Raw genomic sequence first — 72,089 nt, forward strand, 5'->3', positions numbered from 1 at the left:
TGACAAATTCTAAGTAAAATATACAGAATGCACATAGACAAAGGAAAGTGCATCTACATGCTATGCACAGTTATCAGAAAGCACTGCTACTGCAACAAAAAAAAATCATGTCTACATTAACAGTTCTATTAAGACATATTTACTAACTTCTTTATTTCAAAATTGCAGTGAAGACCACTCTCCTGAAAACCAGCAGTGTCTAAAGTATGAACCAGAACTCAGAAGAAACCTACTCTTTCCATCCTAAAAAGTAAGTCAATACTGCCATAATGTTCTTACTGTTACTCAAACACTATAGAATTCTAGTACTGTCGAAGAAACAATTGTATTAACCCTGCAGCATTAGATTCGGTATTACTGCTTGCGCCTCAGCAGCTGCATACTTTGTATTGTCATCTTAACACCAGTATACTAATACACAAATACGAGAATAACCTTCCCAAACAGAAGTAACAGCCCATTGCATAATCACACACCTCTAAATATACATGCTTACCATCATACTCAGACACTCATGCACAAAGCACACATACATTGCACAACATCCCAACCCACACTTTCTTTTTTTCTCCAACAGACCCCAAAGAATGCCTACCAAAAAGCAACTCCACATAAAGCAACGCAGAAGTAGACAAAATCGAAATAAGTGTCCAAAGTAAGCATCCACCTCTAGCAGAATTTGTACAAAAAGTTCAAACAAAACAGCTAATACAGTCAGTAAGCAAAACAAAAACAGCTTCCAGTAAAGAAACTTTGCCTCCTCGCAGCTGGGGGCGTGGCTTACAAGCCATGCGATAGCCTGTGTTTTTATGTGACTCCCGCGGATCCGGAATGATCCTGGAACGCTCATAGGAAGGAAGAGGCATTCATAATACTTCTACGGACCCACACGTGTGTGAACGAGTGCTGCATGCGGCACACTGTGTTGCAGCACAAGCCGACTTATTGGGAGTAAGTTATGAGCTAGGTGAGGATAATGATTTACCAAGGAACTGAGGGCAAGATGGCCGCCCTCTGAGAACAAAGGAACTGCAGTTCGGCGTGCCTGTAAGACAACTGCAGACAGTGAGGTATTCCCACGGTATCCATCGTGAAAGGGGTGACCGCGGACACCGTGAAGAAAGGACAAGGAGCAGCTTGATGCGAGTTGGGGACTGCTTTCCAAGCTTGTGCCCACAGGATGCGTGCCCAGAAGTAGACCTGAGCCGATCCAAGCCTGCGGGGTGTTGAGCTGAGGGCAGCTCTCCCCTGCCTGGAGACCGAACTGATGGAATAAGCAACTAAGGTAGCGGACACAGTATCTGCGAGCCAAAAAATCAGACACTGCACTGACAGGTTCCAAGAGACTGTAACAGTATTACTTGTAATGCTGTGCTAGCGCCCCGAGGATAGGACAAAGAAGCCCGACATTTACGCAGACCCAGGCAGCTCTGGAACACACAGAAAGGGGGCACTTTGTTTTTCGGGATGTGGCGGCTGCAACACAGGAGCCAGCGTACCTTAAAAGGGGAGCTCCTCCCGTTCCGTGCACCAGGAGCGTGGTATGGAACATAGCCCTTTGTAAACGAATCACCCGCGTGTGATGCAGCAACATCCAAGCAGAACCATCACTCGGACTTCTAGACACAATGATTGCCTACACTGTGGCAGCACGTAGAGTTCTGGCAACAACATATTATAATTGGGGCAGTCCGAGTCACAACGAAAGCAGCGAGATAGCAGCTGGGTTTTTCGAGGAGCAGCAACCCACTTTAACAAATAGGAGTAACATTTTAACTGGATCTCGCTTGAGATCCCACTACAGAGTCTCTCGCGAGGAAAGCACAGCGGAATAGAGAAATAGTGCCAGTGACCATACTGCGTAGCCGGCAACAGGTTTGGACCGTAAGAAAATACTCTTTTAGCTGGCAGACAACGGCACAGTAATAATAACTGCACTACAGAGCCCTTGCCACACGAGACGCTCACTGGTAACCCCAGCAGCAGAGCTGAGATATCAACAGAATACACGACCAGTGCTGGGGTCACACAGGGGGCTACCGAATGACACATGCTGCAGGATAGAAGTCTGCACTGGGACTTGAGGTGACACAGCTGATCCGTGCGCATACCTGTACGTGAGACAGACACTGCAAAGAGGCGACATTGTAGTGGCAACATAAGTGCATAGGTAGCAGCCCAAAGGAAACAGAACTCCACATTGAACACCCTACAAGAAGAGGGGGCGTGACTACATGGCCTTGGAATAAGACGTGGTCCAGAGATGCTCCTGCTGATCCGGGTTTGATAACCGTAAAACAAACTTGAAGTATCGGAGGCTACACCCGCGATAGCCGGAACTGAGCACACGACGACACCGAGATGGCGAGCAAGCAGACCAAGCAAAAGGGAAACAATCCACGCTACAGAAATTTGCAAGGACACTGCAGCCGACAGAATGGGCAAGGAGCAAGGAGAAGACCCTCCTATGGACACTACCCCAGCAAGCAAAGATCAGCGGATCCTGGAAGCGATTGCAGACCTGAAACTGACGTGGGAAACTAAACTGGAGTCGGCCATGGTTAAACTCAAGGCGGCACTGGAACTCAAAGTTGGCGCAGTCCAGGAGGAGGTGTCAGGATCTCTGCTTCCAAAAGATCAGGACTTGCCCGACTCCCTTGGAAGCAGACCCATAACCCCGGTTCCGAGTGCCAGCCAGTCCCAATTGGGACCTTTTGGACCCTGTCCTGGCGCCAGTGGCACCAGGCTCATAAAGATGCCCAGTCCCAGCGCTGGAAGCGCCGGGCTCATAATGCTTGGGTGGACTTACCTGCAGCAGACCATGCTGCTTACTTACCTGCCAGTTGAACCCCTGATCCTCTTCTGTTTGGGACTACTTTTCCTGTTGGGTGGGGCAGGAGCCACTCCCTAGGTTCAGAACACTGGAACTCTTCTGGAAAGCAGGAACTCTTTTCTTACCTAGGCGTGGCTGTGGAAGGAGACACCTAAGCACTACAGGAGGCTATTTAAACCACACCCGATGGATGAATCTTGCTTGGCGTTATTCTGCATTCTCTGCAGCAGAACGCTCATCGTGTCTTCTGCTTCTGATCCTGGGCCTAAGGGAACAAAGGCTTACCATCCTGGAATCCAGTCTTCAGCAGCACCTGTAAAGACAAAGAAAGAACAGGTTAGCACTACGGTCTTCAGTGGCAGCGCATCTCTTACCTGGTCCATCGGCTGTCACCAACGCCTTGCGCTGCATTCCGGCATCTGAAAGACAAAGGCTTACCTACTCTTCGCATGCTCCGGAGGTCTTCGCACTGCATTCCGGCATCTGAAAGACAAAAGCTTACCAGCTCTTTGCACGCTCCGGAGGCCTTCGGCGCTGCATCCCGCATCTGAAAGACAAAAGAAGGTGCGTTTAAAGACATTGGGCAACTTTATTACTCACGTGCCATTACTCCTTCCCACGCCGAATCCAGTGGGTATTCCAGCACCCTTCAGCTTCTCTAAAGCTCCGAACTTGTACCTGCAAGACAAAAGGGACAGTTAGTGCGCATCGTGAAGCAGGCTACAAGCGCTTCCTTACGTGCTTCCAGGCGCTTCTATTCCTCACGCGGGTTCGATCCTCAACTCTCATCAGCCCGCCATCCGCCATCGCCGGAACCCTGCAAAACAAGAGATATCATTACAAAAGACTTTTAAGACATTTGAAGTGCCCAGAACTTACCGTTCTTGCAGTTAACGACGGACAGCAGTCCTCTGAGGTCAAGAGGCCTGCACCCTTATCCAGTGAAGAAACTGGTTACGGCACCCTGCCCCGAGGCAGATGGAGAGCTCGGCGTTCACTTACCTAAGGTGCGGGTGTTAACCTTTGGGGTTCTACAGGAGAAGAGAAAGGGAAGAGGAGAGAGACACCCAATAACCCCAGTTCATTAATCCCATATTTTCTATCTGCAGACATCTTACTCTTCGAGTCAGACATACAGTGCACAGAGGTCCAGCCCAAAGAGCCAACCGTGTGTTACACATCACCTTTGAAGATACGGCATTCACCCAGTCAAGACCGGCGCCTCTGCGGGAATCAAGTGAGCGTTACAGAACGCAAAGCCTATCGCAAAACTCCCACCCAGGCGCTATGGAAACCTCGGATATCGACCAGCTAGCCCAGTTACTTGGGGAACTAAGAGCAGAAGTGCATGCAGCCCATCAGGAAACAAATGCTCTAAGAAGGGAACTGATTATTTCCAAGGAGCGAACAGACGATCTCGCTAGACAATTGCTACAGTCACAAGCCGGACAAACTCTGTTACCCGCATCAGGGGCAAATCTTCCTTCAACATCCTCTACGAACCCAGTGCAGATCAACCTACCTGGGAATGTACCTCTGGCTCCGCCCGGACGATTTTCTGGTGACCCAAAGAGGTTTGCAGTATTTATTAATCAGTGTCGGTTGCACTTCTTATGCCGGCCAGCAGCCTTTCCAACTGATCAAGCTAAGGTAGCTTTCGTGCTTTCGTACCTTAGTGGCAATGCGGCAGACTGGTCGATCCCTCTAGTTAATCAAGATGATCCGGTTCTCCATGATTTTCAAGCTTTTCAGCTCAGTATGGAAAAACTGTTTGCAAGACATTCACAGGGGCAGGCCTTGGACAATGAGCTCCTTTCATTGCGACAGGGTAATCAAGACCTTTTGGCTTATATTGCGTCTTTCAACAGACTGATAGTGGAAACTCGATGGCCTGAGGACAAAAGGATTACGCTGTTTTATAGAGGTCTACGTGGAGAGCTCAAAGATGTGTTAGCCCAAGTAGTGAATCCCCCGCAAGACTGTTCGGACTATATTGACTTAGTTGTTCAAATTGACCACAGACTGCAGAACAGGAAGGCCGATCGTTCCAAGTTTGATGCTCGAGTATTTTCCAAACCACCAACTCCTACCAAAGGAGTAGACTCCGGGGAACCCATGCAAATAGGGGGCCTGAAAGGACCACTAACACAAAAGGAGCGGGAAAGGAGAAAACAGCTGCAATTATGCCTCTATTGCGGAAACTCGGGGCACTTTCTTCGAGACTGTCCGGTGAAACCAGCCAAGAAGGCAGTAGGAGCTGCAGTTACCAGGGTCACAAACTCTGAGCTGGGAAACGACCTCGCCCGACAAGAATAGAGGTCCTCTTGCCGAGCGTTAAAACCAGTTCCGTGACCTCGCATTTCGTGATACCTATGGTCCTCATTAGCCCTGAACATCCGGATCGATTACATGCGATTGAAGCTTACGTCGACAGCGGTGCCATCGGCAATTATGTGGATCATGAAATGGTTTTGAGGATGAATCTGACTCTTTGTCCAAAGGCTGTAAAGGACGTCATTACTACGGTGGATGGTACGGAGATAGCCTCCGGACCAGTAACGCATACCACCCAAGAAGTGACGCTAGTAAGTCAAGATGGACACCATGAGAAGATCGTGTTCGATGTGATAAAGGCCCCTCAGTTCCAGATTATTCTAGGAATTCCTTGGTTAGAGAAGCACAATCCTCAGATCGATTGGCGAGCAAGAACGGTTCAGCTTCCAGAATGTGCCTCTACTTGTCACCCTCGACCTGGTGTTGCACTGGCAGCAATTTCCTCGGAGGCTCCCCAGTTACCTCCTGAATACCTAGAATTCCAAGATGTTTTCCGGAAGGATCAGGCTAACTCTCTACCTCCTCATAGGTCTTATGACTGCCAGATAGACCTGATACCTGGATCTACTCCTCCTTGTAGTAGAATTTATGCCCTCACCGAGCCTGAGAATCTTCACCTCCGACAATACCTGGATCAATACCTAGCGAATGGGTTTATTCGTCCTTCCAAGTCCCCTGCTTCCTCAGCTTTGTTCTTCGTTCCAAAAAAAGAAGGGGACCTTAGAACTTGTATAGATTATCGCGCCCTGAACCAGATCACTGTTAAGAATAAATATCCGTTACCTTTGATCCCTGAACTCCTGGACCAAGTCAGAAAAGCATGCATATATACAAAGCTGGATCTTAGAGGAGCCTACCACTTGGTACGAGTAAAAGAGGGCGATGAATGGAAGACGGCCTTCCGCACCAAGTATGGGCTATTTGAATATCAGGTCATGCCCTTCGGACTTTGCAATGCCCCGGCCGCCTTTCAATATTTTATGAACAATGTCCTCAGAGAGCTCATAGATGTGTGTGTTGTTGTTTACATTGACGACATCCTCGTTTATTCTTCATCGGAAACTGAACATTGGAAACACGTGAAAATGGTCCTCGAGAGATTGCGTCAACACAAACTTTTCGCTAAGTTGGAAAAATGTGTTTTCAACGTGACTGAAGTTGAATTCTTGGGATTCATATTATCACCTAGCGGAGTGCGTATGGATTCAAAGAAGGTCGATGCAATTCTCAAATGGCCATCGCCATCCTCCGTAAAAGGTGTTCAAAGCATGTTAGGCGGAACAAGCTTTCCAGAATTTGAAGACTAGATTTATCTCTGCACCGATCTTAAAACATCCTCGCCCAGAACTCCCCTACATCGTTGAAACTGATGTTTCGAGCCTTGCCATGGGGGCAGTTCTATCACAAAAGGATCCAGTAACCAATCAGTTGCATCCCGTGGCATTTTGGTCCCGCAAATTCTCGCCTCCTGAAATCAATTACACTATTACTGATAAGGAACTTCTAGCTATCAAGTCCGCCTTTAAGGCTTGGCGGCATTATCTTCTGGGGGCCCGGCACACCGTTACTGTGATTACAGATCACCGAAACCTGCAATATTTGAAAACCGCAAAAGCTCAATCCTCTAGGCAACTCCGTTGGGCACTATTCTTTGCCGAGTTTGACTTCATAATTACCTATCGACCTGGTACAAAAAACGGTAAAGCTGATGCCCTTTCTCGGATGGGAGTGGAAGAACATTTGATCAATCCTAAACCTGTACCTATCATTCCCGAACAAAGAATACTAGGTGTAATCGCCACACAATCCATAGAGGAAGTTAAGGATAAAGCCAGGCTACTGGTAACTCCAGCAGACATACAGAATTGGCATCTGCAGGAAAAGGACTTTACGGTGAAGGACAACCTATTATATTTCCAAGAACGGTTATACCTGCCCAGCACAGATTTACAGAAAAAGGTAATCTCTTGTTATCACGATTCTTTAATGGAAGGACATCCCGGTATGACCAAGACCTCGGAAAAGATCAAGCGCTACTTCTGGTGGCCGTCTTGGAAAAAAGATATCAGAGACTTTATAATGTCCTGTGGAGTATGCGCCCAAAACAAGAGTCAAAAGGAAAAACCAGCCGGTCTCTTACGCCCTATTGACATCCCGCCTCGCCCTTGGCATACGCTTTCTATGGACTTCATCACTGATCTACCTCCATGCTCCGGATACAATACGATCCTAGTAGTCGTGGACCTATTCTCCAAGATGGCGCATTTCATTCCACTCAAAGGCTTACCAACAGCAGCAACTCTGGCCCGAGAATTTCTCGAAAACATCGTCCGACTGCACGGTTTTCCTTCAGTTCTAATTTCGGATCGAGGTAGTCAATTTATTTCTCATTTTTGGCGAAGTTGCTGTCGGTCGGCTCAAATTGATGTGAGACTTTCGACCAGCTACCACCCTCAAACCGACGGACAAACCGAGAGGACCAATCAAACTCTGGAACAGTATTTGCGCTGCATGCTACAAGACACTGAAAAAACTTGGAAAGATATCCTTTGGATAGCCGAATATGCCTACAATAACTCTGTCCACTCGGGAACTGGGAAGACCCGTTTTTTCTTTTATACGGTAGTCACCCTCGAACCTCGGAGTTGGATCCACTCCAAGATCTTGGAACACCAGCAGTAGACCACCTGCATTCTACAATCACCCAAGCCTTTAAGGAAGCCGTTTCTCACCTTCAAAGGGCTAAAGAACAATACAAGAAAGGAGCAGACCAACATCGGAAGGAAGCCCCCCAATATCAAGTAGGAGATCAAGTCTGGTTATCCACCAAATATCTACCTCTAAAAGGACCACGCACATTCAACCCAAGATACCTTGGTCCCTATTCCATCACTACCATAGTAAATCCAGTAGCGGTCAAGTTGGACTTGCCCCCTCACATGAAGATACATCCGGTCTTCCACGTCTCTCTATTAAAACCCGTGCAACCTCAAACCCGACTAACTACATCTCCAAAACCTATTCTAGTTGATGGAGAACTCGAGTTTGAAGTCAAAAGCATCCTGGATTCCAAGATCTCCAAATCTAAACTATTTTACCTGATTGACTGGAAAGGCTACGGTCCCCAAGAAAGATCCTGGGAACCTGCAGAATATGTCCACGCGCCTCGTCTAATCAAAAGATTTCATCGAACATTTCCTAACAAGCCCAAACCCCCGGAGAAGCCCGGTTTGGGAGGGGCCTTGAGGGGGGGTGCTGTCATGATCTCTGCTTCCAAAAGATCAGGACTTGCCCGACTCCCTTGGAAGCAGACCCATAACCCCGGTTCCGAGTGCTAGCCAGTCCCAATTGGGACCTTTTGGACCCTGTCCTGGCGCCAGTGGCACTAGGCTCATAAAGATGCCCAGTCCCAGCGCTGGAAGCGCCGGGCTCATAATGCTTGGGTGGACTTACCTGCAGCAGACCATGCTGCTTACTTACCTGCCAGTTGAACCCCTGATCCTCTTCTGTTTGGGACTACTTTTCCTGTTGGGTGGGGCAGGAGCCACTCCCTAGGTTCAGAACACTGGAACTCTTCTGGAAAGCAGGAACTCTTTTCTTACCTAGGCGTGGCTGTGGAAGGAGACACCTAAGCACTACAGGAGGCTATTTAAACCACACCCGATGGATGAATCTTGCTTTGCGTTATTCTGCATTCTCTGCAGCAGAACGCTCATCGTGTCTTCTGCTTCTGATCCTGGGCCTAAGGGAACAAAGGCTTACCATCCTGGAATCCACTCTTCAGCAGCACCTGTAAAGACAAAGAAAGAACAGGTTAGCACTACGGTCTTCAGTGGCAGCGCATCTCTTACCTGGTCCATCGGCTGTCACCAACGCCTCGCGCTGCATTCCGGCATCTGAAAGACAAAGGCTTACCTACTCTTCGCATGCTCCGGAGGTCTTCGCACTGCATTCCGGCATCTGAAAGACAAAAGCTTACCAGCTCTTCGCACGCTCCGGAGGCCTTCGGCGCTGCATCCCGCATCTGAAAGACAAAAGAAGGTGCATTTAAAGGCATTGGGCAACTTTATTACTCACGTGCCATTACTCCTTCCCACGCCGAATCCAGTGGGTATTCCAGCACCCTTCAGCTTCTCTAAAACTCCGAACTTGTACCTGCAAGATAAAAGGGACAGTTAGTGCGCATCGTGAAGCAGGCTACAAGCGCTTACTTACGTGCTTCCAGGCGCTTCTATTCCTCACGCGGGATCGATCCTCAACTCTCATCAGCGCGCCATCGGCCATCGCCGGAACCCTGCAAAACAAGAGATATCATTACAAAAGACTTTTAAGACATTTGAAGTGCCCAGAACTTACCGTTCGTGCAGTTAACGACGGACAGCAGTCCTCTGAGGTCAAGAGGCCTGCACCCTTATCCAGTGAAGAAACTGGTTACGGCACCCTGGCCCGAGGCAGATGGAGAGCTTGGCGTTCACTTACCTAAGGTGAGGGTGTTAACCTTTGGGGTTCTACAGGAGAAGAAAAAGGGAAGAGGAGAGAGACACCCAATAACCCCAGTTCATTAATCCCATATTTTCTATCTGCAGACATCTTACTCTTCGAGTCAGACATACAGTGCACAGAGGTCCAGCCCAAAGAGCCAACCGTGTGTTACACATCACCTTTGAAGATACGGCATTCACCCAGTCAAGACCGACGCCTCTGCGGGAATCAGGTGAGCGTTACAGGAGGTGAATCTACTCAGGCAAGATGTTAGAGCGATAGCAGAATGCACAGGTGAACTGGAAAAAGAAGTGCCCTCAAACACAGCTGCAAGTGCATCCCATACATCGGAATTCTACATCCTGAAACAACATGTGAGCAACTTAGAACATCGTGGGACTACCGGAAGGGGTAGAGGGATCGAACCCAACAGACTATGTAGATGCAAGAAATAGAGGGGGGGGCGCTCACCCAAGGATTTGCAGTGGAAAGAGCACATAGAGCCTTAACAAGGAAGCCACTGCCAGGAGCCCCCCAAGACCAATAATCGCCAGAATCCTGAGTACCGAGACAGGGTGAAGATCTTGGACCACTTCCAGAAAGGCGGCACGATACAAAGGGCATCCGCGACCATTACGGCGTATCCGGACTACACACTCTTGGTACAAAGACGGCGAATGAACTATGGGACGGTGAAGAAAAGATTGCGAGAGGCGGGGTACAGATATATGTTGATGTACCCGGCAAAACTGAAAGTTTACCACAAAAACAGGGCCCTGTTCTTTGAAACTCCTGAGGATGCGACAGAGTGTTTAGATGCCCAGAATTGCCCGATGGGAGCAAACCAGAAAGAAGACGGATCGGATAAGTGAAACAGCGACTACAATAATCGAGGTGCTGTATAAACTGTGACACTGGGACTTGAATATAAGATAGGGCAGTGCCAGCTGGGATAGATACGCTGCAGGTTGAATAAGTAGATGTAAACGAGCATGGTGCGATAGTGTAAAAATGTGGGAGACACAATGGAGTCTCTCTTATACCCCTATAGACAGTTTAGTTAGGTTATCGATAGTTCAGTAACCCCCTGCTGAGTCCCTAATATCGGCACCACTGAGAAAGGACTAAATGCAGGATAGCCTGAGATCCAGGGATGGAGCTGGGCAACAGTTGGGAACGGGAAGGGTGGAGGGAGGGGAGGCAGTTGGGAGGTGTGCAGTGATTTTAGTTAGGGAACGAGCCTATGTCCACGCGCCACGGTGGAAGATACAGAAGACAAAGGAGGATAGTGGCGGGTCTGGGTATGGATGAATGATGGGAGACCCTAAGATAGTTACCTGGAATGTCAGAGGGCTAAAGGGTTACCTGAAGAGAAATAAGGTCATGATGTACCTGAAACGACAGAAAATAGACGTCGCCCTACTACAAGAAACTCATCTCACTAGGGAGAAATTAGCAATGATAAGTAAGAAATGGAAGGGAACCACCTTGGGGGCAAAATATTCGGCATACGCCAGAGGGGTAATTACCTGGGTGGCACCGCACGTCCCCTTTCAACTACTACAATCTGCGGTGGAACCGGATGGGAGGATGATAGCGGTGCAGGACCTGATAGAAAACAGAGAAATATGCATCATTAACACATACACCCCGAACCAAGAAACTGTGGCCTACTTTAAGACTTTATGTAGTAAGATATGCCCCTATCTAGGAGGAGCGGTTATATGGGGAGGTGACTTCAATTGCACGCTGGATCCTAAGGTAGACAGGTCAGATAGGAAATTAGATAAACCCGCCCCGGCGGCCAGAACCTTGAAGACCCTATTAAGAGACTTCAAACTAGAAGATATGTGGAGGCTACACCACCCACATGATAGACAATACTCAGATTACTCAGCCCCACATAATTTGTACACACGACTGGACTATCTGTCTCCATGGAAATAATAGAAGAGGTAGTGCAAACGGAATATAAAGCGAGAGTCCTCTCAGACCATTCACCGCTGATCATAACATGGCAACACCAACCCCCCCGAGCCAGAATCCCAACGTGGTGGCTGCGGGCCGAGGCATTGAAGGATACAGTATTTAGAGAAGATCTGAGGGAAGAGATAATAGAATATTTTGAAAAGAAAACCAGAAGTGTGAAATTGGCAGGCACTCTATGGGAGGCATTCAAAGTGGTGGTAAGGGGATCAGCAATAGCAAAATCCAGAGGGCTGCAAGGAGGCATATTGCAGGGGCTGCAGAAGGCAGAAGAGGAACTTGAGGTGGCCCTGCGCAGAGGGGATGACACTCCGGAAAGGGCAGATACTATAAACAAATTACGGCAAGCATGTGAACAACACTGGGAGCGACTAAGTAACTTAAATTATAAGAAATACATGGAGAGACAGCATGCTGGCGGGGACAAACCAGGGAGGCTGCTAGCATGGTTGTATAAAAGCGAGACACCAAAACAGATGATCAGAGTAGTACATGCAGAGAAAGGACAGATACTTGATACCCAGGAGGGAGTGAATGTAGGGTTCCTTGAGTTTTACAAACAATTGTATGAAGATACCAAGGGCAGTGAATGGGACAAGATAGTAGAAACACTAAAGGACATTGGCCTGCCCAAATTGAGCACTGAAGAGAGAGAGAACTTAGATGCCCCAATCACACTGGAGGAATTAAAGGCAGCGATCGAGGCACTACCTACGTGCAAAGCCCCGGGGGAGGATGGACTCTCTAGTGAGTTTTATAAAACATATAAGACAGAGGGGCTGCCCTCGCTGTTGGCAATGCTGAGTGAGGCTATTGAAATCGGGTACGATGCCAGAGTCCCTGCGAGAGGCGATAATCATCCCGATCCTCAAACCCCATAAACCAAGCACGGACCGCGGATCCTACAGACCGCTGTCCATGCTGAACCAGGATAGCAAAATTCTTACAGCTGTGTTGGTGAGGAGATTGAGACAGGTCATAAGCAAACGTATACATCCTGATCAGACTGGATATGTCCAACATAGAAGCATATCTGATAACCTTTGGAGGCTTCACCGGGTCATGGAACAAACAGAGGGTGGGGAGCAGGAAGTTGCCATTGTGTCCTTAGACGCAGTGAAGGCCTTTCGACTCCGTCAGATGGTCGTGGCTGATTGCAGCCCTGCAGGAATATGGAATAGGGCCCGAATACATGAAATGGGTGAAGCTATTGTACAGCTCACCATTGGCCAGAGTTAAAACAGAGCTGTCATCTCAGACAGATGGAAACTTGGCAGAGGTACAAGACAGGGGTGCCCTTGGTCCCCGATGTTATATATTCTTGCACTAGAACCCCTAGCCATATACCTCAGACAACAATACGAAGAGGTGGGAATCTTCACCGAGGGAGGAACACATCTGATATCATTGTATGCAGATGATATGTTGCTGTACTTGAGATACCCGGAAAAAAACCTACATCCTAGAAGTTATGGAGTGATTTGCGTCGCTCTCAGGTATTGCTGTCAACCCTAAAAAGTCATGCATATTCCCCCTGGGGAGATACAAAGGGATTCCGCGGGACCACTTACCCATTCTACAAATACCCTGGGAGACCAAAACCTTTAGATACCTGGGGATAGACATATATCATGCGGTTGAGGATGAACATACATATAACACAGAAAAGGCAGTAGCAAACATTGAGAACAGCATGAAATTCTGGGTTAAGCTCCCATTGGCTATGATGGGAAGGGCAACTTTGTTGAAAATGGTAGTATTACCAAGGCTGATACACTTTTTCGGGAATATACCATATTGATACCTAAACGGTTCTTTGTTAGACTCCAGGGGATATGCAGAGGCTTCATCTGGCACAACACCAGGAACAAAGTAGCCCTGTGGAAACTACAGAATACAAATGATAAAGGTGTTATAAAACTCCCCAACTTTGAAATCTACCACTTGACCAGCCAGCTACAATATGTTGCCAGGTGGCTATCGGAAGATGCAACATCCGAGTCCAGACTGTTGAGGTCAGAATGTGCCCCATTTTCCCTAAAAGAATGGATATGGCTGCCCAAAATAGAACTAAAGGGGTGCTCACAAATGCTGGAATTAGGATGTCAAATGTGGCAAAAGGCCTGCCAGGCCATGGAAAGCCCGACCCATGCTCTCCGCAGGTACCGCTAGTGGCGCTGACCGGAGGGGATGCGCAGTTGAGGAGGATGATACCGAAACACTGGGAACCGGTGGGCATGGCAACACTGGGAGATATATGGCAGGATGGGAAAATACTGGAATTTAACGCACTAGTAGAGGAAACAGGCTTACACCTAGGGCAATACATTACATACACCAGACTGGTGCGACGGATGAAAGAAACCTTGGTCTGAAATAGAGCTAAAGGACCAACCAAATACAGTCATAGATACTATATACGACATTGCAGAGGGAGGGCATGAGGTCTCCCGAATCTATGAACTATTAATGACTAAAGTAGGAAAGGAAGTGACCCAGTTAAGACGAGAATGGGAAGAGGAAGTGGGTGAAAACATGAATGAGGGGCAGTGGGAAAGGGCTCAAAGGTACCACAAAAAGGTGTCCAGAAATGCGAGGTTGCAACAAATCCAGCTGTATGTAACGCACAGAGCGTATATGACCCCCGAGAGGATAGCCCGATTTAAGAACGCAGGAATACAAATATGCCCCAAATGTGGAGAAGAGAATGCTGGGATGACACACATGTTATTGGGGTGCCCAGAAATTAGTGAATTTTGGAAAGAAGTGGCTCACTGTCTAGTAGAAAAAGGCATCAAGCTAGTGGTGGGGTCGGTGTGGGCATGCATGATGGGAGGGTTCCCTAGATCATGCAAGCTAAAGCATGCGGGTAAAACTTAAAGACCTAGCTTACATATTGGATAAGCGCAGAATCGCCATGGGCTGGAAGTCATGCAGGAGACCAAAGATAGAGGTCTGGTGGAACGGTCTGAAGAAATGGGCTGAAACTGAAACTGCAGTCTGGACAGAGGCAGCAAACAGAGGGGGAGAAGAAGAGGCAGGCACATTGATAGCCTGGAGGCACCTAGTGACTACATTATCGGGACCCATCCAGGCAGGTTCAAGTGGGGATGACACCTCCCAAGACAAGAAAGGGAGAACATCTCTAGAGGATATGGCAGACCGTGGAACGGAATAGGCTCAAGGAAAGGCGGTGGAAATGGGGTAGTTAGCAACTATGAGCAAATATGACACAAGCTATGTGAATTGTATAACACGTGCTGCCAAGTTTGGTTTATGTTTTGTTTGATTGTTGTTAAAAAAAATTAATAAAAATTGTTTAACAAAAAAAAAACAAGACTGCAGCTACCACTAGTGCTAACACTGCACCTATATTTCTCAATATAGCCACAAGTAAGCATACCAAAAAAAATATTTTACAAAACAGGAGAGAAATCACTCACAACCCTTAAAACCTACCGTAGAAAATTAATCGTAGACGCTCCCATAGACAGTGCAATCCTTCTCAAAAGGAAATTATTTATTTTAGTTTAAACAGAATGAAACCACTAAGAAAACTAAGTACTAAACTACAAAAAAGACTTCTCAATAAACGGAATATCAACAAACATAACTTTGCAAACGTCTGTGGAGGTGAATGGACTCACACCACCAGCACAGAACTAGATTTCAATGAAGAAGCATACAAACAAAAGCAAATAAACCCAATTGCCATACATAGCAGTGGACGAGGGTATGAAAAACTTAAGAATACCATTATGGAACAAGAAACGCTGATAACAAATATTTCCACAGAAGACTTTGTATCAACTCTCGATTCCACTGAACCAATGCGTCCAGTATGCAAATGGCCGCACACATCAATGTGTAACATAGCCAAAAAATCTTTCAAATCTTTATGACACTTCCTCAATCAATATGTGAAAGGCAAAGACAAATTGAAAATAAAACTATTACAAAGTATGGACTCCTGTCCAGTGCACAAATACACAGGACTACAAAGACATTAATTTGCCTGCATTTCTGGACCTATTTGCAAAAGCACCTTCCATATTGAAATGATATGAACACACCATACAACTATAAGAAATATGGTTCATAAACTGTACTATGCCAAAAGTCCTGCTTTAGCACTAGCCAATTTAAATAACAATCTTCTACATGGTACAGCCAAAGAACTACTCGAAGAAATGGCCTACCCAGAGAAAATATTGTGCATGTGAAAGCTATTTACAAAATACATATGCTTTAGAACAGACTAGCAACAACTTTACAAATGGCAACCTTCTACTACTCACATACAAAAAAGAAATACTAAAGTTTAAAAGTACATCTGCTAAATTACCAAACAATGTGTGTGTGTGTTGCCGCAGGACTTTTTAGAAGACTAGCACAAAAACTGTAGACATAATGTACAAAATAGAAGACAATGAAGAGTCCAAGTGGTTCCAATTAGCTCTATATCTTATAGCAGAAAACAAATAAGAAATTACTGACCCCTTAATACTTTTCAGTTACTGCAGTGCAAAACTTGACAACAACCAAACACCTTCACGTGCTATCACAAACAACTTGGAATTATTCCCACTACCAAAATCCCTGCAACAACTTAACTTGTATGAGAGCATCATAATTCAAACAGTGCACCCATTTCAAGCAATAATACGCCTTCACCCAAAAACAGCAAAACTACCTCCCTCTGAATTACTGAAAGGCATTCCTGGCAAAGTAGTTTATTTGCCATTAGATCTCAAAGAAAATTTACAGACTCTGGGAGTGCAACGTCCAATAGATCAATCTTTAATTATCTTAGTAAATGGCATACCTACAAAAGACAAAAAAATGTGGCAACAACTCGTGGACTTACATAAAGTTAGACAAGCCCTGCAAAATCTAAAAGACAACAATGAATACTGCAAAGAAATAAATATTGAAGAAAACCTGAGGGAAACCGCTGAAATAAGTCAAGACTCATCAGAAACTGGTCAATTTCAACTTCTAGAGCCTGCTACAGAATCCAGTATTTCAGACCATTATACAATTCACCCATTACACTCTAAAGACACCATAGATGACGCACTGGAAATGTACCAAATGCGACAAGCCAAAGGATCTCCAATCAGCTTATGGGAAAAAAGTATATAAGCACGTGCCTTTCGCCTACTCTTTCCTACTGGAAAAGGAGGAAGGTACGATGATAGACCCACACAAATAACAGCATCAGAATACCGCTCTTTATGAATGTATTCTGAAGACCCCAGATTCAGACAAAACGTGGAATACATATTCCACCTTCTCTTTGAATGTGAACTAGCAACTCTGTGCTACGGAGTTGCACACACATTGAAATCAGGTACCAATTTTCAAAATATGTCAGCTACGCAATTACTACAATAAGTGCAAGAAAAAGATGAGATTACTGTCAAGCATTACAAATCTTTTAGCAAACATGTGTGGTACAAAAGAATACAGGTTCCGACGTCACAGAGATGTACGCTGTATGATAAACCTTGGCCCACCCCCTTGGTTTGTGACATTAAGTTGCGCAGAATATGCATGGGAAGATTTACACGATTTCCTACGTATAGCAAACAAAACAAATATAGATATAAAAACACCAGGAGAACGCTGCTCTCTAGATCCTGTAAATGTATCAAGATATTTCCATCATTGCTTCATTGCAATGCTACACTTCATTTGTAATAAAACTGTTCCTCCCCTCTGAAAAGTGCAAATCTTCTTTTGGAGAAAAGAATACCAAGCCGGAGGAGCGCCACACATCCACATGCTTTTGTGGATTAAAGATGCTCCTAAATTTGGTGAGGACAGAGATGCCATTGTTTTGCAGTTCATCCAAAAATATGTGTCATGTAAAATCCCTTCACAAACGACACATGGTGACCTTCATGCACAAATTTGACAATTTCAAAGACACAAATGTGGGAAGTATTGTCGTCGCTAATTAAAAACCAAGGGAAATATCACATCAAATGCCGCTTTGGTTTCCCTAGACCAGTTTCAACAACAGGTCATGTAAACAACTTCATGTCTTCAGTTAGACATAGTGTCAAAGGTAAATCACCTAAAAACACATATTACATCAAAAGAACAGAAGGATCACAATACATCAATGATTACAATGCAATCATTGCCCTCCTATGGAATGCAAATATAGATGTACAGTACATTGCAGACAATTCCACTGCAGTTGCACGATATGTCACAGCCTACTTAACCAAAGCAGAAAAAACAGAGCTCCAAGACCTCTGGGATGACATATCATCTGACAAAACACTATCATAGAAATTGTACAGTTTAGGCATAGAAATGCTCTCCCATTGTCATGATCTCTGCTTCCAAAAGGTCAGGGTTTTCCCAACTCCCTTGGAAGCAGATCCATGGCCCAGGTTCCGAGTGCCAACCGGTCCCAATTGGGACCTTTTGGACCCAGTCCTGGCGCCAGTGGCACCAGGCTCATAAAGATGCCCAGTCCCAGCGCTGGAAGCGCCGGGCTCATAATGCTTGGGTGGATTTACCTGCAGCAGACCATGCTGCTTACTTGCCTGCCAGTTGAGTCTCTGATCCTCTTCTGTTTGGAACTACTTTTCCTGTTGGGTGGGGCAGGAGCCACTCCCTAGATTCAGAACACTGGAACTCTTCTGGAAAGCAGGAACTCTTTTCTTACCTAGGCGTGGCTGTGGAAGGAGACACCTAAGCACTACAGGAGTCTATTTAAACCACACCCGATGGATGAATCTTGCTTTGCGTTATTCTGCATCCTCAGCAGCAGAACGCTCATCGTGTCTTCTGCATCTGATCCTGGGCCTAAGGAAAAAGGCTTACCATTCTGAATCCAGTCTTCAGCAACACCTATAAAGACAAGAAAGAACAGGTTAGCATTACGGTCTTCAGTGACAGCTCTTCACTTACCTGGTCCATCGGCTGTCACCAACGTCTCGCGCTGCATTCCGGCATCTGAAAGACAAAGGCTTACCTACTCTTTGTGCGCTCCGGAGGTCTTCACACTGCATTCCGGCATCGGAAAGACAAAAGCTTACCAACTGTTCGCACGCTCCGGAGGCCTTCGGCGCTGCATCCCGCATCTGAAAGACAAAACAAGGTGCGTTTAAAGACATTGGGGAACTTTAATACTCACGTGCCATTACTCCTTTCCACATCTAACCCAGTGGGTATTCCGGCACCCTGCAGCCGCCCCGAACTAGTACCTGCTAAATTAAAAAGACAGTTAGAGCGCATCGTGAAGCAGGCAACAAGCGCTTACTTACGTGCTTCCAGGCGCTTCTATTCATCACACGGGCTCCATCTTCAACTCACTTCAGCCCGCCATCCGCCATCGCTGGAACCCTGCAAAACAAGAGACATCATTACTAAAGACTTTAAAGACATTAGAATTACTCGAAACTTACAGTTCGTGCAGTAAACGACGGACAGCAGTCCTCTGAAGTCAAGAAGCCTGCTCCCCTTATCCAGTGAAGAAACTGGTTACAGCACCCTGCCTCGAGGCAGATGGAGAGCACAGCGTTCACTTACCTAAGGTGAGAGCGTTAACCTTTGGGGTTCTACAGGAGAAGAGAAGGGGAAGAAGAGAGAGACATTCAATAACCCAGTTCATTAATCCCACATTTTCTATCTGCAGACATCTTACCCTTCGAGCCAGACATACAGTGCACAGAGGTGCAGCCCAAAGAGCCAGCCGTGTGTTACACATCACCTTTGAAGATACGGTATACGCCCAGTCAAGACCGGCGCCTCTACGGGAATCAGGTGAGCGTTACACCCATAGAGAATGTGGCTGCTATGAAGCAGCTGGCCATTTAACGGTACTGCCTTGTATGGAAAATCTGAAAATATAGTATGGCTAAGCCTTGGTCCTGCTAAATCTAGAAAAAGAGTTCTGAAATCATATGAAGGCATAGAAACAATAGCGAAAAATGATCCCACGAGCCAAGACATTTTGAAAAACAATTTACTAGACACATACTACCCAAACAGGAGTACCACTTTGGAAACCATGTGTCTATACCACATAACACAAAACTTCACATACAAAAATAATATTAAACCAGATGAGAAGAAAGGTAGATACAGAGTGGAAAATTGTGAAGGCAGCCTAGTGAAACTTACCAAACGAAGCTTAATTAATCATATCAAATTGTCATTACACACTCCTCAATATAAATAACTATATTACATGTCCCTGCTACACCTTTTTAAACCATGTAGAAAAGAAGAAGATTGACTAGTTACCTATAACTCCTATGAAGACGCTTTCAAAGAAAATGAAAGCACTATAACAGATGTAAACTTTACACAGTACAAAACAATGTTGCACAATGAACAGCAACAAGAAAAAGAACTCCAGGCGCCACTAGATGTGGACACTCCTGACAGTAGTCAACCTTCTGTAACAGGAAGCCAAGAACCACTTGGACAGCCACTAATAGCAAATGAGGCAGAATTAGCCATGACAGATGTAGAAAACGCCATGTGTCAGTATGAGCAATCTACAGAAGACTTTGCTCTACTAAAATCACAACTAAACAATGATCAGTGTAGCATTTACCAAGAAATAACAAAACAAATTCAACATAGTGTGGAGCATGAAACAAAAAATTGTACCTGCCAAGAGTAGAAACCTAAACTGCTATACGTAAGTGGTCAAGCTGGTTCAGGCAAAATGTTCTTAATCAAAATCATCAGCAAGTTCCTCAAACAATTAACAAACAACAAACTGTCAGCTGTTGTAACTGCCCCCACAAGTTTAGCTGCCTACAGCATAGGTGGTGTCACTTTACACCGATTACTACTCCTTCCAGAAGAACACCAAAATAAATTAGACTATTACAAACTTTCTCAAGAAGCTGCAATGGAATTAAACAGAGTTTTCAAACAAATGAAAACGCTGCTGATAGATGAAGTAAGCATGGTTTCCAATCTAATATTAGCCTTCATTCACCTCAGATTACAAGAGGTCCTGAAAACAGACTATGAAGAACTCTTTGGAGAAAAACACATTATAGTTTTTCATTAGAGCTATTCTTCAATTAACACCATTTAAAGGTGAACCTATTTTTAAAACATTAGGGCACAAACTATGCCGTAAAACTCTTGGCAGCATAGGAAATGTCAACCTTTGGCAACATTTCCAATACAGAGAATTAACTGAAAACGTGTCAGTCTGCAGACCTCACATATGCCAACATTTTGAAAAGTATTAGAGTTGGTGCACTATCTCAAGAAACACAATCTATATTGAAAACCAGGCACATCCATGCACTCTATGGCCATATTTCATGTGCTACTGCTGTCATGGAACAATTAGCACACACAAATGTAAACTGTATGGCCTTGATGCCAACTCTTGCAACCTGTTCAAAATTTAATGAAACAATGTTAAAAAAAAGAAATACTTGAAATCTGCTCCACAGACAAACTGGACGTACATGGTATGACACTACCTATGTGTCAACAAGCCACAACAAAGCTAAATACCTTAGAAAACTCTATCTCTAACACAGCTGGTTTGGAGAAAATATTGAAATTATCTTTAAACTGTAATGCTTAAACGTAACCTTGACGTGGACGAAGGACTAATTAATGGAGCACTTGGTACAGTTGTTGGCTTTCAAACATACCCACGTGACAACAACATTGAGTTTGTCAATATTCTCTTTGATAAACTATCAGAAGTTAAAAGGATAGGATGCTCAACAGCCCGCTTCCTTCTTTTCAAAAACATGTATGTACGCAGAGAACAATTTACTTTAACTCTAGCATACGCAGTCACCATTCACAAATCACAAGGTCTTACCCTAGATAAAGCATTGCTAGATATTGGTAGCACAGTGTTTAAAGAAGGCATGAGCTATGTAGCACTATCACGCTTACGTACAATTGACAGACTATTTCTAATGAACTTTGATGCAAGTAAAGTAAATGCTGATATTCCTTGCATTCTAGAATACAATAGACTACATTCACTCTGCACCCCCATCCAAAAACCTATTCTGTTCCGCAGAAAGCAAAACTTTTAAAAAGAAAACTACTTCACTATCAAATTATGCTGGATCTCAAGACAATTCCTCCAAAGAAATTAAAAGAAGCTACTACTTCATCAAGAACCACAACCAAATAAGAATGTACTGCACAAACAAAGTCAACTACCTCTTCAAAGAAACAACATGCACTCGGAACAAATGACTTGGACACAGAACTGTCAGGTCCATCCAAATTTTCAAGTACAACTGGTGTAAATTGTTATGTAGCAATCAATATTCAATTCCAATTGCCACCAATTATTGACATTTACTTACGCGGGACAGACCAATTGTGTTTGCAAATGTTAGTCCTTCATAGAAATGCAACCAACAATCCAGACAACACTTACAGTGTTTCTGGAATAAGACAGGAATTGGACTACTGTGATGGAATGGTCAAATTTACTATAAACAGACAAGAAGATCCAAAAGAATGTCTACTGTACTTACTACAAGTACTAGAAAACAAAAATGTACCTATAAATGAAATCTTTCCGATGTCATACATGTGGAAACATACATGCACTCTTTGCAGCCATGTCGCACAAGAAGTTCCTAATGAACATTTTGTATATGTATCCATACCGAACTGTGAATCCATTCCATTTCAGCAACTTGTACAAAATGCAAACCATAGCAGATTATGTACTACCTGCAATTTAGATAATCGCTCCACCATACAAATACAAACACATGGTAAATACGTAATAGTAATGCTTTTACGTTACTATGCAGATGGTACCACAAACAACTGTAAGCTGACTGGATTCACACATGGTCAAGTGTCACTTGGTAAGAAAACCTTCACACCAATTGGTATAATATACCACGCAGGAGCCACAACCAATGCAGGTCACTACACTGCATATATAAAAAAGAATTGTGGATGGTTCGAATGTAATGATACTACCATTACTGTAAAACAGAGATTACCAGCAAATCTTGTGAACGCTTACTTAATATTCTTAAAACCAAAATTGAATACGTAATCTCTGTATGAACATAAACAAAACTTCAACTTAAAAACTATGCACAGTTAGAATACGCCAACAGTTATCGAACTGCCCCAAGATTATTCAACAAGCAAACAGATAAATGAATATCACTAAAATGAAACAAGAAATAAACAGTTAGAATACGCCAACAGGTATCTAACTGCCCCAAAAATCTGTAACAAGCCAATAGATAGATGAATACCACTAAAATAGAAAAAGAAATAAATAGAATACACCAACTGCTATCTAATTGCAACAATACTACCACCACTTCCAAATCAAAAACCATACACCTATTCAATTCCACCTACTGAAATCAATAAAATAAATATATTGTACCACAACGTAGAAAGTTTTTTTTTTTATCCAGCATGGATTTTTTTCCCCACAGACCCAATGATTTAATGAATAAACACAGGAACTGAGCAAATTGATTGCACAGTACACTGGTTTGAACTATAACCATAACTATGAGGGTCAACAAAATACAGAAATGTCTACTATGCAATGCAATATTCATTATAAACTACCTACACTAACATGTATTTTTTTCTTTTATCACAGTGATTGAAAAAAAAGTCTGCTCTAAGTACCCATGTCATGAAAAAACAGCATACAACCACAAAAAGTGGAACAGTAATTATATAATGATTGGACTCACAAACAGCACAGCATAACACACCCATTCAAGCAAACACCTGACCATAGACCACAATCCAAAATGTTTGCTTCCATGGGTACCTTATGCTGCAGTGCTTGTTCCCCAACACTACAATCTTGACTGCATGGCCTGCCCAAAACTCAACATACAACCTCAAGAAAGGAAACAGTAAGTATATAATAATTAGGCTCACAAACAACGCAACATAACACAGCCATGCAAACAAACACCTCACCGATAAATACAACCCAAAAGGCCTACAGTCTTCAATACCAACAATCTGAACACAATCCAACAAACAAAGTAACACACATCATCTCACTATCCTATAAACCCTATTACATTACTGCCAAACAGTACTAACATTTTTGAAAACATATCCCCTAAGCAGCACACATACCACAATCAAAATTTTTGGTAGCATTGTAGAGTTCTGCTTCGGTGGTTGTGGCCAGGGCCTAAAGTCTTGGGTGCATGGCCAACGGCCTTCAGCCATGCACCCAAGACTCTACGCCCTGGCCACAACCACTGCAGCATAACACACCCATATAAGCAAACACCTACCGAATGACCACAACCCAAAAACATAACACCTGCACCTCAAAACCTATCCACTTCAGTTAACATTCTAAAATAATAATTGCAACCAATGCACAAACTCTTCAATACATACCCTCTACACCCAATGCTCTACTAACTACCCAAAACCGACATCATAGTAAAGTAACCAGTAGTGCGCCCAGTGTTTAGTATGTCCGCGGACACAGCAAACATATCACAGCCTTCTCCCACCTAAACAAATACATCATTTGACCCATCTCTTACTCCCCACCCTCTCCAAACACTCCTACACACCAAAAACACTCCCCAAAATTGGATTTATGCCCACTTCCACGCCGCACAATCCGCATATGTCTGCAGACCCAATATGGCGGGTGCATTGAAAGAATGTGACGCACCTCACGCTTCACCCCAACCAATCAGCGAACACATCGTATGTCCGTGGACAAGACGCAAGCCGATTAGCCAATCGGTGTCCTGTTCGCGGAGCGAACAGGGAAGTGTGTCCGCGGAGCAGACATAGATATCACTCATTTAATGCGACCCACTTTTTCATCATTTTAAAAAAAAACTACTGGACGGATTCTCACCAAATTTACAAAAGCATGCTTTTGGGACCAAGTCGCCGCTCCTGTCGCAAATTTGGTGAAAATCCGTCAAGCGGTTTGGGCTGTAGGCGTGCGCAAAATGTTTTCTCCATTCAGTCTATGGGGAAAAAAAGACATTTTAGGACCCCCTATAACTTTGCCCCCCCTTGATCAAACCTCACCAACCTTTGCAAAGAAATTCAGAGTGGGCCATATACTTTATTTGCAAAGTTTTGTGTGGGTTTGTCCAGGGGGAGCGAAGTTATAAGCCGCCCAAAAAGTGCTCTTCCTATGGGTTTAGCAACTTAACCATAACTACATGGCCGCTACCGCAGGCCATGTAATATGTATGTATATATGTTCATTCCAAGAGGTGGAGCAATTGAGCTTATGGCCCTTGGAAGGTGCATATATAGCTGGATGGGATTACACGAGAATAAGCAGACAAACTCAAGAAGATGGCAAGTTGCTGTTTTATTAACTATTATCTAAAACAGGGAGTGTACAACGAACATCAACGGATGTACACTAATTATCTCAGCGATTTCCACTTTTTGCGTCAGAGTGACTTCATGCTACTTGGCAATAGTGAAAAACCCATCAAGGGTTGGGATTGGTAAAGGGACACATATAGATATACAATCATATAGGAGCTAGGTTTGTTATTGGCTGTCCGATATCAGGTGGACAACTTATGCCTACCGCTTCATACATGTAATTTACAAAAAATCAGTTACACAGTGTTTCATTGGTTTTCTAAGCGATAAGGTCCTTCGTTATACGGTCTAATACAGTTGGTTTGGCACACTTGGGCCATGTCTGGAACATATGGTTCATTTAGCAGCACGTAAGCCAAGACCCAGGTGCAAGTAGATCGGACATGAAGCAGCCCTCCCAACCAATTAGCCCAGCATCTCTCATCACCCATGCCTTCTGCCATGAAATCTTCATTGTACTTGGCCTTGCAGTACTTGGCCTTGCAGTGTGTTCTCAACCTGGGAATGCAAAGGGAGTGGGGGCATTCACTATCATGTCTGGAACTCCAAGTGCAAGCCCTTTTTCCATCCTTAACTCACGTGACAAGCGTGTACGATTCTGCTCATTCTGCAAGTTTTTAAATGTTTTAAATAAATTAAGACTTGCCATCCTTTGTGTTCTTTCTTGCACCTTAACGTGAAAGGATTCATCCTCTGCAAACACATTCTCCTTCAGTGTAGATAGCTGACCTCGACTCTCAGTTCTTGACTTTAGGCCGGACAGCCTCCCAATGCAGCTCCAGTAACCTGCTTATTCTACTGCGACACAGACTTTCCTTCTTTCTCCATGATTCTTTGGCTTATTATTTCATGATACCAATGTCCAGTTTCTGTACAATGGAGGCTGCGCCTGCATTCTATTTACTACTTATAGCTAGCCTACTACTTATAGCTTGATCTATCTTGCGTTTCAGCATCTGTACATTCTTCATGCTTCTGATTTCTGCAGAGCCTTTTATTGTGTAATCTTCTTTTACACTTGAGAGTTCACTTGATTCTTTACTTCGTCCTTTCTCCTCTAGGATCCATACATCGTCTTTATTCAGTATATCAGGACGTCGTGCACACTTTCTTATAACATCATCATTTCATTTTCTTAGCTCTTTCTCATATTCTTTCAGGGAGCTCCTCCAGTAGGCTTTCATCAACTACAGGGTACATTCAGTATTGTCGTCTTAATGGATACTGTCTTCCAAATGCTCGCTGTATTATTTGTACAGTAGCTGAGGTTAGACAAGGCATGGTCTCATGGCTCTAATACAGGGGAGGTGGGGGCATAGGATCTTCTGCAGATATGTAAGCCTGCTCCTCTACATTCCCACCTCTGGTCGAGTCCTCGACCACCTCCTCAAGTTTTCCTGCTTCTTTGAATCTTCTCTTGAAGAAAGGTTTCTTTGGTATCCATATCTTCATCACCCCTCTCAAGGTGCCTGTATTTTTAATGTGTTCATCCACATTCCAGGCCATATAACTACATTCTCCACTTGGGGCTTAGACGATCCAATATCCCACGTAATTCTTAGGGTCTCTCGGATACAGGAACTTTGTTCCCTCAGGTGCCACAATATTTGCTTTTATGCAGTCTCTAATGGCACTTTCAGTCTACACGTTGTCTTCTGTTTCATCCTTCACATCAATCATAATCTTCATTCCCACGGCCTGTTTTGCTGTTTTTTGGCATTGTGCAATTATTCTCCTTATAACACGGAATATGAACATTATCAACAATATTGCTCCAGGAAACTTGAATATATTTGCCATCCAGTTCATGAAAACAGGTATGAAAACCAATAGTCATCTCCAATAGCCTCTACCTCCTCCTCCATTTTCATGTGTAGTTCTGTCATCATGGTTATGGCATCCATCAGAGTCCCATTCTCACCATCATGAGATGGTATAAATGTACAGTAGGAAGCCCCAACCTTGGTGCAAACACCTCCTTCCATTGCTGCAATCATGTTAAAGACATGCCTGTTCTGGAGGGTCATAAAATGTAAGCCCTCAGTTCTTCTTTTATGGCGTTAAATCCTATTATGGCGACATTGCTTGTCTGTAACAGCTCCCACCTGGTAATCTGCAGCCATTTGGCATTCACTATTGTTTGGAGTCCAGGCATGAATATAGATGTCATTATCATAGCAGTTTTGCTGAACAACTTGTGTTCATCAGGAACGTCTTCATATGCCTTTATTGATTTTTATGAGAAATAATTCTCTCTTCATCTGCCGGAGTGCAAGTGACCTTCTTTTTTGCAAGTGCTCATCCACTTTGCAAAATCCCTCGATATTCAGGTCGCTCTGGGGATTCACCAAGGCTGGAACATGGATGCGTACAATGGAACACACTACTCTGCAGTTCCTGGGTAACTTCATATATGCTCTGGATCCATAGGCCCAATATCGATACATTAAAACAGCAGTCCCTCTCTTCATTCCTGGAATATCAATTATGTTCTTGCACCCTTTATTTTCTCCAACTTGGAGTTTACCATTGCTTCGAAAGCACATTGTCGCTATGAGCCTACAGCCATTGGTCCTGATTCGTCATCCACCCATGTGAGCAGTTTAGAGTTCTTGGCCCATGACTTTAGGCATCCATCATTCACTTGCTGCACCTTGTACACTGGTTCCTTCCTTAGTAGATTAGTAGATTAGCTGCACAGGACAACATCCCATCATCCCATCCTTTGGTTGTAATCACTCGTCCATAGATCAACAGCTGTGAACCTTCCCAGCATCCAGGTATTCCAATTCTTTCAGTATTGTCAGAGCAATTCATCCTTTTCATTTCTCCAACTATTACTTTGTCTTGTCCGATGGACGGATACACAAGCATCTTGTCTGTCCATCCAGTCTCCTTTTCCATTTGTGTTGTCTTAATATAATCATCCTGGTATGGATGACTGTCTTGATCGCCATCGCAGGGTTGCTCTCTTGGAACTGTCCTCTATTAGTACATGCTGCTAGATAGATAAGGCACTTTGCATAATGTACCGACATCTCTTTTGAAATGAATGGTCTTACTGTACTCATGGCATTGGGGATGAGAGAGCAGACATAGCAGTTCTCATCAGATGCTCTCTCCCCCACCTTTTTCATATGTTGGTACCACATATTATTCCCCATATGAGCGAAATTATCAAGGTAGGTATTTATCCCCTGGCTATCTTCTTCTGCATCCCTCCTATGCTATCTGACATGCCCAAACAGGTCAAAGAAATTATCATCATTTGTACTTATACTGGGAAAAATCACAGGTGTCGTGTTTTCAATTAAACCATCAGAAGGATAAAGACTTTGAAATGTATGGTACGAAAGGAAAAAGAGAAAACACATGCATATGTAAATCAGGCATAAGAGTCTAGAAAAATGTTTTGTTTGCCAACCATTTCTCTTTGAATTGCTAGTCTGCTGACAACTAACTTTTCTTCCTCCTGAATCATGTTTACTACAATTTTTCCAATCACATCCCCAGTTGCACAATCTGCTCTATTATTGAACTTAAAAGCCTTCTCACGACTGGGCCATTCTTTGGATCACAGAAAAAATGTGTCTTCTGACGGGGGTAGGGTATGACAGGAGTATAAACACAAAAACTGCTAACACGAACCTATGTGTGTCACTATCAATGGGTGGCATGTGTTCATTCTTAAAATAAATGTGCTTCCAAAAATGAATCTGGGAATTGATCTCTCTTCCAGTTTTTAATAAGGAATTAGCGCTTGGCCGTCTATCTGATTTTACTCTTTTTTTTTTCAAAGACTCTCTAAAAGTTCATTTAAACCCCGGAATTCTCTGCAAGTCCATGCACTTACTGATACATTTTTTAAGGAGTGTGCAATGAATCCCAGTCCAAAAGAAATGTTCTAGTTGCACACTGTATTATCGTCCTCCTTCCTGGTCATCAAATGATTCTGCACACGCAGAAATGCCTCTTCTTGTCTTGCTTCCTGGTCAGCGGGTGCTAGACAGAGGGTCTCGCCTTTGAAGATTATTACATCTCCTAAATGTAACCAAGCTCTTCTTGCAGTCACCCTAACTGCAGTAGGGAAAACGTCTTCTACACAAAAAGGCCAGTTAAATCTTGGCTCATGCCACCTACGGGTAACATTTTTAATAAGCACTTAGTTGCCAACATATAACTTCGGTGGTGGTAATAATTCACTTGGATTGGTTACTGGACTGTCCTCTTTTGTGTTTCTTGACCACTCCCTCTGATGCTTGACTTGATCTGAAATTAAAGAAACACTTGTAGCCATATATGTCAAAATAATCCTGCATCTCATCACCTAGAGTCTGCGCTACACTCTGGGCATCACTCCAGAATCTAGATGGAGGATAAGGGCGCCCTCATCTGGTGCCCTGTTACTAGGTCATGGGTTTTAAGGTGACGGTCTGAGCCTGGCTGATTTCGAAGGGCATACAAGGCTAGGGGTAGGCAATATAACCATCCATTTTTCAAAGTTAATCGGATCTTTGCTATCCTTTCCTTTAGTAGGCTGTGGAGCCTCTCATATATCCTGTTTGCTTGTGGGTGATGATCAGAGGAAAACATATGCCTAATGCTCAATAAAAGCCCTATTTGTTCAAACAACTCACTGACAAAGTTTGGCCCATTATCTGACCTCAATACTTCACACACACACTCATCTTGGAAATACTTTGTACACTAGAAACGTTGCTGCAGAGGTGGCATCAGGACGTGTACAAGGACCTATCTTGATCCATCGAGAAAAGGGACACACCACCTCTAGCAGATACCTATATCCATTACATGTCTGGAGCATATCAACGTGGACAAGGTATTACTCCTCTGATTGTTCTTAGTGTATGCCCAGCTGTAAACTTCTGACACACGATGCAATTCACAATGAACTGTGCAACGTTTTCCAATAAATTGGGAACACGCCAGTCTTCTACGATGGTGGCAGCAAGACTTGCGCTGGTTATACGCGCGGGGTAATGCATCTGCTCATGTTCAATTTTCAGTAATGCTGTCAGCATCACTGGCTTTACAGTGCTTTCCTGTCTCTGTAGTGCTTCCATGGGGGATAATGAACACCCCCTATGTTTCCATAGTTCATGTTCTTCTTGTGGGGCTCTACCCTATAGCTCTAATATTTGCATAATTGACAGCATATTAAATGCCTCTCGTGCCAGCATGCTTCTACTCAATACTTCCTTTACATTTTCAATATTGAAACTTGATATTTCTGAGGCAAATGCAACCCATTTGGCTTCTACATCTGCGGCTTCATTTCCGAGAGGGATCAAATCTGTTTGTTTAGTATGTGCTGTGTATTTTACGACCGCTATGGCTACTGGGAGTTGTAGTGCCTTAATGAGCCTGTCCAATAGAGACACATGTTGCACTATAGTGCCATCTGCGCGGAGATAACCCCTCCTTTTCCAACTTGACAGCCCTGCATGTACGGTTGACATCACATAGGCAGAGTCACTGTACACTGTCACTACCATGTGTTTCTCGAGCACAACAATAAGCGCTACCAATTCTGCTGCCTGTGAAGAAAAATAGACGGTACTCTTGCACCCGCCACTACCTCAAATTCACCATTTAATCTGTTTTACAACTGCGGATACTGAATACCACTCCCCACTAGCTTGGTTGATTTTTGAAGAACAATCAATAAAGAGAAACTCACCTCTCGCTAAAGCTTTCTTTCACATGGGGGTATATCATCCTAGAATTCAACATAATTGGCGCAGTCAGTCATGCGCATGATCACCTTCTTGCACAGGTTCAGCTATAAACGTGGCTGTGTTCACTATTTTACACCTTACAACTTTAATCGTCATATTAGTAATCATCACTTCATAAGTAGAAGCTTTTTGTGTTGTCAGTGTTCCTTTGGGTTTCTCCAAAATGGCAAATAAGGCGGGCTCCACATAGAGCGCCATAGCACAGCCCATGGTAATACTCGTAGATTTCTCAATTGCAAATGCAGCAGCAGCTAATTGAAAATGTCCTCTCATGACTGGATCTAAAATCTCACTGTAATACGCCAAAGGTTTGTACCTAAATATTGTTCATTGTGTAAGTACTGCTGTCATTACTGACCCATTAGTGTGAGAAAATAAATACAATTCTTCACTATAATTGGGATTCCCAAAACTGGAGCTGTACAAATTGCTCTTTTTAATTCCTCAAATCCGTCCTCCATTTCATCATCCCATTCTATATTTTCCTTACCAATTTGTGCTTTCTTAAGTGTTTGCTTTGTGTATGTGCTGTAAGCTAACACCCAGGCCCTGCAATAATTGCATAAGCCTAGAAATTGTTGCATTTGCCTCACTGTATTTGGCTTTGGTGTCTTCATGATAGCCCCAGCTCTCTCAGTTGTCACTTTCTTTCCTTCATGTGAAATTAACTGACCTATGTACAACACCACTTTGTATCCTTCATTTGCCAGTATAGTCATTAACTGAACAGAGTCCTCCCTTCATTCATCCTCTGTTTCACTACAGATTAATATGTCTCTAACGTACTGAATTACTGCACTCTTGAGCTCAATGTTACCTAAATCCATCTGTAGGACCCTATTAAAGATTGACGGGGTCTCACAATATCCTTGAGGTAAATAAGTATGTTTTAGTCTCTTTTGTCTGAACGTAAAGGAAGTAAGGTCTTGTGAGTCTTTGTGCAATGGGATCGAGAAAAACGCATTTTTCGAATCGATCCCCGTGATGTAGCTTCAACTGGGATGATACACAATATTGTCGCAGGATTCGGAACTAATGGAAACTCTGCTTCTGCAATCTGATTAAGAGGGCACAAGTCCTGGATAAATCTCCATGGCCCTCCTTTAGATTACTTAATCGGATACATGCAGAATTGCACGGGGTATCCGATGGTACTAGGATTCCCTGATTCATCAATGCTTTAATAGTCTTAAATATGCCTTCATCATCTTCTGAAGACATGGGGTACTGCTTTGGTCGGGGTAAAAATGTTCCTGGTTTATGTTTTATTTTGACCTCCCCTATTCCCTTTAATAGGCCTACATCATATGGGCCCATAGTCCAAAGGACACTTTGCACATTTTCTATGTCTTCTTGAAAGAATGCTTGTCTCTGCCACATCAGTGCCATTCGCTGTGGGACTTCCCTTTTCTCAATCTTTATCCAATATGTAATGCTTAGAAAAAACACTACTTCATCATCTATACGTTCATCTCTGAACATATCTTCATCTGTTATGTCAGGCAGTCTGTAGCCCTCAAGAGCTATCACTGTTCTCCATACTCTGTCTTCGTCATCTACTCCTTCAAGCATTGCTATTTCCCCTTGTACTATAGCTGCTTCCAGTTCTATAGGAATAGTCTGCCCTCCTCCCTCATCCATAGGTACTTGTGGTCTAAACAAAAATGTATCAGGTATCCTCACAATTTTCCCTACTAATCCAGGTAGACATGTTAATAAAATGCTCACTGCATACATGAAGACTTCAGGATCTATCGGAACTCCTTGTAGAGCCACTTGCCCTGTAAATGCCAGTATACACTCTCCTACCTTTTAAATAGTGTATACCTGCAGTGGAACACACTATTCCTTGATCAGTGAATGAAATAGTCATGTTAAATTTTGGCATTAAATCTCTTCCAAGAATGTTAACTGGTGTTTAACGCGAATATGACACAGGGACAGACATGTCACATTCCCCTATAGAAACAGGCATTTTATCAATAAAATGAACTGCATTCATAGCTCCAGAGAACCCTTGAGCATTCATGGCAATACCTGACATTGTGTACTTTCCATCCATTTTACGAGAGCAAGTCCCCCCAGTGTCTACAAGAAAAGAAAAAGATTTGCCTCCTATCGTTACATCGACACTTGGTTCCTCTTGGGGGTCTGGTGTTACTGATGGTACTGAACACATCAAGTCACCCTGTGAGTGGTCCTGTTGATGATACAAATTCATATCCGTCTCCGTAAAAGGTTTCCCTCCTACCACTGTGACACCCCCTATCCTAGGTGTTATTATTTGCCGTGTTCACATTCTGTTGCGTTTACATAGGTGCTTGTTGCAATTGCCCTTCCGGTGGGTACATTTGCATTGACCCCCTGCTGCTGCACCAGCTCTGATTGTGGCCTCTGTGTCTGATAAAATGTGTGATCCTGGGCAAAGCCCTCTCGTGTTTGTGTACTGTATGGCAGTGGATAAACTGTCCCCCCTCTTGAAGATTGCCCATTTTGTTGCATATTTCATCAGCTTCTACATACCTGTGCATTATGCCCTGTTATCCTACAATTCCAACACACGGGGGGGCCCTCTGACCAACCCTCCAATATATCCTCCCTGAGTATTCCGACTTCCACTCTGGGCATTTTGAAATCCACCTTGGGTGTCCTGAAATCCGCCTCCTCTTCCTCTAAAGCCTCAGAAACACCTTCCCTGTGGCCAAAACCCATACCCACTTTCATCCACTGGGTGTACATTATTCATCTGCAATGCACCCGCTATTTCTTGCATTCCTCCTCCTTCTCCACTTGTCAAGACTGCCCCTTGTATAGCAAATTTTGACAATTTCTTCTGCACTAACTTAGCTTCCTCAATCTTTCTGTTCTCATCTTTCTTTCCATTCTTCTCTTGTAATAATCGTTAATGATGCACGATAGTCAACTGTATCTCCGCCACGGCTTCGCTTCCATTCCTGCTTGTTTTTTCATTTGTCTCTGTGCTTGTTCTGGCAATCCCTGACATAAAATATGATAGAACAGTGCCACTGCTTTTTTCCCCAAGGCTCACACGTCTCAAGCTGCCATTTCTCTTGAATATCCTGAATGTAAGCAATAGGGTCTTCATCTTCTTTCGTTTTATGTGTCATGATGGCACCCATATCTGATGTATCAGGATACTGCACTCTGAGAGCCCTCGAAACATCTGCCCTACAGTTATTAAATGGTGATCCATCATGTGCTGTATTTTTTGCTGTCACTCCCGCATATCCTGCTCATCTCCAAATGTCATCAGCTCTCTCTCCATGAAGAGCTGTCAATAGACCTTTTATGTACCCTAGGGCTAACGTATTTCCCCCTGTCGTTTTCTTTAATTTGTATATCCATTTCCCGGCCCCTGAAGTCAAACTAGGTAACTTACATTTTAAGTTATCCTTATCGATCTAGGGCCATGGAAAATATTGCGGTCTTGCTCCCCCTTCTTTAGCAAGGGGTACTGTTGGAACGCCATCAATTGGACTCCATTATTCTTTTACCTAATGCAGGGCTAATCGTCTCTATTCATCTTCATGCTGGTAACAACCTTAACCCATCACGTAAGGTGGAGATTCTCCTCTCTCACTACACAATCGTCTTTGGGGAAGTTCGGGATCTGGTATAGGATCTGACGTTCTTTCCTTAGGGTGTTCCAGATCTGACCATCCTACCTCTTTATCCAGACTCTGACTTCCCAATGGGACACATGCACCTTCACCTTCTGTCTCATGACCTGACTCCCTTTCTTCATCTGACATTGATTTATCCCAACTGGTGTGACTATCACCCTCCTCTTTCCTATCTAAATTTAATCTACTCAAAGACCGTTCTCTGCATTCATTACTGAACATGCTTTCCTCTTCATCCGGTGGTTTGGGAATCGGGGATCGTCTGCCACTCCCTTGAGTCCTATACTCACTGTTCTGCCTCATCAGATGATATATCTTATCAATCCTCTCTCCAATACTTTCTGCATCATATCTTTCCTCTTATAGGTATTTCTTGAGTCATTTCTCTCATTGGGAAAACTTTACTTACTGTTTTCCATTGCCCCTGTATTTCGTTTCTTGCTCTTATTCATTCTTTAAGAACAAGGCTGGCATCAAGATCTCGCTCCCTTCTATTCTGTTTTATTTCTTCTTCCACTTCCCTTCGCTTTCTTGCATCACTTCTTGCCCTTTCTTCTTCTTGTCTTCGTTCTTCCCTTCTTTTCGTCTCATTTCTTCTTCTCTCCTTCTTTGTAATCTTTTTTCCTTCCCTCGTTGTGCCTCCTCCTCTTCCTTTCCTATCTTTTTCTTCTATTTCTTTCTTCCGACTTTCATATTTCCTTTGTTCCTCTGTCCGCTTTTCATCTTTTTCTTGTTCTTCGCTATATATTTGTTCCCGTCATTCCTTGCTTTTCATTCCTTGCTCGTACCCCCAGAACCACTTTTCTCTTTCCCTATCCTTCTTATCTTGCTCTTCTTTGTCGTCCTTTTGTCTTACTTCCTCGATACCTTTCCCATCTAACTTGAGTAATATCTGTCCTCCCATCCATTTGTTCTGTACAGATGTTACCTCATTGGCCCCATCCTTCTCTCCTTTCTATCTCTTAATTTCTCTGTCTATATCTGTTATATTTGATCTCTTGACTCTTTCCTCTTTTCCCGAATGAACTTACAGGCATCTTCCTTCCTGTTACTCTCTTCTAGACTGTCATCACTACTATAAGCAGGGGGGTTCATATGTCTGGTTGCTATACCCCGTCACTTCTTAACTGTGTACACAGCGTGAATATATGTGCTCATGTGTTGTAATACTGACTTTGACAATGATCCCCCTTGTGGCCATGGCATGAATATTTTATCAGCTGTGTCCTTTACCCATTCTGCACCGTACTGTTTAAGATTGAGCGCATGTTGTGATAATGTTTTACAAAGGTGCATAAGAGGAGTGTCCTCCATAATGACAAGTCTTAATTAACTGTCGATACTTACCAGGTCATTACCTTATTTATACTTTTTATTTTTTTAAAACAGTTTTTATTAACAACACTCCAAACATTGCAAACATTTAGGACATTCGCGTATAAGCTTCACATCATTATGCTCACATGTTATACGTCACAGTCCTTCCCCCTCCCGCCCCCTTAACTCGAGCCACTACTTCGATGTCCCAGCTTGCGTGCCTCTGGGTTCATCTCCCTCATTGATCCCACTCATATCCTCTTCACTGAGTTCTGCTTGGGAGGGTCCCACCATCGCGGCCACCAGTTGTCTCCACGCTATCAGGGGTACCGCTTCCTCCTCCCCTCCTCTGTTGATGGCTTCATACCCGGCTGCTGTTTTTACTTCTGCCCATTTTATGAGGTCAACCCACCACGTCTCTATTCTGGGTCTACGGGCTGATTTCCAGCCCATTGCAATTCTCCTCTTGACCAGGATGTAGGCCAAGTCCTTCATCTTACTAATGTGCTTCAGGTTTCGTGGTCTGGCAAAACCCCCCAGCATGCATGCCCAAACTGACTCCACCTCCAGCCTAATCCCTTTTTCTGCAAGGCGTAGTTTAACCTCTGTCCAGAATCTACCCACCTCCGGGTGTTAGGCAGAATCCTGTGCAGTTCCCTTGGGGAACACTGCAAAAAGATTAAGACTACAGGAGTAAGCAGTAAACCCAATTGGTAGCAGTCTGCACCACCCAGATTTACCTGGTAGCTGTGGCTGAGCAGTCAGACCTCTCTCAAGAAGAGTAGGGCAATATATAGAGTATACACAATAGGGCTATAAACACAGTAGAGCAACAAACATTGACCAGAGCTTTGAATAAAAAGTATATAATTATTTATTTAAATACACTTTAGGCAATATACTAGCACTCTAAATCAAAAGCAATTTAAAACACAGTCAGGCAAAGTATACACATCTCCCTTAATAACTATTAGACAAGTCAGAATTAAAACACCACGAGTTGTTAAACAGATGTGAGCGCATAACCTGATGGCACACCAATAGTTCAGTTAAAGGGAGAGAAAAAGACAGAGCATAGAAATAAAACAGGTCCCAACACTTTTAGGAGTTCTCAGCAAGGGAATAAAGGCAGTATATACTGTAGAGCCAAAGTTCATAGGCCAGGCCCACTTTAAATGGAGCAAAGCGAAATGTGCCCAGGATCACACGGTTTGAAATGCACTAAAAGTCTTTGCAGAGTGTTCAAAAGAGGTTGGGGCGATTCAAGAAGGTAAAGTTAGAAGGTCTGGGGCCAACCCAGTTGGCAGGCCAAGGATTTAAGGGTCACCTTGGACAAACCGAAGAAAGGGAAGCCAGGCAGGACACAGTACCTTAAACAGAGAGGAAGCTCCAGCGGTGGCAGTTGTTTCTGGCAGTGGTTGCAGTTCATTGTTTCGACCAGGGGAAGAGAGGATCTCGTTGAGGAGGAAACGTGGAGTCGTTGCATTGTACAGGGATGAAACCAGCCGCGGAGTTCGTCGATAAAAGGTGCGTTCCTTTTATTTGCGGTCAAAGTGGTGAAGCTTGGCTATCCGGCCGCCGGGGTGCTTGGCACGGGCGATTTGACCAAGAGACATCTTTGAAAGACGAAAAGTGTGAACTGGTTGGTCCCACCAGCTCAGAGGAAGAAGACTAGTCCAGCAGAAGATCTTCTCTTGTCGTTGGGAAAGTGGTGAGGTAGTTGCAGCAGGGCTTCACCGGTGGTGTCGTCGTTGCAGATGGCTCAGCTTCTTCCATCTTTGGATTTTTAGGTCCTGTGGCGACTTCTGAAGTTCCAGTCCCAAAGGCCCTGCTTTTATGCAGAAAAACCCCCATTCAACAGCCTAGCTGTCACTCAAACATGCTAAGTGGTGAGCCGGGCGGCTCACCACTGGCCCAATCAGAACAGAGTGCGACATGAGTTGCTAAGGCAACGCAGTCCAAGGTGCCAATTCCCCTCCCACCCATCCTGTGGAACACAGAGTGGCACCATTTGGAGGGCTTCTGTGGAGAAGCCCGCCAAAAAAGTGGAACAAAGGGCTCGACCTTGGTCAGAGTTACAGAGACGGACATGAACGCCATTTTAGAATCGAGTTCTGGCAAAAGACCAAACCGGTGATTTAATATTAAATATATAAAGCGGCGGTATCTTTAACATTGCAACAAAAAGTGGTGTTGTTAAAATCAATGGGAAAATCCCATAGAGAATATTCCGGTGGAATATTTTGCGTGGTAGCCTCTGCCACCAGCCAGAAACTCGACAAGGGGGGACTGGACAGTGCCCCCTTGAAAACAGACCCAGGGGCAATATAATTAACCCCTTCCAGTACTTCCACAATATGATGGTTTGTACTGGTTCTGTTTACAATTTAGGACTAGTAAAGTCAATGGTGACTTTACATGCCCTGGGAGACAGTAGTCAGTCCCAGGGTATGGAGTCTATGTTTGGGGGTCACTATGACACCGCTGTGTTACTGCACTGAGGGTGCTGTGTAACACATACACAAAGAAGAGATGATACCCTATGGAGTAAGGGAACCCATAGCCCAAAATCACACAAATAGTCTGAGACAAACCTCAAATCATACCTAAGAGTGAAAAGAGTCTCACTCTTAGCAGGAGAAAAAAACAAACCCCAAAAATCCAGCAAAGTTGCTGGGGGACTCACTAGGTTTGGGAAATTAGCCTTATAAGAGAATTCTGCCAAAAACATGTGTATCATCCCAGCTTCCACCTCCCTGCACCTCGGGCATTTCTGTGTCACTGAACTTCCAAACCTGGCAATTCTGCTAGGGGTCATATATGCCCTGTGAGTAACATATAAATGGATCTGCTGTAACCTTGCATTGTGGGACACCTTCTTGTGGTACCTTTGAGACCTATCCCATAGTCCATCCTGCATGGGTTCTCCCACCTCCTCCTCCCAGTCCTGCCTTAGTTGGAGCAACTCCTTACCCACCCTGGACATCAACAGTTCATAAATGCGGGATATTTCGTTCCCACCTTTCGAGATATCATACATAGTCTCAATGGCCGTGTCAGGTTGCTCAGCTAGCACTGCCTCAGGCCATCTTTCTCGCACCCGTTTGATAATTCTCGTGTATGCAATAGATTGACCTTTATGTACCCCAGTGTCCTCCATTAGCCTCTGGAAATCTAGTACCTCCCCCTCTTGCCATACCTCTCTGAGGGTCGCAAGGCCCATTGGTTCTCAGTATCTACGGATCCCTTTTATCATTTGCGAGTCCTTCCCGCATAGCGCCACTAACGGCACCTGCAGGGAACATGGGGTTGGGTTTCCCACTATTTGCCATGCTTTGCTCCATATTTTCCGGCCCAGCTCCAGCAGTCTCGCCCTTCCTTGCATCCTCGATTTGGGCAACCAAACCACTTCTCTTAGAAAGAAGGGGGCGGTGTCCTTGCACAATAGCCTAAATTCAGCCGTCTCTTCTTTGGACAGCCATCTGGCCACATACTGGAGCTGTCCCGCCAGGCAGTATATCTCGAAGTTCGGTAGGTTTATACTCCCCGGTCACACGAGTTTTGGTATTTCCATAGGGCCACCCTGTTTCTGGAGTTATCCCATATGAAGCCCCGGCATATGCTGTGGAGTTTCGCGAAGAAGCGCTTGGGGAGCATGTATGGGATGTTCGTGAAGAAGTGTAGCAATTTGGCAGGACCACCATCTTAAGCAGAGCCGCCCTACCCACCATGGCCAGGGGGAGCTTGGACCAGAACCCCATACTATTCTTGATGCCTTCCACTGCCCTTTCCATATTGTGTTTATGTTCCTCCGCAGCTGTGTGATATATGTCAATTCCTAAATATCGGAATGTCCTGGTCTGCCAGGGTATCGGCAAGGCCTGTAAATTCCCATACGGGGCCCCCCTTGTATCTCCCCAGAGGGAACATGCTTGATTTCTTGGGGTTTACCGCTGTGCCCGAGAGGGTGGCGTAACGTTTCATCACCTCCAGGACATATTGTAGGTTCTCTTCTGGGAAGCGCAAGTATAGCAAGATGTCATCGGCGTACAATGAATCAGGTGCGGTCCTCCCTTCGTGGGGATCCCTATCTCCCCATACTGTTGTCTCAGGCAGACCACCAGTAGTTCTAAAGCAAGGATGTACAGCATGGGCGACCACGGGCAGCCCTGTCTAGTGCCCCTGCTAAATTGCCATTTGTCTGAGATTATTGCACCAGTTTTGACCCTGGCGGTTGGGGAGCTATATACCATTTTGACCCACCTCAAGTACCCTGGCCCCATCCCATATTCTTTCAAGGCCGCTAACAACCATGGTCACCTCACTGAGTCGAAGGCCTTTCTGGCATCCAACGAGACCATTGCCATTTCGCCGGGGTCCTTCTGTGTCTTGTGGTGATTGTCGGTTATGTTCCTGCCTGGGACGTAACCTGTTTGATCGGGGTGTATAAGGTTACCAATAACTCGCTTGAGCCTGTTTGCCAACGTTGCTGTGAGGATTTTACTGTCTTGGTTGAGCATGGATAGGGGTCTATAAGACCCACAATCTGTGCTTGGCTTGCCCGTTTTCAGGAGCGGGATAATCACCGCTTCCCTCAGACTACGGCAACCTCCCTTGTTCAAGTGCTTCATTTAGCATTGCGAGCAGCGGGGGGAGTACCTCCTGCTTATATATCTTGTAAAATTCACTTGGGAGCCCATCAGACCCCGGAGCCTTGCCCGTGGGTAAGTGCTGAATCACTATCTCTAGTTCTTCTATTGTGATCGGGGCATCCAGGCCCTCCTGTTCCTCATCGTTTAATTTGGGTAATCCTATATCTTCTAATGTTTCCTGGATCGCCCGGCCCATCTCCTCCCCCGTGTCCGTATAGAGGTGTTTGTAGAATCTAAGGAACCCCTCGTTAACTCCCTCCTGAGTGTCCCAGGTCTGGCCTTCTTCCCTCCTTATCTCTCTAACCACTGATCTCGGTGTCTTTTTTCTGTATAACCATGTTAGCAGCCTTCCCGGTTTGTCTCCCCCTGCAGGTTGCCTTTCGATATATTTTTTATAGTTCAATTTACATAGTCTGTCCCAGTGCTCCCTGCTAGTTTGTTGTAATAGATCCACCCGTTTGGCGTCCTCCTGTGAGTTGATCCCCCTCTGCATAATTTTTTCCAGTTCCTTCTCTGTCTCCTGGAGCTCTCGTTCTATGCCCCCTTGGAGCCCTTTGGATTTGGATATGGCTGTACCTCGTACTACCACTTTAAACGCCTCCCAAAAGGTGCCTTCTGACTGCACGCTCCAGGTGTTAATTTCAAAATACTCGCTAATCGTCTCCCTTAGATCCTCCCGGAATACCGAATCCTGCAGGGCCTCAGCTCTGAGCCTCCATGTTGGGATTCTCGCTCTAGGGGGCTGGTACCTCCTCTCCAAAATCAGGGGGAGTGGTCTGATAGTATTCTGGCCTTATATTCCGAGCCTGTCATTTCCCCTATGTTAAGATGAGAATCACGGGAATGCTGCGTACCTGTATTTCTGGTTGGTCTCGACGGGGCAGCCAGACTGACAAGAAGACTTGGTGACACAAGCAACCAGCCTCTCCTCCACCCTGAGTGGGAACTGGGTGAAAGATGGACCGATTCCCAATGCCACAACCTGGTTCCAGTGATGACAGATGTGCACAGTGTTGACAGAAGAAGTGGTAGGAGGGAATCCTTGAAGAGGCGAGACTCCGATGAACTGAGATGGGTGAGCACAGGAAGTCCTTAGAAGTGGAGAATCCCAAGTAGTGGGAAGGCCACTCCCGTAGCTGGCAATGGGTGCTGAGGAGTAGAGAGTCCAAAGGTGTGGGAGGCCACACCCGTAGCTTGCAGTGAGTGCTGAGGAGTAGAGAGTCCAAAGGTGTGGGAGGCCACACCCGTAGCTGGCAGTGGGTGCTGAGGAGTAGAGAGTCCAAAGGTGTGGGAGACCACACCCGTAGCTGGCAGTGGGTGCTGAAGAGTAGAGAGTCCAAAGGTGTGGGAGGCCACACCCGTGGCTGGCAGTGGGTGCTGAGGAGTAGAGAGTCCAAGGTAGCGCAGGAGAAAATCACAGGGAATAGGCCAGGCCAAGAGGTGGAGAGGGAGAAATCAGGCAGGGGGACCAGCACTGACAAGGAAGGGAACCAGGAGAGTAGGAAGCTGGACCAAGGGAGATGACCCAGGAAGTGACTTGGCCAAAGGGGAATTGGCCGGCAGCGGGCAAAAGGAAAAGGTAAGTAGGAGCAGGGAACAGGGCAGGAACTGACTGGCAGAGCAGGAGAAGGCGAGAACACGATCCGGAACAGAACGCGTTGAGACGCGATCTGTTCCCGACCGCGCTTCTCCCTTTATGGGCCGCCGGCGCCTGCGAGGCCTGGAGCGCAAGCCAGATGCTTGCCAGGCGCTGGCGGGCCCAGAATGAGGCTTGAGCAGCAAGCTGCTCCAAGCCTGGGCGACCGCCTCACGGCGCATGCGCGGGACCGTAATCGCGGTCCCCGACGCAAGCGCCGAGGAGCTGCCGCCCATGTCCCTGAAGCTCTCCCCCCGGCGCCTCCCCAAGCGCGAAAGCGCGGGTAGAGGCGCCAGGGAGGGGGAGCGCGAACAGTGAACCCCGGTCTCCCGGTAAGCGTGACACCCTACAACTCCGAGGCAACAAACATATAATCCAATCTCGTGTACAGATTGTGTGGGGCTGCGTAGTGTCAATAATGCCTATCTTCCGGTTGTAGCTGTCTCCAGATGTCCTCTAGTCCAAAATCTCTCAGCAGGGCCTGTAATACTTTCGTCGCTGGGGTGGGTCTATCTAGTGTACTATCTGACCTATCCATTTTGGGGTGTAGCATACAATTGAAGTCCCCGCCCCATAAAATCGCGCCACCCAATAGGGGGCTTATTTTACTGTATAGGGTCCTAAAATAGGCTGCCGTGTCTTGGTTAGGGCCAAATGAGTTTATAATGCTCAGTTCTCTGTTTTCCAGCATCCCACGTACCACTATCATTCTGCCATCTGGGTCTGCTGTGGCCTGAAGCAACTGAAACAGTACATGAGGTGCCACCCACGTGACCATCCCCCTCACATAGGCAGAATATGTTTCTCCTGTGGTGGTCCCTCTCCACTTTTTCTTAACCACTTCTAGTTTCTCCTTAGTAAGATGGGTTTCCTGCAGTAATGCTATGTCCACTTTCAGCCTTCTCAAGTACATCATTACCTTATTCCTTTTCAGATAGCTGTTGAGGCCTCTCACATTCCAGGTTACTATCCTAAGGCTACCCATTGCCATGCGTGGTTTGTCCCTCCTCTCCTCCTCCCGGGTATTCTTACCAGTCCAATTTGGCTTATATTTGGGCTCTTATCCCTCCCCCATTAAACATAAACTCCCCAACTAACCCCCCCTCCCTTCCTTCCTCAACTATATACACCGAACACCTCCCCTTCCCTTCCCCTTCCCACTCCCTACCCGTCCCCAACTGGTGCCCAGCTCCATCCCTGGATCTCAGGTTCCCCCGCATTTGGTCCTGCCTCAGAATGCCGAGATTAGGAACGCAGCAGGGTGTCACCGATCTACCGGTAACCTAACTAGTCTATTTGTGGGGGTATGAGGGCTGGTTCCAATAGGCTCCTGCACCTTTCAATAAGTTCCTGTGCTCAGAGGATCATATATATGCAGCCTTGGACGCCCTGCTCCAACAGTCTTTGCACTACCCTATATTCTAGTCCCAGTGTCTGATACTGCAACACTCTAGGTGCCGCAGTCTCCATGTTACTTATCTGCGCCATCTTCTTTCTGGATACCCGATTCCGGGGGGCAGCTCTGTGTGTCCAGCCATCCTGTCGCATCCTCAAGAGTATCGAAAAACAGTGCTCTGTTGTTGTGGAACACTTTCAGTTTCGCAGGGTAGATCAACATGTACTTGTAGCCTGCTTCTCGCAATCTCCTTTTTACTGCACCGAAGTTCATGCGCCGGCTTTGAACCTGCAGGGTGTAATCCGGGTATGCTGTTATGTTTGCCGATGCCCTTTGTATAGTCCCTCCCTTCTGAAAATGCTCCAGGATTTTTTCCCGGTGACGGTAATTCAGGATCTTGGCGATTACCGGCCTCGGGGGGGCTCCCGGTGGAGGCTTCCTCATCAGGGCCCTGTGCGCCTGTTCCACCGCAAACCCTTGAGTCAGCGCTCCTCCGGTTATCTCTTGTAGCAGAATTGTTTCGATGTACTCCGTGGGGTTAGATCCCTCTGCTCCTTCAGGCAATCCTACAATGCGTATATTGGTTCTCCGGGCACGTCCCTCCGCCTCCTCTGCTCTACAATTTCGAAATTGCCCATGCGTTGTTGTAAGACGTAGATCTCGCTTTTGTGGGATGCACATGCAACTGTGTTCGGGGCCACTTCCCTCTCCAGGTCACCTGTATGTTCTGCCAGTGCTCTGACGTCTTGCCGGAGTAGATTCACCTCCTCCTGTACTGCCCCTACTTTGAGCTCCAGTGCCGCCTTCAGTTCAACCATGGCCGATTCTAACTTAGTCTTCCATGCCACTTTCAGGTCTGCAATTGCTTCAAGGATCTGCTGGTCTTTGCTTGTGGCATCAGTGCCCGCTGTGGGGGTTCTCTCCTTGCTCCTGGCCCCTTCTGCCAAATGCGATGCTCTAGTGTATTCTTTGAGCGTGGGTTGTTTGCCCTTTGGTTTAGCCAGTTTGTTGGCCATCTTGATATTACTGTGCGTGTGTGTACGGGGCCACGGGGTCTGGTCTTTGGCTCTGCAGGATTGTTCCTCGGACGGCAGTGGGGCCTGGACTAGCTAGGTTGGGGGTTTCCCTATGCTGTTAGGTTTATACCTGGAGTAGCTTGTGTCCTCCCACGTAACTGTGCGTTGGCAATTGCTTTCCAACCATATACCCCGACTCCTGCTGGTTCAAGTCTTTGGCTGCAGCCCCAAGTGTTTGTGAACCTTCCTGGGTGTCGCTGTGGGTTTGGCGTTCTCCAGCTGTGAGTGCCGTCTGGTTGCGGTGCAGCCTACTTATTTGTGTGGCATTCTGCGGGTGGGTGGTGGCAATTCTGATCTCCGGGGTGTTCCTTTCACTGCAACGCTGTTCGTACGGCTGGTGTAGGTGCCCCCTCCTGAGCCGTGTTGCAGCCGTGGGCCAGGCGTCTGTCCCACGGGCCGATGAGGTTGGAGTTGCCCCTTTCTGTCTGGTGCAGTCTCGGGCTCCGCCGTCACCTTCTATGTAGTCATCAACTTCGGGTTGGGGCTGCACTCCGGGGACCTCTGCACTTCCACGCCCACGCTGTTTCGGATGTCGCACCAACTCGAACTGGGGCCAGTGGTGCCCTGCACTCCCTCCACTCACGTTTTGAAGCAATCTTTGAGTTAGTATGGTTTAGACCATGATTATTTCACCTTTAATTTTCCCTCGGCACGGGCAAAGCGCAAGGGATGTATTACCTCACCAGGTGGCGGCCATCTTAGTATTGCCCGCTTGCAGTCCTGAGGGGTGTCCAGAGGGAGGGAAATGCTCCCGTTCAAGTATGCACTTTTGGCAGAGCACTGTGGCTATTCTCCTGCTTTTCATGGCGCAGCCCGCAAGCCAGTGTACCTCACTTTCTACAGTATCCCGTGTGCTCGAGCGTGGTGGCTGTGTGCCTTTTGTAACTCCTTCAAGGGCTGGTGCCGCAAGCCGTGTGCCTGCTCATCATGGCCAGGAAGGTGACGTGGGGGTAACCCCTTCCCGTCCTGGTCAATGCTTTGTCCTCACGAGCGGGTCGTTGAGGGCAGAGTTATGTCCTTCCTTCCGTCCTCTGCCCGGATGCTATCGTGGGGCTGGAGGCACGGTCCGCACTACCGCTGTGTTGCGCCCCAATGATAGAGTTGCCTGCGACCCTTCTTAACGTGCTTGTGGCCGCCCTGAGCCTCTGATACGTCGCCACTCTGTGGTCTTCAGCATGCTCTCCCTTTGTCTTGCCTCGGAGGACCTCCTTCCGTCCGCAGCTGCCCTTCGCCGTCGCCGTGTACTCCAAGCTCCTCCAGTCCTGCCTGGATATGAAGGGCTCGTCTTTCGCTGCGCTTCGTGTACCACCTCTCACAGCGACGCAGTGGTCCCTCTATATGGCCCTTTGTTCACCATCCGCCATTTTGTTGCGCACCGAAACTCGGGCTACTCAGAGCTTCATGCACTCGATGCTCGCCCCTCATGCCACGGACCACTCCTTCCTTGCACTTGTTGCATGCCCATGGTATTCATGTATCCATCGGTGTGTGTTAGGCGTGTATGGCAGGTTTGAAGCACGGTTGCTTCCCAGGTTCAGCGACGGATCTGCAGGAGCCGTCCGGGAACACGTCCTCTCACGCAGCCATGTAGCCACGCCCCCCCACCTCATTTATACTTAATCTGTACTTATCGCAAAGCTTATTGCTCCACACTTTTAAACTTAAAAACAATAAATATGAGCAAGCAACATCAATCGCTGCTCAACCCTCTTTTGTCTCAAGAACCCATCTGTCTTCTGACTGGCACCAATCGTTTACTACACTTTAACTGAAACCAACTTCACTTCTAATTTTTCGCAATTTATAATTTTTCAAAACTTCATCAAATAATCACAATGACAACACAATACATATTAACAACAAACCCGTGATCACCTTCTATGTTCCCTATAATCATTTATAGTAAGAGGTAGTAAGACGTAGTCTTTCTTCACCTCCAATTATATTACCCCATACAGAGTTTAAGACATCACCTTTCATGGTCCTGACTGTGTGTGCTCTCGCTCTTAATATTTTAACTGGAATTTAAGACGTCTTCTTATATCTCCCCCATGAAATAGGATTACCTAGGCGTGTCTTTATTCGCACAAAACTTCCTGTTACCCAAAAATATCACAATCCATTTCCCTTAGTCTACTTACATCCGTTTAATAGACTCGAGGCCTTCGGTATCGACTCCTCCAATCAGACCACTTTGCCACGGAGCACCTACAGAGACAGAGCATGGATTTCTTCAAAGAGGGACCTACAAAACCGTCTCAATTCTTCTTGCAAGTTTATTTCTTTCGGCCGCTCTCCACAGGAAACTTCACGATCTTCCGGTAATGCCAGAGGATGCTCGATTGTCCGAAAATCTGAAGTCAAACTAGTTTAGATCTGAAACCATCCGCACCGCTACCACATGAGGTTATAGCCCCTGGAACATGCATCTATAGCTGGATGGGATTACACCAGAATAATTCTGAGTCCAAATAACCGGACAAACTCAAGAAGATGGCAAGTTGCTGATTTTTTAACAATTATCTAAAACAGGGAGTGTACAAGGAACATCAACAGATGTACGCTCATTCTCTCAGTAATTTCCACACAAAATACAATGATATACTTCTTTTTTCATCAGAGTGACAGCATGCTACGCGACAATAGTAAAAAACCTATCAAGGGGTGGGCTTGGTTAAGGGACACATCTAGATATACAATCACATAGGAGCTTGGTTTGTTATTGGCTGTCTGATATCAGGTCAACAACTTATGCCTACCTCTTCATACGTGTCGTTTATGAAAAAATCTGTTACGCAGTGTTTCATTGGTTTTCTAAGCTATAAAGTCCTTCGTTATACGGACCAATACAATTTGTTGGGCACACGTGTGCCATGTATGGAACATTCGGTTCATTTAACAGCATGTACGCCATGACCCAGGTGCAAGTAGATAGGACGAGGATGTCCTACCACCCAATAACCCCAGCTTCTCTCATCATCCATGCCTTTTGCCATGAAATCATCTTTGTACTTGGCCTTGCAGTGTATTCTCATCCTGGGAATGCAAAGGGAGTGAGGGAATTCACTATCATATCTGGAACTCCAATTCACGCCCTATTTCCATCTTTGACTCACATGACAAGAGACCACGATTCTGCTCATTCTGCTAGCTTTTAAATGTATTAAATGAATTAAGACTTGGCATCCTTTGTGTTCTTTCCTGCACCTTTATCGTGAGAGGAGTCATCCTCCGTACCCACGTTCTCCCTCAGTGTAGATAGCTGACCTCGACTGTCAGTTCTTGAGTTCAGGCAAGACAGCCTCCCAACGCATCTCCAGTAACCTGTTTATTCTACTGCGACACAGCCTTTCCTTCTTTCTCCATGATTCTTTGGCTTATTATTTCATAATACCAATATCCAGTTTGTGTACAATGGCGGCTCCGCCTGCATTCTATTTACTACTTATAGCTAGCCTTGATCTATCTTGCGTTTCAGCGTCTGTACTTTATTCATGCTTCTGATTTCTGCCGAGCTCTTTTATAGTGTAATCTTCTTCTTTTACACTTGAGAGTTCACTTGATTCTTTACTTCGTTCTTTCTCCTCTAGGATCCATAAATCGTCTTTATTCAGTATCTCGTGCACACTTTCTTGTGATGTCACCAGTTCATTTTCTCAGCTCTTTCTCATATTCCTTCAGGGAGCTCCACCTGCAGGCTGTCTTCAACTCGAGTGTACATTAGGGTACATTTGATATGGTCGTCTTAATGCCTACCGTATTCCATACGCTCGCTGTATTATTGGTACAGTAGCTGAGGTTAGGCAGGGCATGATCTCATGGCTTCAATACAGGGTAGGTAGGGGGGTAGGAAACCACTGCGGATATGTATGTCTGCTCCTCTACACACCTATTGGTGGTCAAACAATTTTTATAATCTTATTCATTGTGCAGAATTAAGTGTGTGTTTCTTTTAGCTTTGTAGAACCAATTAACGTTTTTAATTTGATATCTGTTTTCATTGTGTGTTATATCTCTGTGACTAATATCCAACCTCTCATTTTGGCAGCTATGCCCAAACACTTTGTTAATCTTAAGGGGTGGAGTGCTCCATTCTGGCTTCACTGTTAGACAACCGGAAGTACCCCCCTCAAACTTCCCAAAATTACAAGTTGTAAACATTAAACTTGCACCTTAAACCTCCCTTTCCTATACAGCATTGATTATTAATATATTTTGGGAAAACCTGTGGACTCTTTTTCAAGATTAGCATTAAGTAAGCTCTGAAAAGGGCGATTCCCCAGAACAATGGCGACTAAATGGCATGGTCCCCTTAACAAGAAATAAAGAAGCCAAATCCTGTGCTTTTACCCATAGAGGAGACCAATGAGGAGTTGGACGACATAGACATCTTAAAGATTTGGACCCAAATGCTAAGCCCCAAGGGATAACCCCAGGAGGGGGCGGGAGAAATGTCATCCTACCTCTAAGTCTGACTTTCCTAACCTCAAACAGCAACTCTTTCCTATTAGCAAGAATCTGGTTTGGAATCACAGGGGGCCCAGAAGCCAGGAATAGGTGTTGAGAATCTCCATCGTTATGGGATCTCGGGGGGCTTGAACAAGAGAGTGGCTGCAGTTTTACGCTCCCTATGATTGTACAGAACACCTTTGGGATGTGTAAGGAACTCATGGTGGCAACAGTGAAGACAGACACAAGTGATCACAGTTCAAGGTTATTTATTGAACAATGAATGCAGGGTGGAAAATGCCTAACCTAAACCTAAATCTAAGATGGGAGCAAGTGTTGTGTCAAAATAAAAGGGCCTTTACTTAGAAAAACCTATTGCCAACCCTGATGCTAAATACAAAAGAAGTGTGGGTAGGGTTTCAATAAAGAAAGAAGTGTTATCAAATAATAAATCAGGATGTAATCTCCAGGGGTCTCCCTACCCCACGTTTTCAGCACGGCACAGGGTGGGTCACATGAGCACATACTCGAGCTTTCCCCCGCACGAGCTGACAGTTGTGCTCCAGCAATCAGGTTGCCCGAGGAGTTAAAGTCTCTTTCCAATAAAAAGTCTCTTGCCCTCGAGGGCCTGATAGTTCAACAAAACAAATGCACAAGTCTGTTCTACAAATGCTTTGAGTGATGGCTTCATCCCGGGTCCCCCTCTTCCGGGCGCAGACCCCTCAGTCATACTCGACTATTCAAACAGTTCTTTCTCCATGAACTACGGGTGGTTGCTTTTCACACCTGGATCTCCCTCAGCCGGCCTCGGACCAAAAGGACAAACGCGACAGTTCACTTCTCTTTATCTCGCACCACTCCTTGAATCGTGAATCGTAATGTCTTTTTAAACCAGTCGCCAGGGTTTTCCCTCTTAACCCTTTTTAATACATTGTTCATGAGCTAATTTCACCAGGCACGATGCCTGTCATTCTGTTTCACAATCATCTGTCGGTCAAAGACTTTCAGTGGTACAGAGGGTTTGCAAGACCCCTGTATGATTAATTTGACCCTCCTTTCGCCTTCTACCACAGCCTTTGGGTTATTGTAGTTTTCTACTTTAGGGCAATCGCGCAGAGTCTCTCGAGTGAACACCCACATGGTGTCAGACTCCTCTGCGGCTGGTTTTCCCCATTTAACTAACAACAGTTATTTGTTTGTTCAAAGTTCAAAACAGGCCATTTGCTATTCTTTGTTCAACACAGTTCAATTTCTTTATCGATACTCCTCTTGACTCACCGGCTGTGATGAACTGCTTTGCTTTCTTCATCCTTCGAATCAAGGTCAGTACCATGGAGACCAGCTTCTCTCCTGGCTTGATTATCAGCGGAAGATGGTCTCTCGTACCGTTGACGTTTGTTACAATACATGCTGGAATGCTGGATAGTGTTCGCGGACTAAGTTTCTTTCGGCTGAGGTTCCATGGTCGTTAGTCGGAAAGGGCAAGGTTGATTTCTCTCCTTGTCACTCTCTCACTCTGCACCATCTTTCTACTCTTCTTGAACTGCCGTGCTGAGTCAGCCCTTGCGTCATGTGTTCTGCCTTGATCGTCCTGTGCTCTTGTACTCCACCTTTTATCCCTGTGGGGGAAGAGAAAGGGCTGTCAGATGTGTGTGTGATTCTGGTCAATTGCCTGACTTTGCCTTACCATTGTATTGTGACATTTCAAGTAAACGACTCTAGTGTTAGTCTGATGTCTTTCGTGTTGTGTTAAAGTGTCTGTGTGGAAAAGGGGGGGGGGGCAGTGCTTTGGAATATCCTACGTATTAGATGGGGAAAAGATGTTAAAGGGGGGGTGATACTGCATCTCACCTGTTGTTGTCCCACTCCTTAAGGACCCCACCATCCAGGTGATCTCCCGCACTGGTCCACCCCCAGGAACTGTATCCAAAAGGATGGCCGTGTCCTGGCCACCTGGATGACATATCCACAGGGATAAGACAGGAGGACACCTTCAGGTTTCTCACAGATGGCATCACATGCTACTACCCCGAGGGTAACTTCTATGTCATAGGGAAACCAAACTGACTTAATTGCCCTGGATATCGCTCTCTGCAATAGATTCTTGCCTTGCCTGGGAGGTCTTAACCCATTCAAAGTCTGTCAATACCCCCGAGAGTTTTGGCTCAAGTACTATGGGCCAAAATAATAGCGTTTTATCTACTGACTATATTGAACCGCCGGGCCGTGGGTTGACGGCCATGTAGAGGGACGCATTCTGAGTCGCTCCCGCTGATCCTGGGAATCGTGATGGCTATACCAAGCATAGTTGCAAACAGAAACATCTGCGGTAGCATGAAAGTGCAGGGCTCAACATGGCACTAATTCTAGGTTGGTGCAGAATATCGGTCCAGAGATCGAGCCGAGAAGAGGAGCCGGCCTGAAGAGTGCGTACAAGCAAGATGGCGGTGTGCCCAGAACAAAGGACTGGGTGAGCCGGTCGTACAGAGGAAATACCGGCTGCCAGAGAAGAGGAATTAGAGTCGTGACCGCCAGCTATATAACTTTAAGGACAGCAGGAGTCGGAGGACAAGAGACAGCGTACTGTACACAATGGCTGTGGTGCAGAGGGCGGATGCTGTCCCAGGTGGATGTGACACGGAGACACGGCAGAGAGGTCCAGCTGCCCTAGTGGGCACCCTGCTACAGGTGCGATTGGAAGTAGAGAGGTCAGGCTGCAGCATGCCTCCAAAGAGGGGTAGTAGCGGATCGAAACAGAGACGAGAGAGCGGAATCTGGTATGGGGGAGAAGAGGAGCAGGAGTCACTGCCACCAAGGGGACATGTAACAAGTAACCCGCGACTGGAAATGTAACCACAAGAGAACTGAACGGAGAATTATTAAATGAACAGAGGCGAAGCTTCCAGTGCAGTCCGCCCTGGATAGCAGGCCCTTGTTATCAACGCTGTGGCATTCTCAGTGGTCCTCCTCGCCGTGAGAGGTGTGGTCTGCACTAGGGGGTGATGATACGTCGGCTGCCGGCGTGACACAACGTGGTCAGCAGGATTCCTATGACTGCGGGGAGTCGAGGGAAAGAACACAGGTGAGCTGCTTCCACTGTGGTCCGACAGAGCGGCGTGCCATAAAGTATTAATTATGAGACTGCGGGCTCCACTGCGGTCCACCCAGAACTACTGAGAGCGACCCTGCGCATTAATACAAAAAGTAAGTTCTCCACATTGTGGTCCACCCAGTGCTCGTAGCAGTTCCTTATGAGAGCAGTGAGGGAGCCGTAGACACAGGGAGGAGCGCTGTGCCCGAACTGCGGGAGCGAGCTGCAGACAGCAATGCAAAGCTGTGAGTCACATTATATCGCCCATTGATAGTGTAAAGCCCCCACAGCACTACAAAGTGGACCTGCATCTAGCGGTGTCAATGGAGCAGTAAAGGGCCCAGACGTGTTTAAGAGCTGATCCTGCGGTGTGCCGAATGACCGCCTATTACAACGCACAGGCAGAGAGGACTGGGACTGGAGATGACACGTATTGCAGCCGGGGGAGCCCAGAGACACCAGGGCCAGGAGGCCACAGCTCAGCGCAGGAGATAAAACGTAGGGGTCACGCAGTTGCACCGACGCCACAAGACTAAGACCTGGTATCCACCGGTAGAACAAATTAGCAATCTAGAAATTGGTAGCCAGGTCCGTGCAGAGGCAGGATTAGGCATGGCATCTAAAGTAGGCAAGACCAAGGGGAAGCGGCCAACCATGGAGGATTTCGCCAAGTCAACACCAAGTATGGAAGTGGCACAACCTAAGAAACAGGACACGCAAGTTGGGGCGACCCCGACACCTAATGATCATAAGATCCTGGAGGCCATAGCGGAGCTGAAGACATCATGGGCATGCAAGATGGACACAGCGATCGCGGAACTAAAGGCCTCGCTGGAAGACAAAATCGACGCCGTTAGTATAGATGTTGGTTTACTGCGACAGGACATCAGGAAGCTGGCGGAGCGCATGAGTGCGCTGGAAAAGGACGTGGAGGTCAACACAGGTACCAGCATCGCGAACGCCAAATAAGTTGCCATGCTACAACAACGGGTGCACAACTTGGAAAACATAGCGGAGGAAGCAGAAGGAAGAGCACGTAGGAACAACGTACGCATCGTGGGACTCCCGGACGGAACAGAAGGCTCCGACCTGAGAGTCTATGTCGAGAATATGCTGCTGCAGGAGATAGATAGGGAGGTGCTCACCCAGGGATTCTCCATGGAGAGGGCGCACAGGGCCCAGACTAGAAGGCCGCAGCCAGGGGCACCTCCCCGGCCGCTCATCGCCAAGATCTTGAATTACACAAAGACAGGGAGAAGATACTGGAGCACTTTTGTAAGGGGGAGAACCATACGGAGGGGGTCTGCGACCATCACAGCATACCCGGACTATACCTTTATGGTACAAAGACAGCGGCTGGGATATGTATCCGTCAAGAGGAGGCTATGTGAGGCAGGCTACAAATATGTTGTTGTACCCCGTGAAATAGAAAGTGATGCACAACAACAAGGCGCACTTCTTCGAGACCCCGGAGGAAGCGACATCATGGCTTGACGCTCGGAATTGTCCAGCAGGAACAGATGACCAGACGGAGAGCAGACCGGATAAGTGAATGAGTGTTTCTGGAAAGTATTTTGAGCTGCACAAGGGGGGCGGATACATTACGCAAGACACGGCATGTAATAAAGGGAGTTTATATTGTCTTTGGACTGGATTATAACTCGTAAATTTAGCGGCTCCAATACTGACATGGTCATGTGGTAGTACTGACACCCAAAGAGGCTCACTGTGTACGTAAAAGAAAATGTAGATATTGACTGCTGTATATACTCAGTATGTGGACCTCTGGACTTGAATATAACACATAACAAATGTCATGCATAAGTGGGTGCGAGATGCAGGCGTGCGTAGTATACTGTGGCACTAGTTCGGGAGATATGGAGGAAACGCGTTCTTACCCCCAGTAGTTAGTTTAGTTGGGATACCAGTATTGCAGTATCCCCCTGCTGTGTTGCAAGTATCGGCAGAGGCCAAGAAAGGACTAGATGCGGGGTAGCCTGGGATCCAGGGATGGAGCTGGGCAACAGCCGGGGATGGGTAGGGTGGGAGGTTGAAAGGGAGTTGGGGAGTTTGAAGGGGTATTGGGAAAAGTTGGGTGCGAGCCTACACCTATAAATCACTGCACATGGAGTGGAAGACAAGGGAGGACAGGGGCAGAACGGGGTATGGATGAGATCGGGGACCTCAAGATAGCGACCTGGAATGTCAGGGGGCTCAATAATTATTTGAAGAGGAATAAGGTCATGATGTATCTGAAGAGACAGAGAATTGATATTGCATTATTACAGGAAACTCACCTGACAAAAGAAAAACAGGAGGTAGTGGGGAGGAAATGGAGATGGACCACCATAGGAGCAACATATTCGGCGTTTGCCAGAGGGGTAATTACGTGGATAGCAACGCATGTCCCCTTTAAGTTGTTACAGTCTACCATAGAGGCAGATGTGAGGATGGGGCTAATAAGAGGGCTAGTAGAAAATAGGGAGCTGAGCATTATCAACACGTTTGCCCCGAACCAAGATGCTACCGGCTATTTCATAACTCTATATAGCAAGATTAGCCCATATATTGGGGGGGTGGTAGTTAAATGGGGAGGGGACTTTAATTGCACGCTAGATCCCAGGATTGACAGATCAGATGAGAAGATGGAGAAGCCTACTCCGGTAGCTAAAACCCTGAAGACCCTATTGAGTGAGTTTCGACTAGTGGACGTTGTTAGGGAGAATTCTCTGTTTAGGCTGAATTTCCTAACCTAGTGAGTCCCCCAGCAGCTTTGCTGGATTTCTGGAGTTTGTTTTTTTCATCCTGCCAAGAGTGAGACTCTTTTCCTCCCACTCTTGGACATGAATGTGGTTGATTTCTTTGAATGTCAATGTGTTCTATGGGCTATGGGGTATTTTACTCCATAGGGCCTCATGTGTTTTGCTATGTGTGTTGCACCGCACCCTCCGTGCCGTAACACTGGGGTGTCCTAGAGGATCCCCACCATAGACTCCATACCCTGGGACTGACTACTGTCTCCCAGATCATGTAAAGTCACCATTGGCTTTACTAGACCTAAATTTACTAACAGAACTAGTACAAACCATCCTATTGTGGACGTACTGGTAGGGGTAATTCGATTACCCCTGGGTCTGTTGTTCGAAGGGGCACTGTCCCGTCCCCCTCGTCGAGTTTTGGCTGGTGGCAGTGGATACTACTTTTTGTATTCGACCGCGAATATATTCCTATGGGATTCTTCCCATTGTTGGAGGCTAATACTTTTTCACCTTAGTCTCTAACATACTGCCGGTTTATTTGTCTTAAATAAATCCACCGGTTGGTATTTTCTGCCAGAACTCGGTTTTTAAAATGGCGTATGTGTTCGCCTCTGTAACTCCGAAACCAAAGGTTGAGCCCTTTGTTCCACTTTTGGCGGGCTTCTGCACAGAAGCCCTCCAGAGTGGTGCCATTCTGTCTGGGTACCACAGGGGGTATGGGAGGGGGTTTAGGCACCCTGGACTGAGTTGCCTTGCCAAATCAAGTCGCACTCTTGTGTGATTGGCCCGAGTGGTGAGCCGCCCCGCTCACCACTTAGCATGTTTGATTGACAGCTAGGCTGAATGAATGGGGGTTTTCTGCATAAAAGCAGGGCTTTTGGGACTGGATCTTCAGAAGTCGCCACAGGACCTAAGAATCCGACGAGGGTAAAGCTGAGCCGACCTGCAACGACGACACCTCCGGTGGAGCCCTGCTGAACCGACTCACCACTTCCCAACGACAGAGGAGATCTCCCTGCTGGAGAGTCTTCTTCCCCTGACTGGTGGGAACAACCAATACCTTGCTTTTTCTTCGCTTCCAGGACGTCCAGTGGTCGAATTGCCCGTGCGGAGTACCCCGGCAACCTAATAGCCACTAACCACTGTACCGTGACCAAAAGGTGGTACCTTGTGATGGAGCACTCCGCGGCTGGTCTCTTCCCTGGTGGTGCAACGATCTTCAACTTTCCTCGATGACGAGATCATCTCATCTTCTGGCAAAGCCCTGACTTGCATCCACCACCAGGAACAACTGCCCCCACTGGAGCTGTCTCTTCACTCTCAAGGTACTGTGTCCGCCTGGCTTCCCTTGAAACGGTTAGCATGAGGTGTCTTAAATCCTTACCTTTCCATTGGGTCGCCTCCAGACCTTCTTAAACGTTTGTTCTAAACTGGTCCAACCTTTCTGTGACATTTTGCTACAAAGACTTGGGGCCTCATTACACGGAGGGCGGTGGACCAAGATGCTATTAGCACCTTGGTCCATGCCGGTAAAATACCGGCACCGCCTTGGAGGAAAGGGGAATTACCGCCCTATTCCAAGGTTGGTGGGGCGGTAATTCCCCCTTCCACCATTGCCCTTCCCTATTCCCATTTTTGTCCCATAGGACATAAAGGGAATAGGGAAGGTGCTAATTACGGCACCGCAAATTGCGGTACCGTAATTTGCTCCCTGGTCCCTTCGCGGGTTGGTTTTTAACGCCTGCAAAAAAAGTAGTCCCTGCCTTGCTCGCCTTGCATTTGTTTCGTAAAAGTGTTGGTACTGAGTTGGTTTCATACCCTGCCTTTTTCTCTCCCTTTCTAACGAATACTAGGGTGCCATCTAGGTTAAAGCATTCACCTCTGTCTGCAAATAAGTGGTGCCGTTGAACCTAGACTTGTCGAAATATTGTTATGGGATTAATATATACTTATAGTAACTGTGATTGAAGTTGTTTGCCATATTAGTGCCAGTGTGTTTTCCATAGATGTGTTTTTAAATAAATAGTTATATATCATTACACCCAAGCTCTGATCCGTGTCTGCTTGTTCTACTGTGTAAATTGCCCTATCTTGTATACTCCAAATACGGCCTAACTTTTCTTGAGGGAAGTCTGACTGCTCAGCCACAGCTACCAAGTGAATCTGTGTGGTAAAGACTGCTACCAAGTGGGTTTACTGCAAAACGCCTGTAGTCTTAAATCTTTTGCAGTGGTCCCAGAGGGAACTGCACAGGTTTCTGCCTAACAGACGTATGGAGGTAGCACCACCCACAGGATAGGCAATATTCTCACTACTCGGCCCCACAGAACCTGCACACGCGGTTACACTACATATTTGCTGCATCGGAGCTGACAGGGGAACTAGTGCAGTAGGAATACAAAGCGAGAGTCCTCTCAGACCACTCGCCATTGATTATAGCATGGCAGTACTCGCCATCCAGAGCACGGATCCCGACATGGAGACTTAGAGCCGAAGCTTTGAAAGACACAGTGTTCAGGGAAGACCTGAAGAAGGAAATAAAGGAATACTTTTAACACAACACCGGGAACGTAGTACTGGGAGAGATTGTGCAACCTGAACTATAGAAAATACTTTGAATATGGGGTTTGTATAGTTCAGGTTGCACAATCTCTCCCAGTACTGCCTGCAATCCTGTTGCAATTGTCGTATAGTTCCAGCCTCCTGTGGGGAATGCCCACCCTTGCTCATTATTGTCTCTAATTTCTTTTCTGCTTTGTGTAACTCATGCGTTATGCCACCTTGTAGGCCTTTGGATTTAGATATTGCTGCCCCTCTCACCACCACCTTAAATGCCTCCCATAGTGTGCCAGCCACGTGGAGGGAGATAAGCCGGGCAGGTTGTTAGCTTGGTTGTATAAGAGTGAGACACCCAGACAAGTAATAAGAGCGCTACGGAGGATGGATGGACAAATACGTGATACCCAGGAAGGAGTGAACAAATTCTTTTCAGAGTTCTACCAGCGCGTAACGCTTACCTCTTGGGCCCTGCAAGAGTGCCTGGTCCGGTCTGTGGACGAGCTCGGGTCCGGTCTGTAAATGCCTTCTGAAGATGCCCAAAACCTCTCCCTCCGCTCTGCTCACTGCAGGTGAAACCACCCAGCGATCAGAGGGGCAGGAGTGATCTGGAGGTTCAGGATCTGTTGCGCCTCAGAGGCGTATAGCACCAAAGTCACTATTAGTCTCTGCTTATATTGGTGCTTCTGCCCAGTTTCCTCAATGGACTAGTACCAGTCCTGCTCAGTTTTATCACTGTGAATTACTTTTCCCAGTACACTCGCCTCCAGTTCCTTCACTGAGGCGTGGCGGTTTTCCAGTTACTCCACTAGTTGTATGGGAGTCCAGGCCTGCTGCGACCCCCAAGCCGCCTTTCGTTGTGTAAAGGCACCTTCCCACTAGCCAGTGGGTAATAAGTCCGAGTGCCTGTTGTTGCGCTGTTTTTACTCTATTGTCTATTTTCTTCCCAGGCTTAGTATGCTGATGGAAGAGTTCAGCGTGGATGGTGACACTGCTGCTGGAATGCAATTCAGGTAAGACAATGCGCGGGTGGCGGGTGGGGTTGTTTGATTAGACGGCCACTTACCAAATGTCTTTCTTTTCAGATGCTGAAGGCTGACTTCACAGTGCGGGTGGAATCCAGCGGGAATTACGTCTCGGGAGTTGCAGAAGAAGTCAGAAGAGTACCAGTGTTCAGGTAAATAGCAGAGTTCAACCCACGTAGTGAAGTCTTTGGCTTCTCACGTAGTGCAGATCTGGAAACACGGTGTCTTGACACGTCGTGCAGATCTGGAGTTCCAAACTTGATCCGACGTGTAGAACGAAACGGACGGTGACAAGCAAACATCACACCTGCAGCCAAAGAAAACGCTAAGCACCAGGTATGGCCCAGGGTGGGGTTTATATAGCCCTGGGCCTGCCCAGAACCACTAGACAACCATGGAAATCAACCCGATGGCCCTCTCTGGGCCATGTTGAATATCACTGTTGAGCTCAGCCTGGGGGCCATCTTGGAAGGGGCCTTAGGCATACATAAGCCTATGTCTGCGGCAAACAGCCAGTTTCTTGGTCCAGGTGCTTCTTTGGGCCCTTAGGGTTTCTGGAATCGTGACAGCACTCCCCCTAAAAGCCCCCCCAAGGAGAGCGACGCCCGGACCGGGTCTTTCCGGATGTTCATTGTGGTAACGAGCCACCAGGCGAGGTGCATGTACATTTTCAACTGGTTCCCAAGTCTGATCCAGTACTCCATAGCCTTTCCAGTCCACCAGGTAATAAAGTTTCTTGCGGATGAGTTTAGAATCCAGAATTCTCTTGACCTCGTATTCAGATTCTCCCTGCACAATTATAGGTGGAGGTCTTTCAAGAGTGTCTCGAGTTCCAGGATGGACTGGTTTTAACAATGAGACATGAAATACTGGATGTATACGAAGCACAGGTGGTAAATCCAGTTCCATGGCCACTGGGTTAACAATGTTCCTTATTGAGTATGGGCCAATGTACTTCGGGTGGAATTTCCTGGTTCCCTTTAGCTGAATATGCTTTGTAGACAGCCATACCTTATCACCGATCTGGTACTGGGCTTCGGGTGCTCTTTTTCTGTCTGCAAAACGTTTCTGATTCGATTTAGCTTCCTGAAGAGCTTGCCTAGCCCTTTCTAAAGTTTCTTTAATATTAGTATGCAGGGTGCTCACGGCCGGCTGGTCCAAAGCCTCGGGTGGATCTAAAGTTGAAGTTTGCGGGTTCCGCCCATATAGGAAAAAAAAAGGTGATATGCCCGTGGAACTGTGGACTGTGTTATTATATGCATATTCTGCTGCCATAGTAATTCCTTCCAGTTCTGATCTGTTTGGGAAAGCATGCACCGAAGGTACTGTTCGAGTGATTGATTTGTCCTCTCGGTCTGTCCATCAGTCTGTGGATGGTGGCTCGTGGATAGACTGACTTCGATCTGGTCCTTAGCACAGCAAGCCCTCCAAAATTTGGACACAAACTGGCTTCCTCTGTCTGAAATTACCACAGAAGGAAATCCGTGTGATCTAACAATGTTGGTCAGGAAGGTTTGAGCTAACTGTCCGGCATTAGGTATTCCTTTCAAAGCAATGAAGTGTGCCATTTTAGTCAAGAGATCCACTACGTCCAATATGGTATTGTACCCTCCACAGGGGGGCAGGTCTGTGATAAAATCTAAAGATATTGTGTGCCATGGGGTCGATAAAGGGTGAAGCAATCCTTGAGGCTTGGTTCTGGATGCTTTGTTCCTAGCACACACATAGCAAGACATTACATGTTGCACAATGTCTTTCCGCCAAGTTGGCCACCAGAAATGTCGCTGAATCTTTGCCATGGTTTTAGCTATGCCAGGATGGCCTGCTGTAAGAGCATTGTGAAAGGTTTCCATAATTAGTTCTCACATTTTATAATGCAGCAAATAGAGACGCCCTCTGTAATATGGCAGGTTGTTGTTAACAGTGCGTTGTGGACCTAGCTTGGCCCATGCTTGTAGTTGCATTGGAGTCAGGGCTTCTTTGATTTCTTCATGTAGCGTTTCCAGTGTGATCTGGTGGTTGCTCAATAATCTGATGAGTTTCTGGTATAATGGGCTGGGGAAGAGGGGATGCATAAGCGTCTTCTTTCTCAGTATTCCATCCGATCCATGACAGCGCATCCGCCTTTCCATTTTTCACTCCAGGACGATAACTCACTGTAAAGTCGTACTCTGAGAAGAACTGGGCCCATCGCAAATGTTGTGGTGTTTGCGCCCTGGCCATCCGTAGAAATTGCAGGTTGCAATGGTCCGTGAATACAGCGACCGGATGTGTTCCTAAAAGATGGTACAGCCACTCTTTGAAAGCTGCTTTAATGGCAAGGAGTTCTTTATCAGTTACTGCATAGTTCAATTCTGTAGGATAAAATTTTCTTGACCAAAAGGCCACTGGATGTAATTGGTTGGTACTTGGATCTCTCTGGGACAATATTGCCCCCCATTGTCACATTTGAGGCGTCTGTTTCTACTAGAAATGGGAGGTCCGGATTGGGATGACAGAGTATTGGCGCTGTGGTGAATCATGTTTTTAATCCTTGGAAAGCCTTCTCAGCCTCTTCGGTCAACTGAAAGACACGATTTTTCCTGAGCAATGATGTAATTGGATGGACTGTTTCTGAAAAGTTCGCTATGAACCTCCTATAAAAGTTTGTGAAGCCCAAAAAGCTCTGGTCCGTCTTGATTGAAGTAGGCGATGGCCATTGCGGAATTGCTTCCACCTTACGTTTATCCATCTGGATACCCTGGGGACTGAGTATATATCCAAGGAATTCCACCGTGGTGACGTGAAAAGCGCATTTTTCAAGTTTTGCAAACAGATGGTATTCATGTAACTTAGCCAGGACTGCGCTTACGTGACGTACATTTTCTTCGCAGGTTCCGGAGTATATCAGAATGTCGTCTATGTAGACCATAGCGCAAATGTCCAATAGTTCTCTTAGTACATCTGTCATAAAGTACTGAAAGGCAGCCGGAGCGTTGCATAGCCCAAAGGGCATGACATTGTACTCGAATAGCCCAAACTTGGTGCGGAAGGCCGTCTTCCACTCGTCTCCAGCCTTAACGTGAACCAAGTGGTAGGCCCCCCGCAGGTCCAGTTTCGTGTAGATCTTTGCCCCTTTAACTTGGTCTAGAAGTACTGGAATTAGGGGTAAAGGATACCAGTTTTTTACTGTGATTTTATTCAGCCTATGCACGTTCTCAGGTCTCCCTCCTTCTTAGGGACGAAGAAGAGAGCTGAGGAAACAGGAGATTTGGAAGGGCGTATGAACCCATTGGCTAAGTATTGGTCCAGGTATTCACGCAGGTGCTGGTTTTCCTTCTCCGTAAGGGCATAGATAAGACTACATGGTGATGGGGCTCCAGGCATCAGATCGATTTGACAGTTGTAGGGCCTGTGAGGTGGCAATATATTGGCCTGTCCTTGTGGAAAACGTCTTGAAAATCGCTATACTCAGGAGGCAGGTGCCCTACGATCCCAAGGGCAGTTCCTGATGTCTGTACCATCGACGTAGGTTCTTTGTGGGTTGTGACTGAAGCTGAATAACAGGTTTGGGCACATTCGGGTGAAAACCTCACCGTATGCTTACGCCAATATATGACAGGGTTGTGATATACCAGCCAGGGCATTCCCAGGATTAACTGGAACTGAGGAGCATTAATAAGGTCAAAAACGATGTTCTCCCAATGACCGTCATGGCATAGCATCACAACAGTACCAGTACAGAGGGTCACCGGCCCCAAAGTCAACTGAGTTCCATCCACGGACAATACGGTATCTGCCTTTTCCCTTTTTCTGGTAGGCACCCCTATCCGTTGATCCAAGGTGATGTCCATGTAGGTACCTACCGCTCCGCAGGCGATATACGCTTCCAAGGCGTGCATCCGTTGTGACTGTTCGGGGCATAGTAGGATGACTGGTGTTGTTAAATGCGAGACCGCTGACTTCTCTTCCTGTCCCGACAAGCCGGTCTCTACTCTTGCCGAGCCTGGTAGTTTTCCGATGACTCTTGCGACTGTTGTGGCTGCTGCAGTGGTTTCCATAGCCTCCAAAGGCCTTCGTGCTACCTTATTTGGACAGTCTTTTAAGAAATGTCATGCTTTGCCACAGTAAAGACATAGTTGTTGCTTCCTGCGTCGCTCCTTTTCCTCCTTGGTCAGTGGCCCTCGAATACTTCCCAACTGTATTGGTTCTGGTGCGTTATCAGCAGCCCGAAGTGATTCCTGGGGGCAGACATACAGAGGCTGATTGTCGAAACGGGCTCGGTCGGACCTCCTCTCCCGCTGGCGGTGGTGAAGCTGTACTACCAGGTCTATGTACTCAGCACAACGATCAGGCGGGTTCACGACCTGTGCAAGAATGTCCTTCAACTCGTTTCGTAGACCTCGATAGAACAAGGTGGTCCTCTTGTCCTCGGGCCAGTTGGTTTCCGTCACTAGGCGATTAAATGTGGTAATGTAAGCCAGAAGATCCTGAGACCCTTGTCGAAGACCGAGGAATTTGGCATCCAGAGCGTGTCCCCAGGTACAGCGGGAAAAGAGTTTGTCCATTTCCTGCTGGAACTGTGCAAAATTGTACAGAACATGATCATCACGGTCAACCAACGGAACTGACCAACTAGCGGCATGCCCCCCGAGGTAGGATAGGATGAAGGCAACTTTAGTCTGATCCATCGGGAATGCTCCGGGTCGGCATAAAAGGTGGAGCCTACACTGTGTCATCAATACTCCATACTTCAGTGGATCACCCATAAATCTTTCTGGTGGAGCCAAAGGGACGGTAACAGGAGTGCTTACCTGTAGCTGAGGGGCTACTGCAGCTGCCCCATCCGCCGTGCCTGGCAATGGGGTTTGTCCTGCTCGAGTACTGGTGAGGTGCCTTGCCAGTTCTTCAGTTCTATCTCGATTCACTATCAGCTCCTTCCTTACAGCACTGGTCTCTGAGTATCCCGCATGTACCTCGGCGCTCAATTCCCCCAGCAGGAGGGCCAACTGGTCAACCTCTGAGGCCATGGCCCTCAGGCAGAGCAATTATGTGGGCTTAGCGTTCTGTAACGCTTACCTCTGGGGCCCTGCAGGAGTGCCTGGTCCGGTCTGTCGACGAGCTCAGGTCCGGTCTGTAAACGCCTTCTGAAGATGGCCAAAACCTCTCCCTCCGCTCTGCTCGCTGCAGGTGAAACCACCCAGCGGTCAGAGGGGCAGGAGTGATCTGGAGGTTCAGGATCTGGATCTGTTGCGCCTCGTATGCATATAGCACCAAAGTCACTCCTAGTCTCTGCTTATATTGGTGCTTCTGCCCAGTTTCCTCACTGGACTAGTTCCAGTCCTGCTCAGTTTTATCACTGTGAATTAGCTTTTCCCAGTACACTCGCCTCCAGTTCTTTCACTGAGGCGTGGCGGTTTTCCAGTTACTCCACTAGTTGTATGGAAGTCCAGGCCCGCTGCGACCCCCAAGCCGCCTTTTGTTGTGTAAAGGCACCTTCCCACTAGCCAGTGGGTAATATGTCTGAGTGCCTGTTGTGCGCTGTTTTTACTCTATTGTCTATTTTCTTTCCAGGCTTAGTATGATGATGGAAGAGTTTGGTGTGGATGGTGACGGGCACTGCTGCTGGAATGCAATTCAGGTAAGGCAATGCGCGGGTGGCGGGTGGGGTTGTTTGATTAGACCGCCACTTACCAAATGTCTTTCTTTTCATATGCTGAAGGCTGACTTTGCAGCGCGGGTGGAATCCAGAGGGAATTACGGCTCGGGAGTTGCAGAAGAAGTCAGAAGAGTACCAGCGTTCAGGTAAGTAGCAGATTTCGACTCGCGCAGTGAAGTCTTTGGCTTCTTACGTAGTGCAGGTGTGGAAACACGATGTCTTGATATGTCATGCAGATCTGGAGTTCCAAACTTGATCCGACAAGTAGAACGAAATAGACGGTGACAAGCAAGCGTCACACCTGCAGCTGAAGAAAACGCTAAGCACCGGGTGTGGCCCAGGGCGGGGTTTATATAGCCCTGGGCCTGCCCAGAGCCACTAGACCACCATGGAAATCAACCCGGTGGCCCTCTAGGGGCCATGTTGAATATCACTGTTGGGCTCAGCCTGGGGGCCATCTTGGAAGGGGCCATAGGCATACATAGGCATACATAAGCCTATGTCTGCGCCAAACAGCCAGTTTCTTGGTCCAGGTGCTTCTTTGGGCCCTTGGGGTTTCCGGAATCGTGACACAGCGACTGTATATGGATGTTGACGAGGGGGAGGAGATGGATGTGATGGAAACACTGAAGGATATCGGCCTTCCCAAACTGGATGCAGTGAAGGCCTTCGGCTCAAATGTCCTTGGTTGATGGCGGCCTTGAAGGAATATGGGGTTGAGCCCACGTACTTGAGGTGGGTCCAGATGCTGTACAGTAAACCACTGGCTTGAGTCAAGATGGGAGCGATCATCTCAGATCGATGGCAACTTAGTAGGGGTAGTAGACAGGGATACCTGTGGTCCCAGGTGCTGTTTATTTTAGCACTGGAACCTCTAGTGATATATTTGAGGCAACAATATGGAGTGCTGGGGATCAGCACAAAGGGAGGGCAACATCTGATATCAATGTATGCTGATGAGATGCTGTTGTACTTGAGATATCCTGAAGAGAACCTACAATATATTCTGGAGGTTATGAGGTGATATACGGTGCTGTCTGGTATAACAGTGAACCCCAAGAAATCATGTATATTTCCCCTAGGTAGGTATAAAGGGATACCACGAGAGGAACTGCCGGTATTACAAATACAATGGGAGACCGAGACATTTAGATACTTGAGGATTGATGTACATCATAGTGTTGAGGTCGAACACAAACAAAACACAGAGAAGGTGGTAACTAACATTGAAAATAGCATGAGGTTCTGGGCTAAGCTCCCTCTGACCATGATGGGGAGAGTGGATCTGTTAAAGATGGTGGTGCTACCTAGGCTGTTGCACTACTTTGCGAATATACCATATATGATACCCAAACGATTCTTTGTTAAAATCCAGGGTATATGTAGGGGGTTCATAGCACAATTCTAGAAACAGAATAGCATTATGGAAACTGCAAAACGCGTATAATCCAGAGGGCATTAAATTGCCCAACTTCGAGATTTACTATCTGGCCAGCCAACTACAATATGTTGTGAGGTGGTTATCGGAAGACTCCACATCGGAGTCCAGATTGTTGAAGGCTCAATGTGTCCTGTTTTTCCTGAAAGAATTGATATGGTTGCAAATATCACAATGAGACGGGGGGACAAGAATGTTAGATTTGGGATGGAAGTTATGGCGAAGGGCTTGCCGGGTCATGGAGAACCTGTTCTTGTGTTCCCCAGAGATGCCGCTAATGGCACTGAATGGAGTGGATGAGCAATTGAGGAAGATAGCCCAGAAGCATTGGCAACCGACTGGTATAGCAACGCTGAGGGATGTGTGGCAGGATGGGAAGGCGGTGGAGTTTGACACACGGGTGGAAGACACCGGTTTAGACCGGAGACAGTACATCACTTATACCAGGTTGATACAGAAGATAAAAGACACCTGGTCAGAAAGAGTGCTGGAGAGTCAACCCGACAAGGCCATAGAAACATTTTATGATGTGCCAGATGGAGGCCACAAGGTCTCCCGAATTTACGAACTGCTGATGTCAAGGGTGGAGACGGAGGTGATCCAGTTAAAATGGGATTGGGAAGAGGAAGCTGGAGAACCTATAGATGACGGGCTGTGGGTGAGGGTACAGGGATATCACAAAAAAGTGTCCAGGAACGTGAGGTTGCAACAAATCCAGTAATATGTTACCCATAGAGCGTATATGACTCTTCAGAAGATAGCCAATTTTATGGATGCGGGAATACAAACATTTCCTAAATGTGGGGAGGAGAATGTGGGACTGGTGCATATGTTCTGGGCATGCCCAGAAATAAGTAGATTCTGGAGGGAGGAAGCCCACCTCTTGGTGGGGAAAGAGATACGTCTGGAGGTGGAATCTATGTGGTCATGTATGGTAGGGGGGTTCACTAGGCCGCGTAGAATGAAACATATAAGCAAACTCAAAGACTTGGCTTACATACTCGCTAAGAGTGGGAAGAGGAAGCTGGAGAACCTATAGATGACGGGCTGTGGGTGAGGGTACAGGGATATCACAAAAAAGTGTCCAGGAACGTGAGGTTGCAACAAATCCAGTAATATGTTACCCATAGAGCGTATATGACTCTTCAGAAGATAGCCAATTTTATGGATGCGGGAATACAAACATTTCCTAAATGTGGGGAGGAGAATGTGGGACTGGTGCATATGTTCTGGGCATGCCCGGAAATAAGTAGATTCTGGAGGGAGGAAGCCCACCTCTTGGTGGGGAAAGAGATACGTCTGGAGGTGGAATCTATGTGGTCATGTATGGTAGGGGGGTTCACTAGGCCGCGTAGAATGAAACATATAAGCAAACTCAAAGACTTGGCTTACATACTCGCTAAGCGCAGAATTGCCATGAGCTGGAAAGCAAACAATAGACCAAAAGTAGAAGCTTGGTGGCAGGATCTTCGGAAATGGGCAGATGCGGAAACGGTGGTGTGGAGTGCAGCAGTAAATAAAGGTGGAGATGAAGAAATGGAGACGTTGATAGCCTGGAGGCAACTAGATGCCACATTGTCTAGGTCTGACCAGACATGCATGGAGGACGATGGGTCTTCTGGGGGAGAGGGAAGGGAGTTGCCCTCAGAAAGAGTGGTGGAAGATGGTGATGTGGGGTAGGCTCTGGATAAGGGAGGAGGGTAACGGGGGAGGTGGACACAACACAAAATTGTACAGGAGATGGAATGTATAATTGCTGTTCACTGTTTTGTTTTTTCTTTGTTCTTTTGATGTTGAAATTAATAAAAATTGTTTTTAAAAAAAAAAACTATACTGAACCCCATATTAAAATAGGTAGTTGCAGTTTTCAAGGGAAACCCAACAGTGGTATCACGGATCAACACATGCAAAATGACTTGGTAGATCCTGCCAGGGGGCCTGAGTTTAGATGTGGCCGAGTTGAGATGTGGGTGCAACCATTATCATACACTTACAATATTAGTCAATGAAATTACTTATTTATCAGGGAAAATTGCAAATCTTTATAAAGGAGTGGATAATTTAGCTGAAGTCCTTATCAGGTTTAAATTGTATTGGCAGGCCTTAGTCACACCTTCCCAAGCAAATCCTTAGATTAACTACCTAACATGGGCAAAGGATAATCCCATTCTGTGAGTCACATTAAACCTAGCTCGGCAAGCCTAGGTCTCTCTAGGGTAACTTCGAATAACTCCTTATGTCACAACAGCCCAGATCCATCTTTCCTCCTGCTTCTAGATGTAATTGATAGACATGAAATGACTAAATATTGTAATAATCCTACTACAGGGAGGAAAGGAGTGCAGGACCAAACCAAACCCTCAGGAGGATGTTGCCAGGCAATGTAAGTACTAGGCCTCTTCCTCCAAGGGAATATAAGAAGCAAACCCAAACCTATTGAACTAGTCCAGGGTGCTGACTCTAATTGGAACTCTCAATTGTTTCTTTATGAAAAATGTGCCTAGGCTTAAGAATGACACTAAGGAAAGTTGGACCTCCCTCGTCAACAAGATAACCCATCGGATGAACCACAAGAGAGGGTGTCTGTCTCTCACAAGGAAATATATTACTGATGTACAAAGATCAACAGATCAAAGGATCCCAGTTACGGACAAAGGTAAGGTAGTATTAAAAAATAAACAGCTGATTGAAGGCTTACTTTTCGTTGAGCAGAAGTTGCTTCCTCCAGAAAGACTACACATAGGCCTATGTTTTGACAGAGAAGGCTGTGGTCCACAACAATAAGATCCCCATAGATCTGTAGCCCATAATAGTAACTTACTTCACCCAACTCAATTTTTTAATACTAACAAGCCCTCAGTGGGGACGATGGAGTCTAGGACAGATGATATAGGTTGACTCATTGAAACCCCAGCTAATATTCCCTTAGTTAAAAAGAGTTTACAATCTACCCATGAGACTTGCCACAATCTTGCAATTATAACCCAATCTCAATGGTCTGCTTACTGAAGAAGATGGCCATTGGGGGTATAGCTGAAGTAGACTGTGCCCCAACCAAGCGTAGTTAGCATCAAACTAAGGAGATTACTGCCCCCCTTTTTTTATACTGGTCTGCATGCCTGCAGTGGACTCCTACTTGGAACTGCCTCGCATCAACATTCTTTAGCTGAAGGTCACTGTAACGCTCACCTGATTCCCGTAGAGGCGCCGGTCTTGACTGGGCGTATACCGTATCTTCAAAGGTGATGTGTAACACACGGCTGGCTCTTTGGGCTGGACCTCTGTGCACTGTATGTCTGACTCGAAGGGTAAGATGTCTGCAGATAGAAAATATGGGATTAAGGAACTGGGTTATTGAATGTCTCTCTCTTCTTCCCTTTCTCTTCTCCTGTAGAACCCCAAAGGTTAACGCTCTCACCTTAGGTAAGTGAACGCCGTGCTCTCCATCTGCCTCGGGGCAGGGTGCTGTAACCAGTTTCTTCACTGGATAAGGGGAGCGGGCCTCTTGACTTCAGAGGACTGCTGTCCGTCGTTTACTGCACGAACGGTAAGTTTCGAGTAATTCTAATGTCTTTAAAGTCTTTAGTAATGATGTTTCTTGTTTTGCAGGGTTCCGGCGATGGCGGATGACGGGCTGAAGTGAGTTGAAGATGGAGCCCGTGTGATGAATGGAAGCGCCTGGAAGCACGTAAGTAAGCGCTTGCTGCCTGCTTCACGATGCGCTCTAACTGTCTTTTTATTTTGCAGGTACAAGTTCGGAGCGGCTGCAGGGTGCCGGAATACCCACTGGGTTAGATGTGGAAAGGAGTAATGGCACGTGAGTATTAAAGTTCCCCAATGTTTTTAAACGCACCTTGTTTTGTCTTTCAGATGCGGGATGCAGCGCCGAAGGCCTCCGGAGCGTGCGAAGAGTTGGTAAGCTTTTGTCTTTCAGATGCCGGAATGCAGTGTGAAGACCTCCGGAGCGCACGAAGAGTAGGTAAGCCTTTGTCTTTCAGATGCCGGAATGCAGCGCGAGGCGTTGGTGACAGCCGATGGACCAGGTAAGTGAAGAGCTGTCACTGAAGACCGTAATGCTAACCTGTTCTTTCTTGTGTTTATAGGTGTTGCTGAAGACTGGATTCAGGATGGTAAGCCTTTTTCCTTAGGCCCAGGATCAGATGCAGAAGACACGATGAGCGTTCTGCTGCAGAGGATGCAGAATAACGCAAAGCAAGATTCATCCATCGGGTGTGGTTTAAATAGCCTCCTGTAGTGCTTAGGTGTCTCCTTCCACAGCCACGCCTAGGTAAGAAAAGAGTTCCTGCTTTCTAGAAGAGTTCCAGTGTTCTGAATCTAGGGAGTGGCTCCTGCCCCACCCAACAGGAAAAGTAGTTCCAAACAGAAGAGGATCAGAGGCTCAACTGGCAGGCAAGTAAGCAGCATGGTCTGCTGCAGGTAAATCCACCCAAGCATTATGAGCCCGGCGCTTCCAGCGCTGGGACTGGGCATATTTATGAGCCTGGTGCCACTGGCGCCAGGACTGGGTCCAAAAGGTCCCAATTGGGACTGGTTGGCACTCGGAACCTGGGTTATGGATCTGCTTCCAAGGGAGTTGGGAAAACCCTGACCTTTTGGAAGCAGAGATCATGACAGTCACTATCAAGTCACATTGATTATATCTTTATGGAAATGGCCAATTGGAGAGTCAGGAAATCCCTTCAACAGAGAGTGATCACAATTCTGTCTGCTTCAGACTACCTAGGGATCTTCTTTTAATTGACCCAGCCATTGCTATACATTCACATAGCTCCAATATTGGTCTCATGAGTAATAAAAAGAAGATTTGGTGGGCAGATTTTGATAACAAGAATGCTCCTCTGATTTTTGAGACAGTCCTCCCTATACTTGAATCAGCCTTAATATCAGAAGACTTCCCGGCAGAGACTGTGGAAGCTTTCTATTTTACCTTGGTAGCTGAGTTAACGCCTATAGGTACCAAACCCTTCACTGTAATTGGGAAACATGTACAGTGCCGGAATTCCTGGTTTGACTCTAAATGCGGCTTGGTTAAGAGGGACCCCTTAAGGGAGATAAAAACTATGAGACAGTCCGAACAGATTCCTGTACTGAGAAGAACCAGTAATGACCTGGTTAAGAATAAAAACAAAAGCAAAATAAGAAGCTTAGTGTGAACTCTTTAGAAAATACAACCGACAATAATAATTTGCATTCCTTCTGGATCTTGTTTCAGAAATGTTGGCTGGTTCCTTATTAAATCGCAAAGTGGAATCATTCATTACGAAGGATGTCTGGTTTGAGCACTTCAGCAAATTCTGTGGTATTTCTGCAGAGAAAGGCCCTGTCCCTCCCACAGCACAGAGTGTCTCCTGAGTTCTGTTAGATTTAGGCATTGAAGGAAACATCTAAGGTCTTAAGATCCCAAGAGAAAGGTAAGGTACCTGGAGTTAGTTGGGTCCCCATCATTCTATTTAAGGAAGATGCAAATTTCTGGGCCCCAAATCTTGTATGGTTTTTCAACTGTGAACAGGATCAACTACGTTCCCTCTATTTGGCAACCGGCTGACATTGTGCCTATTTAATTAAAGGTGATAGGTAGACACTGGGAAATTATAGACCTTCTAGCCTGATTGATGGTCTATGGAAACTACTCTAATCCCACCCAAAAAGTGGGTAGAGGATGAAGGGATTAGTTCAGACCTTCAGGTTGGCTTCAAAAATAATCTAGGTACAATTGATCAGGCTTTTAGCCTATTCATCATCTTAAGTAAATACGCGACCCAAGAAAAAGGAAAACCTCTTTTTACTCTGTTGATTTTAAATTTGTGTTTGATTCCGTTAATCAAACCATCTTATGGAATGTTTTAAATTACCTTAAAACACCACCCTAAATTCTAGGCCCCATCAGAAAACTTTATGAAAATAATTCAGCTATCATCAGATGTTGTCCGGGTGGAGAAAGACCAAACATATTCCCTGTCATAAATGGAGTGCACCAGGGCTGTGTTCTTGCTCTCTACTCTTTCTAATATATGTTAATGAATTGAATTTAAAAATCTCAAATATGGTATTCTTATGTATGTTATGCCAGCGCTACAGTTTTCATTTTAAAGACCAACACAGGTATTTTAAAACAATTACCAATGCTAATAGATGTTTGCAAAGAAAGTGGACTTCTGCGCAACCCTTCTAAAACAGTGGTGATGGTGTGTAATTCCCCACAGAAATTTAAAAACAACATCTGTCGAAGGGGACCGGTCCAGTAGGTGAGCTTTTATAACTGTTTAGGGTTTAGGTTCCAGGCCAATGTAAAATGGACCTGCCAATTAGCCAAAAGCAAATTTACCGCTAAAGGGCGTCCTGGTGCCATACTTAGATTAAATACATAAACTAGCCACCAGCGCTAACAATAAGGGATGTGTAGTCAGCTCAAGCATAATCTGCTGCTCTATAAGGCAGCTAAATGTGGGGATATGATACCTCCCTCCTGTCCACAGTGGAAAACAAATCCATAAGAAAACACTCAATCTTGCCACCAGTACATTCACGATCCATTAAATAATGTAGACTGGTGTCAGAGCATTCAGATTTGTGGCCCACAGTAAACCTATTCACTTTTGTTAATGCCTAAAAAAAATCAAATAACTTAAGAGTCTATA

This window comes from Ambystoma mexicanum, chromosome 12 (genome assembly GCF_040938575.1).
Source record: "Ambystoma mexicanum isolate Mex_15411 chromosome 12, UKY_AmexF1_1, whole genome shotgun sequence".
Classification (NCBI taxonomy): domain Eukaryota; kingdom Metazoa; phylum Chordata; class Amphibia; order Caudata; family Ambystomatidae; genus Ambystoma; species Ambystoma mexicanum.